The sequence below is a fragment of the Gracilinanus agilis genome, chromosome 3, assembly GCF_016433145.1.
Source record: "Gracilinanus agilis isolate LMUSP501 chromosome 3, AgileGrace, whole genome shotgun sequence".
NCBI lineage: Eukaryota > Metazoa > Chordata > Mammalia > Didelphimorphia > Didelphidae > Gracilinanus > Gracilinanus agilis.
In genome coordinates, this window is record NC_058132.1 from 128,996,749 (window position 1) to 129,068,837 (window position 72,089).

At 37.5% G+C, this 72,089-nt stretch overlaps 1 protein-coding gene and 1 pseudogene across 1 annotated transcript; one reads left to right on the forward strand and one right to left on the reverse strand.

The window, feature by feature from the left end:
* Positions 1 to 41,844: 41,844 nt before the first annotated feature.
* Positions 41,845 to 42,168, reverse strand: SERTM1 (serine rich and transmembrane domain containing 1). The gene has a single exon (XM_044666592.1). It carries the CDS (start codon positions 42,166 to 42,168, stop codon positions 41,845 to 41,847), a length of 324 nt encoding a protein of 107 aa, XP_044522527.1.
* Positions 42,169 to 44,241: 2,073 nt separating this feature from the next.
* LOC123241258 lies at positions 44,242 to 46,230 on the forward strand (annotated as a pseudogene).
* Positions 46,231 to 72,089: the final 25,859 nt, after the last annotated feature.

Genomic DNA, 72,089 nt, shown 5'->3' on the forward strand with positions numbered 1-72,089 from the left:
TGCTGACTGCCATGAGCAAGAACAGCTTTCTTAGTAAACATTTTCTTAAAAATCCAAAATTTAGAGTCAGATGGTAACTTAAAGATTCATGCAGTCCAACCCTTCCTATTGGAGTCAGTAGTCTTCGTATGGAGACAGTCAGATTAGCACAGTGTATAGAGCACTGGACCTGGAGTTAGGAAGACCTGAGTCCAGATCTGGCCTCAGATACTTACTAGCTGGGCTAGTCACTTAGCTTTGTTTGCCTCAGTTTCTGCATCAGTAAAATAAGCTGAAGAAGGAAATGGTAAACCATTTTAGTATCTCTCTCCAGAAAACCCTAAATAGGGTTATAAAGAGTCAGGCATGCCTGAAACAACTGAACAACAATAACAAAAGTCCTGATAATCAAATATTCATTGAATTCTGTCTAGTCTTTTCTTTCCCTAAGTTGTTTTCTCTCTACACAGTAGCCTTTCCTAAAACTTAATATGTTTTTCCCCTGCTCCAGAAACTCCAGGGCTCCAGGCTCATTTTACTCAATTGAACCAATTTGCTGTTCCTGTAAATGACATTCCATATCATATCCTTATTGTCTCCTCCATTAGAATGTAAGTTCATTGTGAGAAAGGATTATTTTATGCTTTTACCTGTATCCCCAATACTCAGTGTGGTGCCTGGTACATAGCAGGTGCTTAATAAATACTTGTTTATTCTTTGATTGAGAGATTTAAAGTTGGATTTCTGTGATCACTTAAGCCAATACTTTCATTTTACAGATGAAGGAAACTGAGGTTAAAAAATTGTATGAGTTGTACAAGGTCACAGAGGTTACCAATGTGTGGCAAAGCTGGAATTAAAACACAGGCTCTTCTGCTTGCTCTTTGATCCAGCTATACCACTGCTGGGTTTGTACCCCAAAGAGATAATAAGGAAAAATATGTGTACAAAACTATTTATAGCCGTGCTCTTTGTGGTGGTAAAAAGCTGGGAAATGAGGGGGTGTCCATCGATTTGGGAATGGTTGAACAAATTGTGGTATCTGATGTGATGGAATATTATTGTGCTGAAAGGAATAATGAACTGGAGGAATTCCATGTGAACTGGAATGACCTCCAGGAACTAGGAGAACATGGTGCATGGAAACTGAAACACTGTGGCACATCTGAATGTAACAGACTTTTCTACTAGCAGCAATGCAACGATCCAGGACAACACCAGGGAACTTATTTATGTTACTCATATTTTCAGTAGAGTGATCTTTTAACATCAAAACCCTAATCACATTCCTATTGCACTATGTGGTTGATCATATATTTTTCTAATGCCTTTCTGGTTCCACAGTTCTTTCTCTGCATGTGGATAGTGTTCTTTTTCCTAAATTCTTCTGGATCATCCTGGTACCTTGCTCCTGGTAAAAAAGTCTATTGCATTCGATTTTGCCATAATATATCATTCTCTGTGTACAATGTCCTCTTGGCTCTGTTCCTTTCACTCTGCATCAATTCCTGGAGGGTTACAAGCCATTTTGGCAACTCGCTCCTTTCACAGAGAAATTAACTGAGATCTAGGAGGTTAACTGACTTGCCCAAGGTCACATAGATGTTTGGGAACAGAGGCAAGATGCAGAAAGGCAATTTAAAGAATACAAACATCTGACTCTATCCCATGCATACAAAGGGTTACGTACCTCTGCCTCTGGAGCCTTTGCTGCTGGAGAGGAAGCACAGCTCCCAGTAAAGAGGATGGTAGGGAGGACCCCCACTGTCTGTACAGGGGAGGCATGGCAGATAGGAAGGGTGAGCAATCTCCTCTTGCCCCTGGGGCTGGAGCAAGAATAAATGTATTGTCAACATTCAAGGTTAAATTGTGTCCTTTCTTTCCTCAGAGACAATATTAGACATAATGTTTTAGGTGAACAGCAAGGCCACGGAATGATTTCTATTTTAACCTATTTTAACTCATACTTTGAAATCCTGAATGGATGGTGATTTTGTTAGTTTCTCTCATCCTTTCACTAGCTCAGATCACAGTTCCTTTATATCCACTGAGTTACCATGGCAAAAACATACATGACTTGGCTTCTGATATTCTGCTGATGAGCTTCTCTATCTTCAGCTAACCTTATCCCTGGGTTATAAAAATAGTCTTTCGCTAAGCTCAGACTCAAAACTTTTCTAGCTTAGTGAGATCCACAGAGCTAATATATTCTCTGATGGCATAGCATTGGTGAATACAAGGTCACTCGCATGCCTCCAGTGGAGGACTTCTATGATGGAAGGAGAATTTAGATTTGGAGCTAGAAAGAAGTGTCTTTAAAAGTCATCTAATATAACACAGAGGAGAAATGACTTATCCAAGGTGGCATAGGCAGTGATAAAAGCAGTATTTGAGCTCAGGTTCTCTAATTCAAAAGCCATTACGCTTTCCATTGGGTTCTTCCTATAAAGAGATCTCCCTGGAGTTGAAAGAAACCTTAGTAAGTCATATAATTTAGCCTTGTCATTTTTAAGATAGTGGAAAAGATCCAGAGATTTGTGACTTATCTTAGGTAACATAGGTGGTAAACATAGAACTGTGATTTGAACTCAAGTCTTCTGACTTCAAATTTAGCTTTCTTTCCATTACACCTCTCAACACTAAAAACAGTTCAGCTACATTATGAGTGTGAAAGACTTTTGTGGGATAGTCTAAGACTGTAACCACTATTTATAATGCTGCTTCCATGAGAAAATATGTCCCAATTACAAATAAACTTTTGTAGGCAACCTATTTTTGAGCTCAATATGCAAGGGAAGACAACTAAAATACAAGGGAATAAATGATGAGTGCTAAATGAACAGCTGAGGCAAAAAGAAAAGACAGGATTATCATGACTATCACCCTTAAAGATGTTATTGCCTTTGTAAACATAGCTTTACTTGTTTAGGATAAAATATCATGTTGCCAATCCAAGGTGCCATGCATTTCCTTTTATGAAAACCTAAATGCTATGCCTTGCTTCTTACAGTAAACAAGACAAGTCATTTTGTCTCCTCACCCCCATTATATTTCACCATGGCAGCTGTCCCTCCACAAAGTAGAACCGGAATAGTCTGGAAGTAACCAGCTAAATTAAAAACAAGGTATGTTGTTTGTCAGAAATAGTAGCTTCAGCTTTAATATACCAGCTAGTCTTTCTGTGTGTTTACCATCAAAAGGCTTGCTCACTTCTCGTATGTCTTCTCAGCCTGTCTTGAACTGTGGTTGACTATTGCCAGTAATATCCTCTTCTGTTGTTTCTTGTTGTCGAATCCTTTTTTTCAGTCATGTCTGACTCTTCATGACCCATTTGGGATTTCTTGACAATGATACTGGAGTGGTTGGCCATTTTCTTCTCCAGCTCATTTGACAGATGAGGAAACTGAGTCAAACTAAGTGATTTGCTCAAAGTCACAGAGCTAGTCAAATGTCTTACACCAGATTTGAACTCCAGGCCTGGCACTCTATCCCCTCTGTCACCAAGCTGCCCCTATAATCTATCCAAAACAAAAGGGTTACCTCACATGCACCAATAAGATGCACCATTATTTTGAAATAACACTATTATAGTGCCCTCTTTCATCTCACTTCCCTAGCTCCTATTCCTATTGATAGAGAAGCTCTCCAGAGGTAAGTTGACTACTTCTCCTTTCAGGGCTCTATCATCAGGTCACTGAGAAGCTGAAGTTAGTACTATCATTTATGGATGGTCCTCATCCAATATGATCATTATCCCTGCATCAATTAACTATTTGGCATCAATTAGCTTTTATAGAAGCATATTTATGGAAGAGATACAGGAAAGAGAGAAGTTACTAAAATATCCATTAAACTAGGAGTATAGTCTTTCCTCTGTTCACACTAGATCCTTGGGAGAGTGGATTTAAATTTAAAGTACAAAAGATAATGAGACATCTTTAGGGGACATGTGAGGCCTAGAGCTACTTGTTTTTGGGAGCCCTTTTATTCCTTCTCAGAGATTCCAACAATTTCACTTCAGGACAAGGCATTACCTATCATTAAATGTTACTCTCTTGCTCAGTTGGAGTGCTCTTTTCTGGGTTGGATGTCTTGGCTAACAGATTAATCAACTGCTAGACTGAATCAGACAGGTTGCTTGATGGGCTGCACTGGTTCCTCCCTGGACTGAGTTCCTCATAAAATCAACTTCAGTCATCTCTGCTTCTAGCTCTGGTCACTGAGGATATCTTAGTTGCTTCTTCCAGTCTTTCATTTATACTTCTGGTTTCTCATTTACCCAAGAACAAGAAAAAAGAAATATGCAGGAGGCAAAATAAATAGAGGAGACTGCTTCTCTCTTCTCCTTGCAAATACACATTCATAATCTAGTTCATAGATGTCCTCCTCACTCAAAAGTCACAAGGGAAGGGAAAGAATGAGTTCATTTGCTTGTATTTTTATATTGCACAATTACTTCAGGTTTATTCTTATCCTGGATCATCAGTCCTTATAGGTTTTCTGCCAAACAGAATACTCTTTGTCTCCATACTACCTCTTCCATAGTCTCTCATGACTATAAGAAGGCTTGCCAAACCTTCTTGTGTTGGAACTGAGCCAGGCAGGGAACATTGTACATGTTCTGTATAACTCATCAAGAAGGACAAATGTATGTTTTAAAGAATGAGTCCTTAGAAGTTGGCTGATCCTCAATTAAACTATGACACACAGTCTCATCTTGCTTGACAATGTGTCTCTTCCAGTCTTGAGTCCCTGCCTCTTCCAAGCCTGCAGGAGCTCACTACTTCATCTGGGATAGTGACAGGGGCACTTAGGGCCATGAGCCTTCAAGCATGCTGGTCCTCATCATTCCAATAGCAAGAGAAAAAAGAATTTCATTTCACCAGACATTTGAGACCAGTTATGAATCATACCATGGCTTGAAAATATCTGTGAAATGGTGTAATGGGCCCAAGGTCAGATAAGATAAGGTAAATGCATACCCATCAGGAGTCCATAGTTCCAGGCTTCTGATCAAAGGTCATTGGAGTTAGAGGTTTCATTTTTGTCTTTATATCCACAATACCTAGGACAATGCTTAGAATATAAGCCCTGAATAAGTGATTATTTTATTGCCTGAGATAGTAATGGCATAAGTGAAGATGTCCAGCAGACACTAGGGTGATATGGAGTTCAGGAGAGAGTTTAGAAGTCATCTGCTTAGAGATGATAATTGAACCCATGGGAGCAGATGAGGTCATTAAGAGAGAGCGAGATGTAGAGAAAGAAAAAAAGAACATCTAGGACAAAAACCTTTGGACATAGCTAGGCTGAGGCAGTGGGTTGTTGATGCATAATAGATGATGATCTTGTAAAGGAGCCAGTCAGGCAGATTGGAGGAGAGGGGGAGGGCAGTGACAGAAACCAAGTGAAGAAAGAATTTCCAGAAGGAAGGACTTCTCAGCGATGTCAAAAGCTGCAAAGAGGTCACAGATATCACCATTTCTGTTTATAGCCTCATGATTTTTCTGGTCAGCCACATCCAAAATTCAAAGTAAGATTTTTTTTTGCCTCACTTCCACACATCCAATAAGTCAACAAGTCTTATCAATACTATCTCATCACTTTTTTCTCAAATTTCTCCTTTCCTTTCTATTACCACTGCTACCATCTTAGTTAAGAACTTCATGATTCACCTGGAATTCTGCAATGTCTTATCAACTATCACTTTCTTTGTGGTGTTTCTTTATTCCTAACCTTACTATGCTATAATGCTGTCAGATTATTCTTCCTAATGCATATTTTTGCTCAGAAACCATCAATAAAGGTCCTTAGCCTAATACTCAACACTATTTATAATCTCTTTCTAACATACCTTTTTTATATTTATCTAGATACCTTCCTTGCAAGCACTCTTAAAACTGAACTATGCATTGTTCTGAGAACATTTTATAGTTTTCAAAGCTTGATTCATGATATTCCCAATAGGTAAAAAGGCTCTTTAACCCATCACTGCTTATTAAAGTCCTACTAATCCTTTAAGGTCCAGCTTAAAAGTTTCCTTCTCCATGAAGTCATCCCTAATTTTATACTTACACGCACAACTTTAAAATCTCTGTCCTTTCTTCAACACTTATCTAGCATTTTATACTTTTGGTGTGCACTTATTATCCTCTGCTTCATTATATTTACTTGTGATATGTTTTTTTTATCTCTCCAGACAAGTATCTTAAGGGCAGAGATTCTATCATTCATCATTGTATATCCATCATTATCTTGCTCAAAGCAGATGCTTAAAAATAGTCAAGGAATGAATGGTGGTCTGAAGTTGAATGTTTACATTGCATAGTCAGGAGGAATCCTGACCTGTCTGTCAGAGTATATTTCCAAAGAATGAGTAAAAGCCAATAGTAGTATTTTAGAATTTTTTAGAAGATGGTCTTTTTTGGTTTTGGTTGTTAATTCCTCTGAAGCCCTGGATTGTTTTTATCCCAAATAATTTTGTTTAGTGCCATAAAGAAACTGTTGGGTACTTGAAATAATCTTAGAAATATTAAGTGAATATTTCAGCAGTGAAGAACTAGAAATAAAATAGATGCTGAGAGGAGAATGGTTATTTAAATTGTGGTATGTGAATGTGATGGATTTTATTCTGTGGTAAGAAATTATGAATTATGAAGAATTCCAAGAAACATGAGAAGATTTACTCAGTAAAGAAAACAGAAGACAATGACTAAAACAATTAAATGGAAAGAACAATAAAATAATATCGAATACTGTATAATTATAATGACCCTGGAGAAAAACTGAGAAAATGTATCGCCCTCTCTTCTTTGCAAAGGTAGGGCAAGCATTGGACAGGGGAAGATTTCATATCCATATGGTCAGACATGGTGATTTACTGATTTTTTTTTCTGAACTACTTTTTTCTATTTCTTTTTAAATATTTATTTCAAGAAAGGGATCTCAATAGGGGAAGATGGAGAAAGATATTCAGAAATGAATGTGATGTAAAAACAATAGTCAGTAATAAAATATTTTTTGAAAACAATATTGTTCTCTCTCCTCGAAAAGTGAACTGAGACTATTGTCTCACTGGTGCCTCCAGTTACAGTTTAACTAAGATTCTAACAATGTATTTTTCCTACATTCTGTGCATTCTATAGAGATCTTTGACTATAGTTACAAGAACATTTCATATCGCTCCTCCAGACAAGGAAAAGAGCCTAGAAAGCCTTTATTATAGTCCTGTAAACATTAATATTTCTTAAAACAAGAGTAACTGTTCCTCAAAATTAAGCTAAACTCATGTCCAGTGGTGCTGTGTCCTGGTCAGTCTCGTTATGTGGCTTTTTTTTTTTTAGCTTTAATTAATTCTTCCTAGGAGACATTTTGAAAATTTGGATTTTATTTAACAGAAATCTACTGCTGGTATTCATGAAAGTAAATTTACAGTCATCACCTTCCCATTGAGCTTTCTTACAAAAGGAATCATCTAGTTCATTCACCTAAGGAAATAGTGACTGTGATCTGATGAAATGTCACTCCCTAAAGAATTTTCAAATCTGATATGCCCAAGTAACAATCATAGGAATGCCCTATTAAGATTCCCAGCTTCCTCTCAAACAACAAGAAACCTTATTGTAGTCAATTACCATCATTTTTGCTGAAGTAGTTCTTAGCTAGGCTAGTTAAATTTTTTAAGCATCTCAAGTCAAAAACTGTACTTCATGCCATACATTCATGAACAGGATATATTAGTTTTATAAGGAAAGAGTTGCACTTTAAAAAATATTTAGCTTTAACAATCCTGAAACTTCCTTTAAAAAAGAAGCAATTGGATATTTCACTGAGGATGTCATGAATGAAATGTTCAGTGGCCCATGCTGCCCTTTTACTGAACAGGGATCTTTGGTTCAGTGTGACTCCATGTGAGTTGCAGCTGTTACCCTAGTAGAAAAGAACACTTAGATGCATCTAGAGAGGTAGATATATTTATTTTCTACCTTCCATTGACTTTATGAGAAAATGAAGAGTCACACAAGATCCATTCAGATTACAGACACTTGGTTTTCCTACTGTGTGACATTATTTTGGAAACCTAACGATTTAAAATTTCTTTGCATGAAATTTCTATGCATTTTCTATGCTTTTATTTTTTAAACATTTATTAATATTTATTTTTTAGAAAAGTTAACATGGTTACATAATTCATGCTCTTACTTTCCCCTTCACACCCCGAGCTCCCCCCACCATGGCTGATGCGTATTTCCACTGGTTTTAACATGTGTCATTGATCAAGACCTATTTCCAAATTGTTGATAGTTGCATTGGTGTGGTTGTTTGGAGGCTACATCCCCAATCATGTCTGCCTCAACCCATGTGTTCAAGCCATTGTTTTTCTTCTGTTTCCACTCCTGTAGTTCTTCCTCTGAATGTGGGTAGTGTTCTTTACCTTAAGTCTCCCAGAGCTGTCCTGTGTCATTGCATTGCTGCTAGTACAGAAGTCCATTACATTCTATTTTACCACAGTGTATCAGTCTCTGTGAACAATGTTCTTCTGGCTCTGCTCCTTTCGCTCTGCATCAATTCCTGGAGGTCTTTCCAGTTCACATGGAATTCCTCCAGTTTATTATTGCTTTGAGCACAATAGTATTCCATCACCAGCATATACCACAATTTGTTCAGCCATTCCCTAATTGAAGGGCATACCCTCATTTTCCAGTTTTTTGCCACCACAAAAAGTGTGGCTATAAATATTTTCGTACAAGTCTGTTTATCTATGATCTCTTTGGGGTACAAACCCAACAATGGTATGGCTGGATCAAAGGGCAGGCATTCTTTTATAGCCCTTTGAGCATAGTTCCAAATTACCATCCAGAATGGTTGGATCAGTTCACAACTCCACCAGCAATGCATTAATGTCCCAATTTTGCCACATCCCCTCCAGCATTCATTACTCTCCCCTTCTTTCATTTTAGCCAATCTGCTAGGTGTGAGGTGATACCTCAGAGTTGTTTTGATTTGCATTTCTCTAATTATTTCTTTGCATTGCTTTTAGAATATGGGGAGAGCTTCTCTTTTGAGAGGAGAAGAATTGAATCAACAATTTCTAGGCTCTCATATTAGTCTTTGTGTTTTTTGTATGTGTGAAACATTAAAGAAATGCTATCATATATGTATATATGTCATAAATGTACATATATATCTAGCCTGTGTTATATAGGATCTGGGAGCCCTTTAAAATTTTTTTTCTAAACATGAGCCAAATTCTCAACTTCACAGGGAAAATACTCTAGATAGGAAAATAAACTAAAGAGTAATTTTTAGAAAATCTCCCTAAAACTATGTAAATCCTGAGTTAGTGTAAGTAAAAGTCCCCATAAGATTGTGTAAATCCTAAATCAGTGTAAATCCTGAGCTGGATTTCTGGGCCACTAGAACAAAACAGTATTGTTTTTGAGGATTGACTCATCAGCAGAAGAACTCCTTCTCAGAAACCTTCCCTAAGCCCCTAAATTTCTAAAGCTTTCTCCCTTTTCAAATTACCTTGAATTATACTTCGTATTGTATCTATTGTATCCTCTTGGTAGAGTCTACACTCCTAGAGATCAGGGATTGTTTTATTGTCATCTCTACACCTGCAGGTCTAGGCAAGGAACCCACATATAGTAGGTAGTTGCTAAATATTTGTTAAATTAAACCAATGCAATTTATTAATTGTATGGTAAATTGTATATAAATCTTACTTTTGTGCTGCTATGTTGTATTATTGCAGAGATCTTTTTATTTCATTTTTCATTGAGCTTCAGTTGTCAGAATCTGAAGAATACGTCTAGTGTATTGTAGAAATCCTTTGTGGACAACATATGGAAAGACAATTGTGGAGAAAGATGTGGGGGTGGGAGGTGGGGCTGTAATCTGTACTAAAAGAGAGATTTGGACCAATGAAATCATTGGTGCATTTAAGTATATTCAATTGTCATTGGCTTCTAATACTTTTGCTTGAAGTTTTTATTTCTCTTTCTACCTAGAACCATGGTTAAAGTGTTAATTGTCTGTAAACAAGTATTTAAATCACTAGAGAAAGATGCTGTTTTATCTTAACTCAAAATTTTTAATAGTAATAATATCCTCTATAGAGATTTAATCAGCCACATCTTGTGACACTTAACTAAGTTTTTGGTTCAAGGGGCAATATAAAGGCTCTCAAGTTCATAAAATTTCTTTCCCTGTTTTATGAAGTTTATATCAAAAGATAAATTATTAATAGTCATAGTTGCTCCATAGATTGTAGTTAGGAAAATTCCCAATCTCTGCCTTTAAATTTTTTATTTCTTACTAGCTAACCCTGGTTTATTTCTGTTTAAAGCAAGAATCAGGATTTAGGAAACGTTTAGGGAAAAAATGAGAAGAGTATGTGCCTATTATTGGGCAGGCACAGAAAAGGAAGTTGGGGGAATAGAGCATTTTTGAAAAAATTCCTTGAAGAGGTAGGTACAACTGAAAGATTCCATCTGAGTCTTTGAGATGCCTTTAGGGCCCCAATGGCCCTCAGTTTCTTCTTTGCTGTACTTTAGGCCTACTTTTTTTTTTTTAAACCCTTACCTTCTGTCTTGAAGTCAATACTGTGTATTGGCTCCAAGGCAGAAGAGTGGTAAGGGTAGGCAATGGGGGTCAAGTGATTTGCCCAGGGTCACTTTAGGCCTACTTTTGCTCTTTCTCTCTCTCTCCCCAGACTCTTACATATTCTCTTTTCATTTTTCCCTCACCTGTTGCCCTTGCAATATTGCTTCATTTCGGCTCAATTTTTAGACTCCTGGGTTCATCTAGGGATAGAAATAAACTATAATTCAAATGATTGTGTGAGGATTATGAGAAAATTATTATTATTATTATTTTTACATTCTTTCTTATTTATTTATTTGTTTGTTTATTTGTTGAATATTTTTCCATGGTTACATGATTCATATGCTTTCCCTCCCCTCCAAACTTCTCCCCCCACTCTCCCCATAGCTGATGCACAATTCCACTGGGTTTTACATGTATCATTGATCAAGACCTATTTCCATATTATTGATAGGTGCACTGGTGTGGTCATTTAGAGTCTACATCTGTAATGGAGAATTACCAGGGAAGTTAACTAAATAATCTGTGGGAGACAGGAATGACAGATGGACAGGACCAAACAAGGTTGGGAGACCAGGTTTTACTGCCAAGGAGTTGACTGCTACTGAAGTGGCAGTTGGGCCCAACTGCCACCCTGCAGTACCTAGTCTAGGCCTATGGAAACCAGCAAGTAAAAGCAAGAGTTTTATAACACTTTTAATCAGGGACAACTAAGAATAAGAATGGGAATGGGGGTTACTACACTCGTCAGACTAGGGGTAAACCCCAGGGTCATGGAAGGGACTTATCTTCACTAACTGAGACCTAATCAAAACAGGACCCAGGGAAAAGCAGTATTGAAGTGTATATCCTCACAGTAGTGTCTAGCATCTCTCCAGTGGTGTTTCTGCTCCTCCAGGACCACCTGCTGTACTCTTCCAGGTGGGTAGATTCTGGGAGCTGACCCAGCCCAAGTTGACCTGCAACTCAGGTTGGGATTAGTAGTCTCTACCAAAATCTCCCACAAGTAGGTGACAGTCTTTCCCACAGGATCTCTGGCAATCTGGTGTCTCCTAAAGTCAGTTGCAACTTGCCCCAACCACCATGGAGTCTCTCAGAGAGCAAGAGTCACTTCCTGCTTCCCCATTCCATCTTGGAATTCTCCAGCCCTTCCTGCTAAATCTAATACTAATACTAAGCTAATAACTAAATAATCTTCCTCACAACACATCCCAAATCATATCCCCATCAACCCATGTGTTCAAGCAGTTGTTTTTCTTCTGTTTTTCTTCTGTTTTCACAGTTCTTCCTCTGATTGTTGATAGCACTCTTTATGAGAAAATTATTTAAAGACTATTGGAGATAGACTTGATAGAAAGGGAGATTCTGGAGTTTCACATTAATAGAGAGATGTGACTGCTTAAGAGAGTAGTTTGATTTGAAGCACGAGGAGAGGAGGAAAGGAGAGGACCAGATGAAGAAAGGGGAAAGGAAGCTGAACAGGAAAAGCTGGGGACAGAAGATAGACTATAAACATTGACAGGAGCTAAGTTGACAGCCAGGATCTGTAGCTTTTTTGCTTGGAGCTGTGCAGACTGGAAAAGAGGCAGTGCTTTTCCGAGAGAGAATAATGGATGGCTAGAGAAGGGCTGTGTCAGCTGAGGGAACCCAATGAAACCAGATAAGCTGTATTAACGACTGGAGTCTGATTTTAGGAGAACAGAATTCTGCTGTTCTGTGGAGAGCTATCTGGATTTATATTGCTTTAAATCTAAAACTAAAGAGTTGGAAACCTATTAGGAATACTTATGTTGCTCTTTACTGATCTCTGTAGCTTGAGAGTGTGTAGGGTTAGGGAAGAGAAAGGTTTTGCAGCTCTTTTGGGCTATGCTGATCTATTTTGCTAAAAGAATGGAAGCCTTTCTCAGAATCCTGTCAAAGATGGTAGTGTGCTAAAAGAACCCGACACTGTTTCAGCAGCCTGAGGGTCGCAAAGAATCGGTTTTACCCAAAAGAAGTGTGAACATCAAAAGAGGAGTACAAAGCAGAGGAGGAGTTTTGCCTGGTTTTGAAACTAGGTGAAAAAAAAACCCAAAGATATCAAGAAACCTCTGCCATCAAGAGCCATTAGTCATTCCAAGTTCATGGGATTTCCCTTCTGGTTGCATGTTTGACAGTCAATAGTATTGTTGTAACTGGTTTTGTATAAATGGAAAGTATATCAGTAAGGACTTAAGAGCTATAATAGCAAGTAGTAGGGGTGTATTGTGGAAACACGTGGGTTATCCCTAAAGTCCTAAAAGAAACTGAGTTGTGGCTGTGTGATCATGAATGACCAAACCCTACTGTGGGAATTCCAGTCCTTTTAGCATGAATATAAGTTGGTTGAGTAAGAATAGGGTACAGGTTGCCAACCAAGGCACCACCCCTGAACTGGAGAGATCTTTGATGACTTCATTAGCATATGTGGTTTCTCCAAAGGTATAAATGACAGCTCATCTTAAATCTTCTTATTTGTACAATTCTTGTGCACAACCTTCCATAAATTTTTCACATAACAGGAGGCCATATGTTAAAGCACTTTCTATAAGTCTTTTAATATATCATGGATTGTAGTTCAATACTTGATGTCTTTATCGTTTGCTCTTGCATTAGCATTTCAATTCTTTTTGTACTCATATGTATTCTAAGTGGTTTTTGTCAAATTTTTGCCCATAAATTATAATTAATAAGATGCTACAACCTGTATACCCATTATGAATCTTACTGTTACCCTTTGAATCTCCTGTGAGCTTTATATTTTGGCCTTTGACAAGTCACATAATTATGATTACCTCGGTTTCTACAAATAACGGGTTGGACCAGATAATGTCTGCAGTATAGTAGCTCTATATGATTCTATGACTAATCAGAGATTGTGTGGCAATTGTAGTCATAGAGCACTACCAGGAGAATATTCATGTCAAAAAGATGGGCTTTAGAGCCAATAAACAGATTGACATAATTAAAAAACAATTGCAACTATCCAAATGTTATCCAACTTGCTGCTCTTCCTTTAGTTCTAAGCTCAGTTTATTTTCTAGCTGTAGCATCGATCAATTAATCAATCAACAAATACTTATTAAGTCCTTACTTTATGCCAGGCAATTAGCTAGGTACAGGGAATACATTTACCCAAGTATGATAGCTTCCCTCCTTAAAGAGCTTAAATTCTCTTGAACTCTTCTTCCTCATATGGACTTCCATGAAAAGACTAACCCAATGGTCTGCCCATACAACTGCATTTTATAATCTAGATGTATATTCTGTATCCTCTTGGTTCTTCCTTTTTGGTTAGCTAGACTCAACTCACTTGAGATCTCAGTGTGCTCTCAGGAACCTTGGGGTTACAATTCAATCAATAAACCTGGGTGGTCCTACAATAAATCTAGTTAACAGTAAAATGCAAAGCTGTTCCAAGGTCCTGGCAAGCTATAAAATGCAGTAAATTAGAATACCATTTTTTTGTTCAAATGATTTTAATTATTGAAACACACAATTTTAAAAATGAAAATTAAAAGTTTTAAAACCTGAAAAAATTTCTCCAAACATTAATCTGAAATGTGAATCAGTGCCATGCCATTTGCAAATGGGAGCATCTGGAGAACTACATAGGGAATTCCTTCTCCTATATGTATTTTGCATAGGATATCTTTCATGAAACTATGCAATATATGTTCTCTTCTTTTATACTTCACTTGTTATTGATCCTCACAAGGTCACTGAGCAAAGTTATCTTCACAGTTGCATCTGTCAAGGAATCTTCTATGCTCTTATCTCTGCATATGAGACTTCTTTCTGGGGGAAAGTCTTTTTTTTTTTTTTTAACCCTTACCTTCTGTCTTGGAGTCAGTATTGTGTATTGGCTCCAAGGCAGAAGAGTGGTAAGGGTAGGCAATGGGGGGGTCAAGTGACTTTCCCAGGGTCACACAGCTGGGAAGTGTCTGAGGTCAGATTTGAACCTAGGACCTCCCATCTCTAGGCCTGGCTCTCAATCCACTGAGCTACCCAGCTTCCCCCTTGAGGGAAAGTCTTTAAGAGAATTGCTTGGCTCTTCTGAGGTGGCCCTTTTCCTTGTGAAGAATAAAACCCTCTACATGTCCAAATAATCTCATTCCATTCATTGTGTCTTCTCTGAGAGATTGTGTACTCTCTTACTTATCTTCATCTCTACTGTCTTACTTATCTTCAGTCTCTTCCTATCTATTAACTACTTCCCTACTTCCCTTCTAGTTCCTCAATTTACTCATTTCCTTCATCCCACCTCAGGTACCCACAGAGATCATGCCATGACACACAAATGCTCTACTTCCACATGTATTGAGAGAATTGTATGAACCAAACTGACTCCTTTTTGTAAAACTGACTCCATTTTGAGACCAAATTATATCCTACTTTATATCCTGTTAATTGTTTTTCTTTTAATGCATAAAAACCTGTCTCCTCCTTTATTTAAGACTGAGTGTCAAGCTGTAGAGGCCTGATCCCAATTTCTTATGCAATTGGCATGCTGTGCTTAATAAATCAGTATGCTTAGAAGCTTGAACCTTTCTTTCCTCAGTTATTTCAGACCTTACCCTTTAGAATTCTTTAAGAACTCTAAAATTCTTTTTTTGGATCATAATCTGTTCCCATTCTACATCTCCCTCTGCTTTACCACCCTAACCCATATTTTTTGTTCTAACCAAGACCCCCAGTCCCTCAATTTTAGTTCTTTCCTAGACTATCATCCTTGCAATGGCTCTACTCTTTTCTATTCCCCATCTTGATCCCTCCTTGATGAACCAGTTTAAATATACACTGTTCTCTTCTTTTGAATCCTCTGCCTTTTATTCTATAGCCAATCACATCTTCAGTCTTAGATTACTCCTATGATTTGTTGCTTTTGTTCTCCTCACATACAGCCAAATGGAATTGGAGAAAATCTTAAAGCTATGCTGACTGAATACATTACAAGTTTATGTCGTGTGATCTTAACTGGGCCCTCACTGCATTTAAGCAATTCTCTTCTTAATTGATTCATCATCTCAATCACCACAGAGGCTTTTCCAAATACTTTTCTCACTCCTCAAGCCTTACATGACTCCTTTTCCCTACTCCCTAAGCTGAGAAGCTTGCCTTATTTTTCATTGAAAAGATTGAAGCCATTCCCTGAGAGTTTTCTCTTCTCACCTTTTCATCTCAAGTTGCCCATATGCCTTCTGCCACAATTGCCACCTTTACTCCTGTTTCATATAATGAAATGATCCTTTTCCTTGTTAAAGTAAATCCTTCTCCATCCTCAAGTGATTGCATTTCATATCATTTTCTCTCGCAGATTTCTCCTGTAATCATCCATACTAGCTCCCTTATCTTCAGTCTTTCCTTATCTACTGGATGTTTTCTACTGTTAACAAACACACCTATGTCTTCTCCATCCTGAAAAATCTCACTTACACTTTAGAAAGTATGTCCATCACTTTTAACTTTTGCTCTATATTTCCCCTCACTTTTGTGGCTAAAGTTCTTGAGAAGGTCATTTCTAATTATTACCTCCACATCCTTTCCTCCGATTTTCATTTTAACTCTACAGTTTGGTTTCTGACTTCATTATTCAAATGAAACTTCTCTCTCTAAAGTTATCAATGATCTCTTCATTGCCAAATCTTTTCTCAATTCTAGTCCTACTTGACCTCTACAGATTTTGACATTATCCATAATATTTTTCTCCTTATACTCTTTTCTTTCTAGTTTCTGGGACACTAGTTGTTCTCTTCCTTCCTTTCTGATGGCTCCTCAGTTTCTTATTTCTTTCTTTGTCCAGAGCCTTCTTCTCTTTTCTCTCTATACCATTTCATCTAGTGACCTCATCAGCTTCTAAGGATTCAACTACCATCTCTATGTAGATGATTGTCAAATCTATTCGTCTAGCCCTAACCTCTCTCCAGATCTATAGTCTTTCATCTCTACCTGCCTTTTGAATATTTCTAACAGGATGTTTTTCAGGCATCTTAAACTCAACATATTCAAACTGAATTCACTATCTTTCCTTCCAAACTTCCTAATTTCCTATAACTGCTGAGAATAACAATATCCTTTCCAGTAAGCCTGGGAGCCTGTGTGTAATCCTAGATGATAACTTGAGGTACTATCCTTTATTGATCACTTTCTCTCACCCCTATATTCAATCAGTTGCCAAATCTTATCATGTATGTCTTCATAAAATTTGTCACATACACTCCCTTTTCTTCTCTGATTCTGTCACAATGCTGGTGAAGGCTCACATCACCTCACCTAGATTATTTCAATAACCTGTTGGTTGGTCTACCTGCTTCAGATTTCTCCTCACTCCAGTCCATTCCCTAGTCAGAATAAGACAGTAATTATATCTGGTTTTATGGAGCTTTAAAGTTTGTAAAGTTCTGTTGTTGTTCAGTTGTTTCAGTCATGTCTGACTCTTCTTGACTTCATTTGGGATTTTCTTGGCAAAGATATTGGAGTTGGTTTGCCATTTCCTTCTCCAGCTTATTTTACAGAAAAGGCAAGTGAGGTAAACATGCCTAAGTGGCTTACCCAGATTTATATAGCTAGTAAGTGTCTGAGGCCAGATTTGAACTCAGGAAGATGTCTTTCTGCCTCAAGGTCTGACATTTTGTCTACAGTGTCACCAGTCATCCTTTGAAGAACTTTACATATATTATCTAAATTGAGATAATACAATTTTTGTATTTTTAATATTTTTCCTCTTTGTGATACTTAGAAATTGATTCCCAAGGACTTTAAAAACCGAGTTCCCATAGCATTGATTCTGTTTCCACTTCTGAATTCTTTTTCTTGACTTCCATTTCTACATCTTCAGAATATAGAAGGCTGAAGTGTTTGTTTGGTGGTTTCATAGTCACATATGAAGAAAATAGTGTGCTTTAGAAGGCACAGTGATTCTATTCTATTTTATACCTATTTGTTGTCTGTCTAATTTTGTCTATAAATGCAATAAGATCAAGGCTTTGTTGACTGAGATGAGTTCTGGACTTTTGCTTTTCTATAGATTTGTGACTATTGTTTTACAATGTTTAAAGGTCTCTAAGGAATAGTACTGATTGGAGTAAATATCCATTTAAATTTATTTACCATTTTTTGAGTGAACAAACTATTTAAATACATTAGGGTGGAGCTACTTTAGCTGTACAGAGTGTCTTCTTTTCCACTTTTTCTTTTTTCTAATTTGGTATTAATTTTGACCTTTCCTATAATCACTTAACTGCACAAAGATAGTTGATTCTGAAATGGCTCACACATCACCAACTAGACATTTTGTGTTTTTGAAGATACAGTCAATTTCATCCTCCTCCCCAATAATTTGATGTTTGACCCATCCCAATAAGATACCCTAAGATACCTTTGAACTTATCATGCTGTTGCTCAGAAACTATTTGTAGGTTCTTATTGCCATGGGAGAAAGTTCAAACTCCTCAGCCAGGCATTTAAGATCTTCTCTGATACATTCACAGCCTTCTAGAATGTGAAATTACCTATTTGGTATAAATCAATCCTTTTTTTTAAAAGTAAACTATTCCCAGTATCATTTCTAATCTGTGTGAAGTCTTTTCTTATGTTATTCTCTATATATAGTACGTTCTCTACATATAAAAAAAAATCCAACAACAACAACAACAACAAAAACCAACCTGTAAATCCTAGCCTTTCTTAAAGGTCCATTTCAAGGATGTTAGGAAGTTGGGAATCTTTGGTGATCTTTCTCTTCCCTAAATTCCTACCATACTAATTTTGCATGTAGCATTGATTACTTTTTTATTTTTAGTCACCGTTTAATGTATATATCCTGTATCCAGAGACTATGTCTTACTTATACTGTGTCTTTGCATCTCCAGCCCCTAGGATGGTGCCCAAAGCACACTAGTCTAAGCAGTAGATTTTTATTGATGACGATAGCAAAGAACAACTTTATATGCAAAAAACTCAAATCAAATTACTGGCCATTGGGCTTCATTCCCAGACGCAACGATCCAGAAGTCAGCTCCCTAGATTCTAACATTTATTTTCCTATTCTATCTACTATGGTATTCAAAGCTCAAATCGTATGAGAAACCAAAGTCAGAATGATTACATGGATATGCAGACCTTATTCATGAAGTGTTGGAGGTCATATTTGAACCCAGGTCTTCCTGACTCTAGGCCTGGCTCTCTTTCCACCTCACTGCCCAGATTCAATTTAATTTCATAAATGTTCATTAAAAGTCTACTATGTTCCAAGCACTGTGCCAGACATTGGGAATATAATGGAAAACAAGAACAATAACAGAATAGTCCCTGCCCTCAGGGAGATTACATCCTATGGGAATCTTCCTTCTTGATATTATAAAACAGAACCCATTTTTATTCTAAGACATTTAACAAGATTTCCCATATACGAGTAGTTGTTTTTCAAAATGGTTAGTCTGTCATTGGTTCCAAAGTACTACTTGCTGTGCGCTTAACCTCCATGAAAATTCATGAACGTCTATTGGCACTAAAGCCAAATTGCTGTTGAAGTAATTACTTAACAGGCCTTTTACATCGTGTTAGTTCAGACACAAATTAGACCCAGTTTTACAATCAGAATCCTGATTCAGTCTGAGACGCAGCACAGAAATCCTTGCTTCAGACTCTTACTAAGTGGGACCCCTGCCCACCCCCCTCCCCCAGGAAATCACTTAACCTCTGTCTGCCTTAGTTTTCTTATCTACAAAATGAGGAGAATCAGAGCATCTACCTCTCAGGATAGTTGTGAGAATCAAATTAGATGACATTTGTACAACATTTTGTAAACATCAAAGCACTATGTAAATGCTAGCTATTGTTATCATTATGATGAACAATCCTTAAGGCTTTTGATATTGCCCCGGAGAGTTATAATAAAATTTACCATTGTTTTGAATTCGTGAGACTTCTATGCTAATAGCAGAGGTTAATACTATTAATAAATGCTTTCTTGGTGCTGTTTTAGAAAGAATTCTGAAATCCTGCTAATGAGCTTACATCAGGTCAGAGAATACTCCTTCCTACTATGCATAATCAATCAATAAACAATTAATAAATGCCTCCAACGTGCCAGGCGTTGTGCTAAGAATAGTGAACTGAGACTTTAGTGTGACTCTGAGAAAGAACTTGATTCATTAAAGTCCAACAGGGCAGCCCACTCTGCAAAAGCACAATTGCCTTTTGCCAAGGGACAGACAAAGAACTATGGAGTCAGAGTTCTAATCTCCCCTTGGTTGGGCACTTACTATTTGTGTTACCCTGGGCAAGTCACTTCTCTTTTCTGGGCCTCAGTTTCCTCTTTTGTAAAATTAGGATGTGGGGCTAATTAATCTCTGGGGTCCATTCCAGCTGTAGAGCTATGATCCTATGAAGTCCTCCTTGGGGCTTGGGCTGCTTTCCTCCAGGAAGATGTCTCATAGTTATCATAAAAAAAGAGAAGACACTGTGGATCAGAACATTATTTCTTGCTCATAGTCCCTCATTTACTGCTTCAGTGGGTGAGAGAATTCCATCAATGTGGTTTCCTACACATAGACAGAGAAGACAGCTGCTCTAGCTGCCTATGTGGTGTGACTTGAGGAGTCCCATAAAGCTTCACCTGGACAAATCATCATTTGCCCCAGCAATGACTTTCTCTGTGACATACCCTGAAAATTTCCTCCAGGATTCACCCTCTGGTTTAGGTACAAAAGCAGGGGCATTTTCCCCTAGGAGACTACTGTTCATATGTAAATTTGTTACTTTCAGAGTGAAAAACTTAAGGGCTTCTTTTAGTCACCTGATCTTTGTATTAATCATGTAATGTGGACACTAGCATTTACAATAGACTCTGCCCACTGCCAGTCCATGCGGAGGCTTGGTAAGGCTGCTTTCAGAAATTCTTGATGGAGAGGATCTTCTCTTCCATCCCCACCACCTTCATAACATGCTTAGGGATCCTCATTTTACTAAATGGGGGAGAAAATCCTTTTAATTAACTGCTGAACTGAAGATGAGTGTGTGTACAAAAGACTTGACCTGTATTTCTTTTCATTGTGGACAAGCAGAGCTGTGAGACTGGGTTGGGGGTGAGGTAGCAGCTAGGAAGTAGCAGAAGGCTTGGATGCCTTTCATTTTCTCTAACCTAGCCACCATGTGCTCATCAATGCCACCATGGTGCCACTGTTCTGATTGGGTTTATTCTTTCATGGTCTAAGCTGAGAATCAGGGAAAGAACGACCCATGCTCTTATGAACTTCAAAAGGTCAGAAGAGCCATCAAAAGTCTCCTCAGCAATTGGAACGGGCGGCAGTATTAGACAAGTCTTGGAAGGAGTCGATCTAAAAGATCAGCCACTTGACCCAGCCCAGAAATGAATGAATCAACTCAGCTGCCAAAACACCGAATCCTATGCAAAAGTGACAGCTATCCACTGGCTAGTGTCCTACAAGAAAGTGATAGAAACATCCATTCACTATGCCATGGCCAGGCGTGAACTTGAGAGGTGGGGAGGAACATGTTTCACAATCACCATTTTAAGTTGGAGCCCACTCTCTCCAAGGTGGTAGAAGGGAGTGTGCTCCTGGTTTTTATAAATTATTGTACTTTTGTTCTGACTATGCCCTCTCGGTAAATTTCCTTTTAAAAAACCTAGTTGATGCTAACTATATGAATAATACTGGGGAGATATTACCTGATTACGTAGAAAGAGAAATGTATTGGATGGAGGCTCATGAGTGATCATATTAGAACCTCTCCTGTACCCCTTGCCTCCATAAGGCTTATTCTAGATCCCCCAAGGGGAGGGGTAGCCAGCCACAATATTACTTCCATTGTGGCTGTGGAAGTTTCTGAATCAGGACTAGAAATCGAGGGAAGGTCTGAATCCATAATAGGAGATTTCCAAAATGGGAGTCACATGTAGCCACTGTAATTGGTCAAAAGCCTTGTCTGATCAGAAACTGCAATCATTTATCTATTTGATATAGGGTCAAAATAAGTCAGGGCAGTGAGAAGCAGCTGGATGTCTCAGTGGATAGAGAGTCAGGCTTGGAGATGGGAGATCCTGGCTTGAAATCTCCGATATTTCTTAGCTGGGTGATCCCAGACACATCACTTATCCCCGCATTGCTCTGCCCTTACAGCTCTTCTGCTTTGGAACTGATACTCAGGATCAATTCTAATACAGAAAGGAAGAGTTAAAAAAAAGTCAAGATGATTGAAAAATATAGAGTGTCATGACATATGCTTATTGTCATTAATTACTCAGGCACTTAGCTTAAGTGACTCCATCCTGGAGTCCTATCCTTTCTAACAACATTAAACCATATTTTTCCAAAGTCACAGTTGTTATAGATAGTGCTATGTGTGTGTGTGTGTGTGTGTGTGTGTGTGTGTATGTGTGTGTGTGTGTGTGTGTGTGAATTTTTATGTTTATGGTAAAGTATATGGTAAAGTGGGAAGAGCTCTTGACTTCGCAGCTAGAGCACCTGGTTTTGAATCCCGAAGCTGCCATTTCTTATCTTTTAGACCTTGAATAAGTTGGTTGACCTTCCTGGGCTTCATCTCTAATATGAAGAGACTATAGGCAGTGACCATAGCTCAGACTCCCATCCTTCATGAGCTCAGCTCTTCCTCTGACCAAATGACCTTACACGTACTTTGTCTATATTTTGTAAATACTTCTTGATGGACATATTGTTTCTCTCTGTTCAATGGAAGGTAGGAACCATTTGGCTTCCAGACGACCCAGTGGGTGGAGCCCTAGACTCTGAGTTCGAAAGTGGCCTCAGATATTTCTTGACTGTATGATTCTGGGCAAGACACTTCACTATACAGACAATTCTAAGCAAGAGATTTCCAAATGACACATTTATATTATCTATAAATCCTTCCACTGGAGGGCGGGCTGCTGGTTGTGTTCAGGGAAGTTGGTGCTTAGCCACCTCGTCTTTATTTTTCAAAAGGGGTTGGGAGTTGTTTGATTTGGGTCTTCACGGTTAGTTGTCAGTGGCACCCTGCTTCAGCAAACAGGGAATGGGGAGTTAATTGTTTTCGATGACACTGGAGCACAAGTTACTGTAGCGGATAGTCTTTATCACAGCCTCCAAATGTGTATTTAATGAATACTGATGAGCTAAATGTCAGAGAGGCCCTCAGTCACACGTTAGCATCTCTTGGAATCTTTCGAAAGTCACTGCAGGTGCTATTAGCAAATCTATCAAGCCAGTCATTCTTCATCTTGAGCTCAGAAAATGGAGTCCTTTAGAAAGGAAATAGAAAAAAATGCAAAAATTATAACAAATATTCATTTAGTACTTGAATGCAACATGAAAATATGTAATAAATCCAAGGAACATTTATTAATGTTCCTACATTTACTCAATGAAGACTTTTGTGCCTGGGACAAGGAAAGATATAAAGATTAAGTAAGACATGTTTCCTTTTCTTTGCAATCTAAGTGAATAGAACATACACATGAAGAGAAGTCATAAACTAGGGTAGAGTGAGCAGGGCTTTTCTCGGGGCACTGAAATTCAGAGGGTTGTAACAGTACTTGTACTTTTTCAGTAGGAAGAAATGACTAAATGTAGAACCTAGTAGATTCTACGTTTAGAGGAACCTACTTGGTAAGAATCATTAGCTAAAATTGAAGCCATCAGATAGCTGGCCTCCTTTTTTTCTGGCTCCATTCCAGGTGGGCATCTCCTATCATGTTCCCTTCCCTAGTGGCAGCCTTTTCAGGTCCCTTCATGAGGGCTCAGGGTTCTTGTATTTTCTTCCCCAAAAGTGATATCCTTGGATCCATACCTGCCATGCATGGACTTCTGTTTTCCAAGGTCCAAGTCCTCCCCCAAGTCTCTTCCACCCCAAAATAATTTGTCTTGAAAACACTGATTTGAGATGCTATGTACTCTAGGTTTCAAAGTTTCTAGTTCAGTCACTATCATAGGACACAAGATGGACTCAAAAGGAAAGGGTACTGGAAAAACCTGAGCTGTCATGGGTGTGCTGACTTTCTCTGCTAGAGGATCTTCCTACCTTGGGCTTCTACCTAATTTATCATCCTTTGCCCAAAGAATGACAGCATCACTGTAGTACATTGCTGACTCATCATTGCTCCTTCCTACATTAACAATTTGGTGAATTCTGTTACTACATCTTTCCACCTCCAAGACAGGGAGTGATCCTGCCCTTAAAATTATGTTGTTGTTGTTCAGTCATTTTTCAGTTGTGTATGACTTTTTTGGTGACTCCATTGGGGGTTTTCATGGCAAAGATGCTGGAGTGGTTTGTCATTTACTTCTCCAGTTCATTATACAGATGAGAAAACTGAAGCATGGTCACTTATTGAGGGTCTAAGGAACTTTGCAGTAAAAAAGATTTGTTTTCCTAACTCCAGACCCAGCCATCTATCTACTGCATCATTTAGCTGCCCCTAAAAGCTCTGTTGCTCCGAATTTACTATTTGTTCTAATAATGAAGCAGAAGGTGATTGAATTGTGACATTCCTCTTTATTGGCCAGAATGATGGCATATTCCTTAGCATGAAATCAACTACCTGGAAAGGAAAGTAGTAATAATAATAACAAACATTTATATAGCACTTATTATGTGCCAGGCATCATTTTTAGTGCTTTTCAAATATCCAATTTGATCCTCACAACAATCCTTTGAAGTAGGTGCTATAATTATTTCCATTTTACAGTCGAGGAAATTGAGGCAGACAGTGGCCAAGAGACTTGCCCAGGGTCACCAGCTAGTAAGTGTCTGAGGCTGGATTTGACCGTAGGTCTTCTTGATTCCTATTCACTATGCCACCAGTTGCCTCACTTTAGGGTACCCTCTGACTTGCAAGCACATCTTTAACATCATAATCATTGCCTGCTTCAGTGGCCAAACTGAAATGGAAATGTTTGAAGTGGCGATAATTCAAGAAGAGAGAGAGATGCTGAGAACAGCTTTCTAATGCCCCTCCCCTCCCACTGCACTTCTCTCCCCTGCTCACTCGCCTGGGAAAGTTAGTAGCTACTCAAGAAACAAAAACGAGCCGAAGGTCTTATTTGGCAAGGTTTGTTCACCCTAACAATGGTTTAAACATTCCTATCTACTGAAGTGCTCACACAGAAAAATGGTTAGAATATACGTACTGATGTCTTAGATAATCTTCCTCCTCTAACATCTTCCTTTGGTATTAGAACTGGAAACAATCTCAAAGAAAAAGCATGACTAGATTGCAGTACACAATTCCCCCAGGATTTAGTTTCACCAACATTACAAGTCTAGACAGCATTAATAGTCTGAGAGAATAAGAGCAGACTAGATTGCTTCACTGGGTCTGGTTGAGCAGGGGACAACAAACTGGAGGACCCCAAGTTTAGAGGGAGCTTGTTATGAGAGAATTAAAGAGACAAACACAATCCCTTCAGAGAAAAAAGCCCTTTAAGTGAATGAAGAAGGAAAACATCAGAATGAAGGAGGGAAACAGATAAGAAGAGCTAAAATAAATTATGTGTGGAAGTGAAGGGGTCCTGTTCTAGGGGGCAATGGCATGTCTGAAGGGAAGAAGAGAATTCAAGCAGAACCATGAGATTTAGTTCAGAATCCTAAACAGTGTAGGATAAATTGCCTTTAAGGTCACTGAAGCAAATAGTACAAATAAGCTTGAAATGCCTAGATGTTGATATGGAAACAGTTGATTGAGAGCTTCAGGAGCAGAGTAAGAAGAGTGGGTTTAAAATTTTCTAAGAGGGTAAAGCCACTGGACCAGATAAATACCTTTTCCCACTCCTGCTATCCTTTCTGTTCTTTGACTTAGTATCATTTTCCTTCCGAACATCTGCTGGGCATCTCAGACACCTGCTTCCCCCTTTATGCAATTACCACGTTGCTCTGACACTCACTTAGCCCAGTCACAGTCATGCACCCCCAGGCTGAGCTTTTATACTCCCTCTCTCTACTAGACACTATTTCCTTGGATGGCTGATATGACCCCCAATGAACTGTGGACAGACGGAACTATGGTTGTACTCAGTTCATTCAGTTGGTTGTACTAATATCACGCTGAAATTGTGTCTAATGGCTTTAGTTCTTCTTCCATTCTTAAGGCTTCTAACTCTGTAAGAACCAGAGCAGAACAGTTTTCATTAGCTACCTCATGTATTTCCTATCATGGCAGGACTTAGGACTATTCATCAGAGTAGCTATCAAGCCCCAGAGCCCATTGGTCCTGAGATGGGGCTAGCATGGCAAAGAGAGTCAACCTCCCAACCACCACCTGGAGGTGCTAATGGACACGACCCCCAGAATCTCTCATTTCTTGACCCTTACCAGGGCTAGACCACCAAATACCTTTTTAGCCTTTCCTAAACTTGGCTACATGATTAGATATCATTGCTATGACATGTCCACTGTAGAATTAATTGTGCCTGTGTAGTTGGGAGCTATTTTCCCCACCACATATTGATACTGAGATGGAAGGCTGCCTACGTTTTTGATTGGAAGGTTATGGAGAACCCTCTAAAGAAACATGGTTTTGTCCCTTTGTGAAGCTGAGGAGACCCTCTGTTCCCTTCTCTTTTTTCTTGATTCTTCACATCTATTCTGACCTGGATCTTGGTACCACCACACACTAATCATAATTTCACAGACAAAAAATGAATGGATCTCAGTTGAAGATGGTATTGTGAGGCAGCTAAATGACTCTGTGGATTGAGAACCAAGCCTGGGGATGGGAGATCCTGAGTTGCACTTCCTAGCTGTGTGATCCTGGGCAAGTCACTTAACCCTAATTGTGTAGCCCTTACTATTCTTTTGCTTTGGAACCCATACTTAGTATCCATTCTAAGACAGAAGGCAAGGGTAATTAAAAATAATAAAATGGTATTAAAACAGTGGGAATCAATCGCTTTGCACAAGAAGTTTAATATGTTATTTTCTGACCCTTACCTTCCATCTTAGAATCAGTAGCGTATATTGATTCCAAGGCAAAAGAGTGGTAAGGGCTAGGCAATGCAATTTAAGTGGTTTGCCTAGGGTCACACAGCTATGAAGTGTGAGACCAGATTTGAACCTCAGGACTTTCTGTCTCCAGACCTGGCTCTCAATACATCGAGCCACTCAGCTGCCTCCATAATGTGGTCTTTAGGAAGTTGGAATGAAACTAAACACCTAATGGATTTGGAGCTTTGGAATGTGTGAAAGCTTCCGGTAAACTCTATTCTCCACTAAGGAGAGGTAACTGGAATTAATGTGGCTCTTGTAAAAGATCCAATATTTGTCAACAAATCTTGTTGACTGATCCAGAGAAGCCTGAGCAACCTTTCAGAACTTGATGGATTGAGGATGTCTGTGTGAGACACAGAAAATCAGTTGAGGAGCAAAAATCAGATCTCAAAATAAGTTAATATAAGAACACTTAGCCCAGTACAGGTTTGTCCTAAATTAGTGGTTTATGGAAAGTCAGCAACTTTAACACTTCTGAAAAGAACACTGTGGCATGAAAAAAAAATCCCTTAATTATTCATAAATGACTGGATGAAAACACTTACTATTTGTACCTTTGGCACATTTTCTTCCAAGTGATTTTATTAGATCAGTGTCTGCCTGGTTCTGTATTCACTTCATCATGTGTGGTAAAAATGAGTTCTGAGATCATATATGGCAAAGAGAGCATTGTTATCTGCAAAAAGCCTTCAATCACTGTTGAAAAGGCTGCTCATACCCATCCATCACCATAATGCACATTTGGTTTTCTGCCCAAGGGAATAAGTACTGAGATTATTTAGCTGGCTGGTGTCAGATGAAGAGGAACACCATCTTAATTTTTGAATAAACTATTTGGCTAATGGTATTTGATTCAAAGGAGACTCATCTTGTTGAAGAATAATTAACAGATTTTAAAGTGTTTTTTAAAAGGATATATGAGGAATGAAGGGCAGAATTAAGCTTGTTATAGGACTGGAAAACAGGGATTTTAAGATGTAATCATATGATTTCAAACTAGTGCAAACCTGATCATTGGAAGGTAATTTTATTTCTTAATTTAAGAAAGGTTTAAATATACTCCATTACTGACCAAATTTAAGCATTCTTGACTGAATAATGTAGCATTCATCTACTTTCTCGATAAAATTAATTTCTATAAATCCAATTTCTGAAAAGCTCTGGAAGATCATGAGCCATTAAGAGCCAATGACAAATGTATGTGTGCTTTTGCTTTCAGATGTTTTTGTGTTTTACTCTCAAATGTCTTTTTTTCATTGCATCTGCTTACCTGAGGCTGTGTTGGCATGACATCAAAACATATCACCAATGTGAATGAGTGAAAAAGAAAAATCAAACCGCTCATTTCCAGACAGCCAAACAACTGGCTGGCACCATTTTCCAACTAGTAGCCTTGGCATCTAGTCACAGCATCTGAGCATATACACAACTTGAATATGGAGGACATAATAATGAGATCTGAATACAGTATAAAAAAAGACTCACTTTTTTCTTCTTTGACAACCAGGTAAAATCTTGAAACCAATTCATTTCTTTCATGGCATTGCTTTGGCTAGACCATTGGGCACAGAATTTGGCTAAAATGTCCAGGAGAGCTCTACTTGCTTAACCTGGGTTTTTCCTAAAGATCTTAATTTATTTTGCATTGCATTTGTTATTTACAGAGCCTTTTTCTCCATGTGGTCGTCTCTAAACCTTTCAGTCAACTTATTCTGTGCTGAGAAGAGGCAGGAGGAGATGCAATTTAGATATGAGTTTGAGTAGCTGGGTTCTCTCCATTGCCCTAAAGGGATAGTAGATCTGAGAATTAGACTAAAGAAGTCTCCCATTTTGGCACACTAACCATTGTTTTTCATGGGATCATCAAAAGGGACCACAGAGATAATCTCTTTTGACCTCATTTTACCAATGGGGAAATTGAGGTACAATGAAATTAAAAGACTTATTGAAAATCACATAGGTGGTGAGCAGCAGAACTTGGCTTCGAACTAAGTCTTTTGACTCCAAGTCCATGGATAAGACTGAAATGCCTATTGTCAAGCCTACACTACACAGCAGCAAAACTTGGGCTGAAGTATTCTTCATGTTATAATATCCGCACTTCCTGACTCGTTCTCTCCATACTTGGGCAAGCAACATAATGAAACTGGTACATTTATGTTATGTACTTAACATGCATGGTTGCTGTTATGAGAAATATTTTTGATCTGGCCTGCATTTATGAAAACATATTATTTTTTCCATATGAATCTCCTTAAAAACCACCATGATGAGAGATTATCATTTGGACAATCTTTCCTAGCTGACATTTTCTAAATAAAATCAGATTATCATCAAAAGCATGTAATTCAAGCAGATATCAGAACTCCCAAGACCAAAAATGTTAAAGAGAAAGTCAACCCCAAGAGTAACAGGAAGATTTTAAAAATAAAATTCTAAAGACATATTTAGAAGCATTTCTAGAAGAAGAAAAGGAAGCTATCTAGAGAGATTGATGTGGTTTAATGGGGAATTTATTGACCGACTTAGATTTTAAAAGAAATGCAAAGAAGATGGAAGGAAGAATAGGTAGAAGATGAATGGAGAATAAGGATCTGGTTCTATAAGAATTGTGTTAGGAATACCAAAGCCCCAAGTAAGCTGAGGCCTGTGATGAATGTTAACAAAAACAACAGCAAAACAAAACCAAAAAAGCAATATGTTGGGGGAATAGGAGATTAAAAAAACAAGGACCACTGTTCAGGGTGGACGGGATAATGATAACAGTACTTAGCACAGTACCTATAGTAGGTATTTAATAAATGTTGATTGATTGATAAAGGAAAGGCAGAAATATTCATTTCTTACTGTTATTCTGAATTTTCTAGTAATGAGAATTATCTTTGAACTAGACAAGACAGAGTAAATATGGTTAAAAGGAAAATGAAAGTTGACATATTCAAGAAGATATCCATAATTAGTTCAAGTCACCAGGTCTATTTATTTCCAAAGGTACAAGAGAGTTCCAAACAATTATAGGATTTGATTGCAAATTCAAGTCAAATCATGGTGCTAAATCATGGTGAATGGTAGACATTTGGTAGGACTGGAAAAAGGTGAATGTTTTATTGATTTTTTTAAAAAGGTTTGGGAGAGATTAGAGTCTCAAAACTATAGTGAATATTTTTTTTGATTTTTGGAAAAAATCTGTATTATTTTAGTGAACATCAATAAAAGGAAGTAGTAATCCCAAAGCTCTCACAAGAATTTATCAAGAACAGATCATAACAGAGTAGATATGTTAAATGATTACTAAATAAAACTAATAAGGTAAAGACTTTACCTACATTTAAATAAGGGTTGCTAGTGATGCAGTGGCTAGAGTGCCAGGCCTGGAGTCAGGAAGATCTGAGTTCAAATCCAGCCTCAGATACGTACTAGCTATGTGACCTTGGGCAAGTCATTTAACTCTGTTTGCCTCAGTTTTCTCATCTGTAAAATGAGCAGGAGATGGCAAACCACTTCAATATCTTTGCCAAGCAAATCCCAAAAGGGGTCATGAAGAATTGTACTTGTATCATATAGCTGGCTCAGATGGCTCTGTATCTTGTCCACAACAAAACATTTTGACAAAGCATTTTACAAAATCTCTTCTGCTCTCCTTGTGGACAAGATACAGAGCCATCTGAGTCAGCTATATACTACTCGAGTTAGGTGGATTTGGTACTGTATTGATGGCTGGTTTCAAAAAGTAGCCATCAAATGGCTTGATAGAGTGATGGGGGATCTTTGCTTTACTAGGATTCTTTGACATTTTTGTCAATAATTAGGATAAAGGTATAGATGGCTTAAGTATCAAATTTGTAGATACCGCAAAATTGTGTTGAGGCAGCTAACAAATTGAATGATAAAGTCTGGTCCAAAAAGATCTCAACTGGCCAGAAAAATAGACTGAATCCAATGTTGTGATGCTAAATACTTAATACCAGCTCCCCAAATATATATACAGACACACGGCATTCTTCTCAATGTAATCTACATTATTAATATTTCGTTCACTATTTTCTTAAGTCTGGGTAATCAACAAAAAAAATCAAGCTGATTTGTACTATTTGTCAATTTCCAAGGTGTAAATGCTAACATTAAACATTTAACAATCAGCTATCATGAACTGATTGATATGGGCTGGCTCCAGCACACCTCTGGCTGAAACTAATAAGATCCAATTTTAAAGAGATAAATATAGAGCTTTAACTTCAGCTTTAAAAAATTGGCTTGACTAATAAAAGATGGGAAGGTACAGCTTGACAACAGTGTGATAATGTGACTCAGAAAGGCCATCTGATCCCAGGCCACCTTGAGAGAGGGATGGTGAACAGAACATAGGAGATGACAGTCCCACTGTGCTCAGCTCTGAATTTGAAGTCCCATGTTTATCTCTGAATATCATATTAGGAAGGACACTCACTCTACCCACCAAGTCACCTCACTACTACATCTCCTGCCTTCTTTCAAAGCCCATATCAGGCACCACTTCCTACAGCAGACTTCTTCTGATTTCCCTATTTTTAGTGCTTTTTTTTTGGCCAAAATTTTATTTTGTATTTACTCTGAATGGATTTTGTATATGCTTATGCTTATTGGTACTCATATTGTTTGTTTTCAGTAAAACCTAAATTAATAAATGTCAGGTATTTTTTTTTACTTGATATCCTCAATGCCTAGTACAGTGTCTCACATATAGCAGGAATTAAATAAATTCTTGTTGTACTGATCTGAAGCTGAACAGGCTGCCTTTCGAGGTAATGAATTGCTTCTTAACAAAGGTTTCCAACCAAAGCCTACGTGGTCATGCCTAGAAAATATTGTAAAGGATTCTTGTTGAGATGCCCACTGGATTAGATGGCACCTTCGGGTTTGGAGGATTGTTTAAATTTTGTTGTTTTTGTTCAGTTACACCTGATTCTTCAAGACTCCATTTGAGGTTTTCTTGGCAAAGATACTGGTGTAGTTTGCCATTTCTTCCCAGTTTATTTTTACCATTGAGGAAATTAAGGCAAAATGGAGCAAGTGACTTGCCCAGTGTCATACAGCTAGTAAGTTTATAAGGAAGATGAGTCTTTTTGACTCCAGGCCCAGTATTCTCTCCATCACACCACCTCACCGGCCCTTGTTTCAATGGGTATTACAATACACTCTTCTATCTGGCATTCTAATAATCAAAACATTGTATCAGTTTCTCGGCGATAATGACACATCCCTTCATCTCTCTGGACCTCAATTTTCTCATCTGTAAAATAAAATGGTTGGATTATATGAATGTTAACCAATATTTCTGCAGTACCTTGCTAAATGATGTTCACAAAGATGACCCAGGAAAATTCTACAATGCTATTTGACTCCTTATGGAAAATTAAATGATGTTCAGTTCAGTTCCAGTGTTTTGTGACTTGAGTTCTTTAAAATTTGGTCATCCATGTATGATACATAGAGTAACCTTTAATTCACCAGAATATTTAATTAACTGGAACAATGCCTTCACTAACAGTCCTAGAGAACAATGTTTATGCCATTAGAGTTCAATAAATAGTGCCATAATTTTCCATAATTATTGAGAAAGCAGAGACAGCTACTGTATGGGGAGAATGCTGTGGATAATGTTGAAACAAATTAAGGCTCTCCTGCTTTTTCTTTTAGATTTATTAAGAAAGATGTATTTCTCTAGTCTTAAGTCTTTATCCCACTTAAATGAGAAACCCTATAAATAATCAAACTTCTGGGAAACAACATTCTATGCTAAATCCCCTTTCCCTTAATCAAAGACTCAACTATTTTTCTTTGAGAAAACTTGGTAATATTTTAGGGAGGAACTTGATTCTTCCTTAGAATAAAATGAGAGAAATTATCACAGGGCCCAGAGATTTTTGACTGAGCGACTTAATCTTTTCCGTTTTGAGGTAATGATCAAACTAAGAGAAGGAAGACATCTTTAATTCCTTCTGGTAACTGAAGTATTTCTAAAGTTCACCTTTGGGAAATGTTGAAAGGAGAATCCTGAGAGTAGAGTTTCTTAATTTTCACATGAGTAGCATAGACCTCTTTGACAATCTGGGGTGGGGGGAGAGTTCCTCAGAATAATGATTCTTGCCTCTGTTTACAATTTTTTAAAAAATGCTACATTTCAGTTAGAGATTAGTGAAAATAAAAATGTAAACTTTTTTCCATCCAAGTTCATGAGTTCCCTGAAATTCATCCATGGACCCCTTGGGGAAGGGGAGTGTCCATGAACCTCAGATTAAGAATCCCTGCTTGGAAGATGTAGTCAAAGATGGAATGAATAGTTTAGAAAAAAATTCTTCTCTAAGATTATCCAACATTTTAAATTACTATTATTATAAGCTTGTTATTTAATCTCAGAACCCTTGCTTACTCTTGATTATAGAGTTTTATCTTGATTATAAATATCATAAACTGTAGGTCTAAAGTGTCTTGTGATAGATTTGCAAATGCAAGTGGAAATTCTATCTCCCTCTTTCCCTTTCTTTGTGTTTAAAATTCTATCTCTTTAGAATTAATTTAATCTAAATGAATAAATACTGTTTTTGTATGACTTGTAGTTTAAATGAAAAATACAGAATTTTCTTCCATATATACTATTTATATGCCCCTGGGTAAATTATTTAACCTCTCAATGACTTAGGCAACTTTCTAAGCACCAATCTTCATTAGTGGATGGAATTTCCTCACTGGGAGTTCCCTTTACTAAAGAAATCACATCTGCTAAAAATATTGGGACAAAATGTTTTGCTAGTAGGTTACAAAGAATATTTCTAATTAAAGAATCTAGCACTGGATGCAATAACCCAAACATTTTGGTTTTCAGGCACACTTACACTCTGGAAACTGTCTACTATATACAGTTATAAATATTTTATATAATATTATGTATAGTATTATATACAGCTCACATACCAACATAGTGCTTTCCTACCAAAAGCATCATGCCCAACATTTTGCTGCACTAAATAACAATTAACACTAAGATTTATAGATATTCATAACCTAAAAATAAAAGGTTACTTTATTTAAAAGGTAGGGAATAAAAGGAGATGCTATTCATAATTATGAAATGAGTATAGCAATTGTTTTCCAAACAAGATTGTAATAAAGGAAGTAGTCATAAAAAGTAGAAGAGAAAGTTTCAGTTACATAAACTTAAAAAGCTTTTGCACAGACAAAATCAATGCAGCTAGATCAAGAAGGGAAATGTTCAAACAAGAAAAACATTTTCCTAAAGATTATATTCAAAATATATACAGAATTGATACAAATATATAAGACCAAAAGCCATTCCTGAGGAGATAAGTGTTTAAAAGTTACGAATGAAGTTTTTAAAATATTTGTAAACTATTATTGATGAAAATTATTATTCATTACTAATAATAGTAGCATTGCACATTAAACTGACTGCAAGGTTGACTTTAGAATGGCACAGATAATAAAAGAAGGAAATACTCAATGTTATGGAGATAGTAACATTTAATAAACTATTAGAATTGTGAATTAGTCCAACCTTTCTGAAGACAATTGGGAATTGTCTTAATTGTTCCTACTCTGTAACCTATCTGCCCTACTAATTACTGGGGATATACCTTGAAGGTGTCAAAGACAGAAACAAAGGCCCCCAAATTCCAAAATATTTATTGTAGTTATTTTGTTGCAGCAAAACTCTGGAAACAATGTAGATGTTTATCAACTGGGGGCATAAACAAATTGTGGTATATAATGATAATGGTTGCAGAGTGCAGAAAGAAGGAATAGAAAAATATATGTAAAGACTACGGTAATACCGAATTTAGAATTAGTTAAACTGAGATGAAATGTAATGTCCAGTTTTCGTCCTAGAGAAATGATGATGAAATACATTTCCCTTCTCTTCGTTGTTCCTCCTTTGTTTTCTAAGAGGACCAATGACATCACAGAGTGATATTTTGACTTGTGAGCGAATTGGATTTAAGCGAGGCAGAGTTCCACAAAGTGGTTACCCTCATTCTCTCCTTCAGAGTCATTAAATTCTAGTGGCAAAACAAAAGTCTGTTGATAACCTGGGATTTAGTGGATAACTTTGGCATCTTCAAACTTTAAGCTCTTCATGATACCTACTTCAGCTGCTTTCATGTCTGGCAGAACAAATTGTTCTTATTCACCCATTCTGCTGGGAGAAATCTGCACATTCTTAGGGTAGATTTGCCCACTGATGGGTCTGAGGTCTGTTGGTTACTTTCAATCTGGTTTAGCCTACCTGATGAGACAGTTTTATGAGGATGTGGTCACTATGCATGCTATGGTTTCTTGAAGCCACAGGTGAGAGTCAGGGGACAAATAAACACCAAAGGCTAATGAGCAGTCCCGAAAAGGGTTTGGCAAGCCCTCACATCAGAGTGCTAGTCCTCTCTGAACATATACTTCTTCTTGGTAGATAAGTCATATGATCATAGCTTTAGATCTAGAAAGGACCTTAGCAGAAACTTTGTCTAACCCCTTCATTTTTACAGATAAGAAAACTGAGGCCAAAAGAGCTGAAGTGATTTGTCAAATATCATAAAGGTGCTCTTGCCCTGGTACAGGTGTGAAACTGTTAAACACAATTTCTATGTCTATATGTTGGTTTTGTCTAAACATTTCTTTGATACAAGAGAGTTTAAAGAGGGTTGCTTAAAAGAAATTCACTAGGGTGTGCTCTAAAGAGAGATAAGTAAAGGAAGCTTTGGGGCCACAAGAGAGGTTCTGTACAAGCAAATACTAGAATTATAGCAACTCAATATGCCTAGAATTGGATTCTCTCCAGGACACTGGGGCAAATGCCAAAAAGCCTCAGCATGGCAAATTTAGATTTACACTCATAGCCTAGTACCATTACCACCTGGCATTCCCAGGAACTTGCCAATCTTGCCAGAATATGAGTTGAAGAAAGGAAGAGTAGAAAGGGGAATGAAATAAAATGAAAAAAAAATAGGGAAATGGATAAAATAAATGGGTGAAATAAAATCGGTATGTATTTAAATCTGGAATTCTAAATAATATTTGTCTCAAACATTTCAGAGAATTATGGAGGGGTAAAATAGAAGATTGGAAGAAAACTACCAACATATGTCAACTCTTCAAAAGAAAATAGGACCATAAGTAGGAAGCTATTTAGTTTCATAAAGAACACATGCCAGACAACTCTGAAAGTTTTCTAGGGGGTAATGTTTTAAAAGAAACAAATGTCTAATCCTTAAACTTTAATATAGTAGCATCTGATATTCATTTGAAATATTACTTGAATTTGTGAGAGATATACCTGCACAATCAATCCTCAACTTTTGCAAGGGTGATGTTCCTAGAAAACAGCATGCAAGTCAAAGATGGAAATGTTATTATATTGAACCTACAGGGAAAAGGGGTCTAGGTTCTTGCAACCATCAAAAACCATAACCTTAACTAGAGATGACTGAAAAATATATTTTTCTGCATCTAGTTCTTTTTAACAAAACAATAATTTTGATAATATCCACTTTTCCTAATGCAGCAACCATGAAATAATCCATAAAATGCAAGGGAGAGGTGAGATAACACTTATCAGGAAAGGAAGGGAAACCATGTCAGAAGAACCCCAAGATAAAAATGGGAAAAAGGCCAACCTGATATCTCTAATCTTCCTTTTAACTCTATGGTTGAATTGCTTCTGTATGGAGAGTGCCTTCCAGAGGGTGAGAACATGGCCCAGGTCAGGAACCTCTCTGTAGGCACTTCTGCTCCTCACTGGCCTGGATGCTTGGGAGTCCTGTGGCATGGGCAGCAGAGAGAGGCAAGACTCTCTCTTGTATTTTTTTAATTCCCTCATCTCATCCTTGAGAGGTTACTTTGGCACTTTCTGGAGTGGATTCACAAACACTTTACAGATACTTTCCTTTTTTTAATGTGGGTATAAACTTGTGCATCACACCTCTCATTTTTTCTCTACCGCATATAGCCTTGAATGTGCTAGGCTGGGAATGAGAAAATGAAAATGAAAATGAGGTTACTAATAAAATAACGGGAAAGTTAAATGTTTGAATGTTAAGGATTGACAGCATATGTGGGGATGTGTGAATATAAATATAATATATATGTGTATACTTTCATATATATATGTTTATATATAGAGAGAACAAGAGGGAAAAGTATAAAGGTTATATATATATGTGTGTGTGTATGTATAAATATATGTGTGTATATATCACAGAAAAATATGTGTATATAAATACACACATGCCTTCTCTGCCTCTGTGTTTGATCTAGACTTGTGATTGCATCAGTGTTGGTAGCTGGGCAGCTAGGTGGCATAGTAGACAAAGTACCAGGTCTGAAGTAAAATCTGAATTCAAATCTATCCTCAAACACTTATTAGCTGGGTGATCCTAGGCAAGTCACTGAACCCTGTTTGCCTTCGTTTTTCATCTGTAAAATGAACTGGAGAAGGGAATGGCAAACCCTCTAGTATATTTGCCAAGGAAACTCCATGGAATTACAAAGAGTTGAAAATGACTGACATGACTCAATAGTAACAAAAGATGGTTTCCATGGAGGCAATTAGGTGGCACAGTGGATAGAATGCCAGGCTTGGAATTGGGAGGACTTGGGATCAAATCTGGTCTCAGATACTTCCTAGCTGTGTAACCCTAGGCAAGTCACTTACCCCCATTTACCTAGTCCTTGACCTTAGAATTGTTACTAAGACAGAAAGTAAGGGTTATTATTTTTTAAAAAGGTAACTTCCAATATGGAAGCTTTTTCTTTTACTAATAACCTATAGCTTTAACAATTTGCATGGGGCACTGAAAAGTTAGATGATTTGCTAATAGTCATAGCTAGTATATATATCAGAGGTAGGCTACAGGGTCAGTAGTTATACAGACTGAAAAAGAAATGATAGGCTGAAAAAAAACACCATAAAGAAATCAGAACATGGACCAAGAAGTTAGGACTGCAGGTCAGAAGCTAGAGGAGGGAAGGTGCCCCAAGGTTCTTTCTAGTCAAAGTTTTCCCAGCCAGATATTGGACAACTCTCTTATTCTTTCTACTCTATAAATTTCCCACTTTACAGAGAGATAACAGAAACAGAACTTCTTATTCCCCAAATCACAACTCGAGCTCCAAGTGGAGTAATGGGAAGAGAGCTGGACTTGGATACAGGAAGACTTGGAAGAGAATCCCTCTTTCCATTTTGACTAGGTAGGTGACTGTGGGCAAGTCTTTTAACTTCTCTGAATCTGCTTTCTTACCATAACATGGGGATAATACTTAAAAAACTCTCTCCTAAGGCTGCTGTGAGGATCAAATAAGATAAGATATACAAAGCACTGGACAGTCACCTTGATATTGATGAGGTATATTCCCTTGGAGAAAGATGCAGAGGTGTAAATGTGTTTGCCTACGTGGCCCAAAAGTGGACTTCTTGGTCTCCATTCTCTCTGGTTCTCAGCTTCCTAGTTCAAACAGGGAATGCCTGGGCAACATTAGCTTTGGCAATTCCAAGAATTTAGCTGATCATTGAAAGAAGAGGGATTCTTTGAGAAATCTAGCTCTTTGGGAGAGAATAGGATCATGTACAAGGACCCTGATACTGGGAAGAGAAGCAGCAAGGTACTAAAATCTTTGATATGGCATATCTGGACTTTCTACCCTTTATTATAATAGTTATTTAGATAGTTTAGGTACCACTAATAATAGCATTTATAAAGTGCCAAGCACATTACAATTATCTCATTTAATCCTCACAACAATCCTAGAAAGATAATGTTATTACCCCTATTTTACAGTTGAGAAAATGGAAGCAGGTGAAAATTAGGTGATACTGTGACATTCATATTGCAGCCTGGTCACTGCATGAGTCTGGATTTGAACTCATCTTCCTGATTCCAGGTCCAGTGCCTATCCACCTGCTTATAGAACTGATGGGAAGGGGGTTTGCCTCCCTTAGATTCTGAGTTTGTCTTTCTGTGATGAGAGATTCATTGGAATATCAGGCTGTTGTCTAATAGCTTCAAGTTTGGTTTTCCTCTGAGAGGAGTTCAAAGCATGGAGTGGTGCTGACACTGGAGAAACTTAGAAGCCTGGGGAAAGTTGTACTCATTGGAGAGGTAACAGAATTGTATATATAAACTATTATGAGTTCTTTTAATGTTTTCTGCATTTGTTTCTGAGTTCCTTTGAATTCTTTGCATTTTCTGTATTTTCTTAGAGGTGAAAAAGTCATGTTGTACCCAATAACTGTATTGTTATCTTTAGTGTTTATATGTGATCTGGGGTGGAATGGAGGGGTAAGCCTTTTTTCCACATCTGTAAGGCCCCAGATTTGAATTATACATAAGAAGTAGAATGAGATTCCAGAGTAAACTGCAGATAAGGGTATATAAAAAGCCAGAAATTTAGTGATTTTTTTATGGCACCCTCACTTTTCAAATAAATGTAGTAGTAATTAGTAGTAGTAGTAGTAATTAGTAGTAGTAGTAAGTAGTAGTAGTAGTAGTAGTAGTAGGCTAGATGGTACTACACTAGATAGAGAGCAGAGCCTGAAATTAGGAAGAATCAATTTTCTGAGCTCAAATCTAACCTCAAATACTTCCTAGCTGTGTGACCCTAGCTTACTTAACCCTGTTTGTCTTAGTTTCCTCATCTGTAAAGATGAAAAAGATACTGGAGGTAGGTTGTCAGGTCCTGAAGGATCTCCAGGATCTTCACCAAGAAAACCTCAAAATGAGACCACAAAGAATTGGGTACAACTGGAAAACAATAAAGTAGTGATGGTAACGGTGGTAATAATAGTTATGGTAGTCATAGTAATGTTCATGTCATAGTCGAAGTAATAAACAAAATAAATCAGACTTTGGATGGGCTCCATTTTTTTATTTATCATTTAAACTCCCAACTCTTTTGAACAAACCCACCTCAAGTTGTACAGGTGCCTTGCACATTTGCAGAGAACAAATAGAATTTATCTTCTAATAATTGCACACAAATATGTTGCTAATTATCACACATTAAGTTGAGCACAATGGACCATCAGGTCTTTTAGGATGCGTTGTGGCAATTTAATACTTTCTTTGATTTTTTTTTCTTCTTCTGTGACTGGCTCTTCTGATAGGGGGACTTTTATGTCTCTTTTAGAAGAAAAAGTCAGCATATATTACTTTCAAGTGACTCTGAAAAAAATTAAAAGCTGCTTTATCTAATATTATTTCTCAGTAACTAAAATTGTCCCTTTGAAATCTGCATGATCCTATGCCATAAAGATGACATTGCCATATTGTAAACACATATGTCTGGGTGTTTCATTCAATTGAGGCATTCATAAAAGGATAGAAGCAGCAACAGTGGATAAAAAGCATGTCTCTAGTTCATTTTTTTCTGTCTCTTGACTCCTTCATCCATGAATTGTACTTCATGTGGTGATAGAAGTCAGTTCTGCACAAGCTCACAAAACCCAAGATATGTACAATTAGGTACAACTCCTAGACCAGTTATGAATTTGTAGTTAATCAAAGATGGAGTTGTTCTGATTTAGCCTTAGCTAAAATGAAGAATCTTATGGCTCTCTATTTTTATAAGTCCTCTACATTTCCTATACTTACCTACATAAATGGTATGTCTATGCCATGAAAAATCTTGAATTGAACAAATGATCACTTTTGGGGGTTGTTCTTGTGACTGAATCAGTTCAACTATCCAGTCAAATAGTTGTGCTATATTACAAAAGTGCCTTTCAGATTTGTCATAGAAATCTTTAAATGGGCAGGAACTGGCCTAGGAGAAGACTATAAAAAATACATTAAGCAAGAAATGTCCATTTGGGTTGCCATGTTTACACACGTGATCTTGGCAATGAGGCACCTGATTGTAGTAAGTAGTGGCAGTCCTACATTTCTGCTGTGGGTACTAAATTTTATTTAAACAGAAAATTCTTAATCTCCAAGAGCCAGATATCATTTTTGGAGAGTTTAATTTCTTTCATGTATTAGGCCTGTGCTTATATGCATGCAGGCTCAGGGATAGGTCTTGGATTCTAGCTATACCTGATCTGACCATCACATCCTACTCTTACTATTATAACCTACATTTATAGAAATGTCAACTTTAGACCTCATCTTGTAATTCTAATTCCTAGTACAAGAGAGCATATGACAACGATAAAAAGGGAGGTAACATTCACTTAGAGCTTTGAATGAAAATATATAGCTTTTGCATTTCAGTCTCTAACACTTTCAACTTAATGTGAGTCAACATGTATCTGATGTCTTGTCATCTTCACAGAATTCTACATTAAGATGTAGAGTATGAAACCGAATACACGAGCACATTTCAATCAAGTTGATTGTTGCAAATTAGGATGGTATGATGCTTAGTCTAGTCTCCATGTGCTTAAATTCCACTGGTGGGAATCATAGGTATAAAACAAATTTTTTAGTTTTTTAACTTGTGCTGAAATTGATAATTATCAATACACAGAATGACAAAACTATGGAGTATTTGATCTGGGATGAAAAAACTCCAAAAGACTGAATATATTGAGAATCTGATGCATGGCTCACTGTTGTCTCTATCTTACTCTATGGGAATATTAATTTCTTCCCAATCCTGGTCAGATATAATTGTGATTCATTAAAATAAAATGAAGTATTTGGAGCCTTTCTTCAAAATGTTATGATTCTACCCGGGACATTCAAATTGAAATTGCTTAAAAAATTATTTGTTTCATGGGGAACGTTCTTTCATATATTAGGGGGGAAATGGAATAATTCTCAATAGCAAAAAAAGCATAATTTTCACCAGAAGTTTGGTTGACTCCATTGGCCTAATGGTTTCTCAGAAGAGATGAAGTCCAGAAGCACACAGTCCAATATCACATAGATGAAATGAATTGAATTTAGCATGTGAATGCCCAATGCCATGGAATTAATGGATCCCTCTACTAAGAGGCAGATGTAGGTCTACCAGGTAGTTGTGAAACTGTATCACTCCTAGATGCTTAAAGCTGTTTGTTTTAGCATTATGTTCAGAGATGAAAAGCGCTGCTAATTAAAAGGGAAATTGAGACTAAAGGATGAGGGGTAGTTTAAGAGCTCAAAAAGTCACCTCTTCCAGGTTAGCCTCATACAGTCACCTCCTCCAGGAGGCAACAAATAGCATGCAACTAAGCCCCTCCAGCACCAAATTGTTCTCTTGCATTTTTCTTCAGGAAGAAAGGTTGGAGAAAGTAGATCTCTGAGAGGAGATGCTACAGACTTCCAAGTTAGTGAATGAACTCCCAGCATCACTAGGGTACTCGGGGTAGGAGGAACTGGATGAGATGATGTTTTTAAGCCTCTGCAGAGCAATGATCAAGAGTAAGAGCAGAAATGCTAGAAGGCTGAGAAATATTGAAACATAAATGTAGACGTTGGACAAATGGCCAGAAGATGAATCCACAGAGGTGGAGAGAGAGGTGGGAAAGAGCTCCAGGAAAGTTCCATTCTCCACACTGCCCACAAGTCCAGATGAAGGATCAGGGTCTGACATCTTTGGGGGGTAAGAGACAGAAAGAATGTATTGAAACTCAAAGTTACAGTCAGACAGAGGTTAAAATGGACAGATGCTATAGTTTTTCATTTTTCCACGGAAATGTTGGCAGAAATAGCAGGCTGTTTTATCTAAGATGAAGGTCTTGCTTTCCAGACAAGCACAATTCAGGATCTGGTGTCCACTGGAACTGTAAAAGAAAACAGAAGGAATTAAGTACACTGTTCAGAAAATATCTGCGGCAAATCTGGACTTTTGGTATCTGCATATGTGTGTGTGTGTGTGTGTGTGTGTGTGTGTGTGATGTGAAACATGATTATTAAATCAAGTGGGAAAAAAACCAAAACTCTTCCCTGGGAGCAAGTATCATTTACCACATTATGAATAACGACATGACAATGAACTTTTATTATCTCTCCACAGTACACTAGGTGCTAGGTTTCTCCAAGTTGCTAAAGATAAAATTAAAATGCATTTCTTATGTGTTCCATCTGTTGCAGTTTCAACACATGTTCCAGTATGAGGCTCTGTGCACAGGCCTCCAAAGATTCAAATCAAGGTCTACCTCCTCCAGAAAATTCAAATTTCACCAATTCTGAAACCCATCAACCCACCCCCAGACCAACTCTCCCCTCTCTGCAAACTTCAAGAATAATACATTTGTAGTTTCTATTGGAATCATATTTGTCTATCTTGGTTCTCCTATTAGGTGGTAATCTCCTTGAAGACAATGTCTAATATCGCTATACTTTAATATGTACATGATTAAGATGTCCAATGTAGTACCTGTTGATTGATTTTAGAAAGAAGAAAGTGTAGATTCCCTTTGTCATATATTGGTTCTTCTAAACTCAAGATATCCACATCATTCAATTGCCCACCTTTTCCATGAATCAGTTTTCTAGTTGTCAATTTAAATGAAGCAAAATGAATACATCTTGTGTCTTTTCTTTGAGTGTATTCTCTATCTTTCACTTCCTTACCTTCCATACTTTAAAGGAAAAAAAATGGGTTGATATTGGTGTGTGGTGTGTGGTATGTGGTGGAAATAAGTGAACTCAATCTTTCTACAGGAACAGAGAGATGGTATATGCAATGTTTCTTCACTTTCTATCTTGATCTCCCCAAGGACAGAACAGGGATGTCATAGAGTTAAAGCTAGAAGAGACCTTAGAGGCCACTGAGTCCAACTTCATTTTACAGATGAGGCAAATGATTCTGGCAGGCATAAAGTGATTTGCCCAGTGTCACATAGAGAGTAAATTTCTGAGGTGAGATTTGAAGCGAGGTCTTTTTGGCCTTCAAGTTCAGTGCTCTATCCAGAATTCAGTGGGGCAGAGTTGGTAATTATCTGGGCTACTATTGGGATATGGTCTGGAAAGTTCTGACATTTCTTAAAAGAGGGTACAAGAAACTTTCTGCTTAGGGCAATTGTTCATTAAGGCCATCGGGGCCTAGAGGATTAGATTTAATGAGCAAAGAGATATCTCTAACGAGGATCAGTAGAGGACTCTCCTTTTCATGTTCACAGGAGACACCAATGAGCTGGAATAAATTCCAAGGAGAGGGAATACGAACATAGTGAGAAGATCTGAAACCATGTCAAAGGAGAATCAGCTGAGAGAACTGAGATGTTTGGTCTACAAAAAAGAAGGCAATCTAATGAGCCACCCAGAAATATGGACCTATTGGACATCTTCATAGCTAATAAGTTGAAGAATCAAGTATATCTCTGATACTTTGGAAATGAAGAAAATGTAGTTTGGAGTATGTTGAGGGAAAATAAAAAGAAGTAGAAATAAATTATAATAAATTAAAAACAGAGAAGGTAGAATACAGGAAAACAGTTTATTGATTCCTTCTTACCCAGAAGAATATGGTTACATTAGATAGAAACTTGGATAAAATGCTATAGAATACAAGAACAGAAATTAAATGAAGAGCTCACATGAGATGATGTAGAGGTTGGAGCAATGAATATGGTCTCTTAGATGTGATCATGAGCCAGTGTCACTAGAAGTTGACAATGTATACATGTGAGTCAGTAAGGGTTTTAGATAAAGGTGGGATATGATGACCACTTTCAAGTATTTGAAGGACTCTCATGTGGAAATGGAAATTGACTTGTTCGGTTTGACCTCAGAAAGCAGAACTAGGAGAAACTGGCAGCAGATGCCAGGATTGGGGGTAAATTTTAGGGTTGATGGGGGGAAAATCTTCCTGATAATTAGAATTGTCCAGAATTAGAAAAGGTTTCTTGGAAAGGTAATAACTTCCCTATGACTAGAGGAGGTCTTCAAGTGGAAGCCAGAGGACCAGTGACTGAGAAGGAAAATCCTGCTTAGCTATGGGTAGAGCTAGATAATAAGCACTGAATTCCTTTCCAAACTGGAGATTCTGTGATCCAGTGAGGGATACTCCCTAATGCAAAGATATTAGAGAATTATATCATTTCCAAATAATTATCTAAATCTCATCCCTCAGGACACAATGCTAGTGGCAAAACAGTTCCTATGGCACTGCTCATTTTCTATCTGTCCAGTATTTTACCTTTAAAACTTGCATTTCCTCTCTGTTCCCCTAATCTAATTAAATATATGATTCTTCAAGAGTCTGACATTCACTGGTTATGACCAGAGCACAGCTGCACTAATGATCCCCAGGAAGGAGCAGCCTCTGAGGGGGCTGTCCCTGTCAGGGCAGGCTAATGAGTCTTAGCAAGTTTCTCCAGGAAGGCCAGTGACAACATCTTGGTAGTACCTAAAATAATTTGCCTCCTACAGCTCATTATGCTTTGCCCGGTGACTTTAATTCCATTCGACTGCCACCAGCCCTTAACAGTCCTAAATAAAGGAAGAATTATGGTTGGATACTGAGTGTAACACTGACTTTTTAATTGTTTGACAAGAATGCTTTACATGAGTGTAGCAGCCCAGTTCTCAGTTTACCTCAAGTAAAACTGGGAGGAAACTTAGAAATCATTTTGTCGCCACTGCAGCCACCCAGAGACCACTGAACCTCCTCTTTGTCCGGCCACCACAGCCGCCATTCACTCTGGGCACAGAATAGTCAGTCGTGGATAAAAATGAGCTGGTACAGAAGGACAAATTGGCTGAGCAGGCTGAGAGAGAGGATGACGTGGCATCCTACATGAAGTCCGTAACTGAGCAAGGAGCTGAATTATCCAATGAGGAGAGGAATCTTCTCTCTGTTGCTTACAAAAATGTCGTAGGGGCCCGAAGGTCATCTTGGAGGGTTGTTTCAAGTATTGAGCAAAAGACGGAAGGTGCTGAGAAAAAAGAGCTGATGGACTGAGAACACAGAGAGAAAACTGAGAATGAACTAAGAGATATCTGCAATGATGTGCTGTCTCTATTGGAAAGTTCTTGATTCCCAATGCTTCACAAGCAGAAAGAAAAGTTTTGTAAGATTAAAAATGAATATCCAAATACTCCAAGTATTGTATTTAATAAGATTTATTAATAATAACTTAAAGTAAAAGAAAATAAAAAGCTTGAGTAAAAAGGGAGCTAACCCATCTGCGGTCATGAGAGAAGACCATGAGAGGGCGGGCTTACAGCGAACTTATAAACATTATGTAAGGATGCTACATGGACGAATGGAAAAAGATTCTGGGAGATGAAGTCCAAGGGTTCAAGATTTTCTAATTACACAGTTTTCTATTTGAAAATGAAAGGAGAGTGCTACTGTTACTTGGCTGAGGTTGCTGCTGGTGATGACAAGAAAGGTTTAGTGGATCCGTCACAACAAGCACATCAAGAAGCATTTTAAATCAGCAAAAAGGAGATGCAACCAGCGCCTCCTATATGTTGGGTCTGTCCTAGAACTTCTCTGTGTCCTATTATGAGATCCTGAACCCTCCAGAGAAAACCTACTCCCTTGCAAAGACAGCCTTCGATGAAGCCATTGCTGAACTTGATCTAGTAAATGAAGAATCACACAAAGACAGCGCACTAATAATGCAATTACTGAGAGAAGACATGGTGGACATCGGACACCCAAGGAGATGAAGCTGGAGCAGGAGAAGGAGGGGAGAATTAACCCACCTTCCAACTTTTGTCTGCCTCATTCTAAAATTGACACAGTACCAACTTTTGTCTGCCTCATTCTAAAATTGACACAGTAAGACCATTTGTCAACTGTGTTGTCCCATGAATAGTTTTTGTTTACAATTTAGGACAGGTTTATGTTACTTCTTTTGGGGATTTCTATATTTCCTGTGTGGTTTTTATGTTTACTCTTAGGGGAGTAGAGCCAGTTAACATTTGGGGAGTTATCTGTTTTCATCTGAGGTGACCAATATGGGGAGATGGGATTTTTATACATGTTTTACATGTTTGGCATAGTACTTTTGGTACACTGGGATTTCACAAGCTCAGAGTTAAAACAGCTTCTATGTCTAAGCAAAGAAAATTGCCTACATATTGGCCTGTCATGGTGGGGGGGGGAAAAGGGATAATTGGTTCCAGTCATAGAGGTAGTTATTGTGGGGTACTTTAGGGTTGGAACACTCATGGCTGTGGTAGAAACAGATGTCCCATAGATATTACATGCCATTCCATGTATATCTGTGGAATAAACAAATCTCAACGTGTATACCTTTATGATTGAGGTTGGGAAAGTATTCCTTAAGACAAAGTTCTAACCCAGTCAATTTACTCTGAAGAAGGGCGGAAAGGGTTCACATTCCATTATTTGTAAAGTTACCTGCTGACAATTCTGAGGGACTTATGAGAAAAAACTCACTGCATCCAGAGAAAGAACTGTGGGAGCAGAAATACAGAAGAAAAACAACTGCTTGATCACATGGGTTGATGGGGATATGATTGGGGATGCAGACTCTAAGTGATCACCCTAACACAAAAATTAAGAATATTGAAATAGGTCTTGATCAATGACACATGTAAAATCCAGTGGAACTGCTTGATGGCTATGGGAGGGGTGTGGAAGGAAGGAAGGGAAAGAACATGAATCATGTAAGCGTGGAAAAATACTCTAAATTAATTAATTAAATAAAATTTCAAATCACAAAGTAAATTAAAAAATAAAATAAAAATAAAGTTACCTGCTGTTTGCTTTCATTATTTTTGCTATACTCATTTTATTTGTATTTAAATGGTTTAGGCAACCTAAGAACAAATGTACAAGTAAAGAAGCAGTAAAAATGAATTGATTGATATTCATAAAGTCACTGTATATCAAGCACAGCAGTAAAACAAAAAAACCATGTATTTAACTTTTTTTAGGTTATTTGCTTTTGTGATTTTTTTTGATACTTGCCTAACATGCATGTGCCATAAAAATAGTTAACAGGAAAATAACTTAAAATGATGACATTTGTTTAATGTCTCATGAAATGTTCATGAACGATCCAAGCATAATTGTCAAGAACATGTGTATTAAGTTAACATAAGTGGAATAAAAGTTTTATAAATGGAAAAAAAGATCATTTTGCAAAAACCCCTCATTTTATGAATTTGAAAAATGGGGTCGTAGTAAGATGAAATTACATGTTCAAAGTCATAACATGTAGCAAGGTTCTAAATCCTTTCTAATGATCCCAAATCCATTATGCCATGTTCTTCATTAGTATCATGCATTATGGGATTTACATACTATAAGATTTAAGATCAGAAGATCTAGTTATAAGTCTTGGTTTTGTCACTCATTACCTGTGTGAATTTGGGCAAGTTATTTAACCTTTAAAAGCTTAATTTTTCTTATCTGCAAAGCAAGATTAGTCCAGCTTCTCTCATAAGGGTTTTTGTGCTGAAAGCAAATTAAAAATCTTAAAGAGGTACATAAATATCAATTTCTATTATTTGATACTCTATTATATATTAACTTATTCTATACTATACATTATTTATTAATGATGCTATATAGTAAACAGTATATACTCTACTACACATGTTTATTAGTCACTCAATTGTGTTCAACTCTTTGGGAACCCATATGGAGTTTTCTTGACAAAGATATTGGAATGATTTGCCAGTGGATTAAGGTAAACGGGGTTAAGTGACTTTCCTAGTGTGAGGCAGTGAGTGTCTAAGGTCAGATTTGAATTCAAATCTTCTTGACTCTAGGCCTAGCACTGTATCCACAGAGTAATTTAGCTACCATACTAAATATATTATTATATATTATAAACAGTACAAGCACACACATTTTATATGTGTATATACACATATATGTTATATATATTACTATATATTATTCTGTCATTTTTTCATCAGTGTCTGACTCTTTGGAACCCCATTGGGGTTTTCTTGGCAAAGATAATGGAATGGTCTACCATTTCCCTCTCCAGCTATTTTTATTGATGAAGAACTGGAAGCAAACAGGGTTAAATGACTTGCCCGAGGTCACATAACAAGAAAGAGTCTGGGGCAAGTCTTGAATTCAGGAAGATGAGTTTTTCTGATTCCAAGGCTAGCACCTAGCTAACTACAATGTAAATAAATAACAGAATTCATAAACTTTAAAATGCAATATCAGTTATTATTTTACTTAATCATCTCTGTCATTAACTGGTGGGGAAACTGAGGCACAAAGGAGGATTGCCATGTTACAAAGCAGCTGAATTGCAGAGAACAAAAGAGGCCTTATTATTTCTAGGTTCTAAGAAAACTGACCAAACCAGTGTTTTCTTCATAATAATAAAATCAAGAGAACTTTTTTGCTTAACCTTCAAAGGTTTCTGAGAATAGTACATTTTGAGTTAATGCCACTCATTGAAATAGTATATAGGAAACTCAGAGTACAGGATGATTTCTGTAAAATGTCTCTTCTACCAGATAACCTTAATATGATGATGCAGAATGAGCAAAGAAATATCGTGTCCTGGTTTTCCATTCTTCTCCTTAAATTACTTTAGAGAGAAAGGTTTGGGATTTAATATAATTTTAAAATCACTACTTAAATTTAAAATGACAACAACATCAACTCCATTTCAATACTCTAGTCTAGAAGAGAGGGGTCCATGTTTTGTGAAGCATACATTTAATTTGGTAGAATTCAAAAACATTTTTTTTCCATTTTTTGCTCAAGTTGAAAATTGTTTGTAGCTTCTTTTTATTGTTCAAATATTTTATTCTGCAGTGTATGGGCAATAGTGATGTGCCAGAAATGAATAAAAACCTAATTTTCCATGTTTATGTGTAGGATGGTATAGAGCATTGAGTATGAGGCAGTGGAGAGGTGAAATCTAATCAATTTCCAATTCCTCTGGGATAAAGGATTCTTCAGATTGATCCTTTCTGGATGGTTCCTTCCAAACAGACTGAATTTAAACCATAGATGAGACTTCATCTCAAATGCATACCCTCAACCTGTCTCTGGCCTGCTTCTCCAAATGCCTCTCCTCCCAGGTGACAGACACATAAAGGCTGTGGCAGCACGATTTCAGTGCTGTTTCCTAAGCAATCGTCAGAAACTCATTGTATGGGTGATTGGGAAGGAGACAGCTGCATCTCAACATAAAAATTGTAATCTGTGGAAATGATTCATTTCATGGTCAGCCAGCTTTATTTCCCCTCCCCCCCAGATTCAAACAAACCTAACTCAGGAGAACATTGGGACAAAGCAAAAAAGGTGTGGGGGAAATTAAGATCCTTTACTAAATAAATTTGATCTGGAGTGGCAACAGAGATATGCTGCCATAGAGAGGAAATACGTTATTCCTCAAGGCAAAGGGGCTTCTACCACTCCTAACCCTTCCTCCAACCAAGGGCCATTCAATGCCCCTCCAGCCTCAATGGACCCACACATAAGACAGCAAATTTTGTCCCTTTGGGAGTTATTAAGAGGAAAACACTGAATTCCATGGAGAAAAGTTGTATTCTCTTTAGGGACTGAACCATGGAGAAGGGTAGGGACATTATCAGCTCTTCTCCGGGTAAGAAGTTGTGACAAAATTGTGAAAGTCTGCTGACTAGGCTTTTTTGACCATCACCACTCAACCACACAGAGATGGGAAAACAACCAAAAAAAGACCAATTGCATTTTTTTTATGCCAGGCGTGTAGGCTGCCCTGAACATATCCCCCAAACCCTGACTATTAGCTTCAGGCTCCTTTATCTAGATTTGTGTGATATAAGCAGGATGTGTGCAATAGAGTAATTGGGAAAGATAATGATTTCCATGTCAAAGAACAGAAAGAGAAGATCTATATCAGGTAAAGCAGGAAACCAGCCAATATCTGATATCTCAGCTTGATTTTGCAAGCCTGTAGCTGGATGTCTATGAGACAGTAGATATTCTCTTATCACCAACTGAACAGAGAAGGACTGAATGGCTGTGCCTACTATTGCAAAGTGATTGGGTCAAGAAATACACCAGTCTGATTTTATGCAGTATCCACCAAGGCCAAGTGAAGGAATCAGATTGTGTTAACTGTAGGCAGCAGGGAATTGTCTTACACCATGGGTGAATCTACTTCATTCTCTTCTATTTTTGTTTATTTAGCATGCCCTCTGGGATACTCTCCCAGTTCCAAGCTCCCACTCCTATTCCCATTAGCAATTTGGGGACTACAGAGAACAGCTCACTATATCTCTTCTCAGGGCTCTAGGAGTAACCCTAAGGGGTCTGGGTTTCTAGAACTGTTGCTCACAAACCGTTACTTTTATGCTTCCTTCTAATAATAAGCCAGTGAGAGAGTAAGAACAAATTGAGATACTCTATCCCAGAAATGCACAAGTGCTTTCAGCAAGAGTGGGCTGAAATTAGAATACAAAGGTAGTGAGGTACGTGTGTAGGATTATACGTGTGGCAAAGGGGTAAGTCCAAATCTACTGTCCTATTTAGACTGAAATTCCTTTCCTGAGCTCTGGCCAGAATTCTTCTTGGGTATAAGAGGTCCTGTTCCTTGAACCTGCTTTCTCCCTTGGATAGAGCCATCTTTCTGTCTTCCATGTCAGTACTGTTTACATTAAAAATGTTGTCTGTGCCCTTACCTTTCTAAGCATTTCCTTTCTGAGGGATCAAATGGCTACCAATTAGTTTTACTTTGATATTAATATTTTTCTCTCATTATACTGGCAAGAGAAAATGCCTGTGGCCCAATAATTCAATAGCCTATTCAATTCCATTCATGAAATATGGGTAAAGAACCTACTGTATTTAAGGTACCTTGCTAAGCTTGGGGGCGAAAGACAAAAAAGGAAAAAGAAAAAAAAGCTGGCTTCTAAGAAATTAACTTTCTATAAGACCGGAAAGAGGATAATATAAACCATCTGCACTCTTTTCCCTTAGTAGTAATAAATTTTTAGGATCCATTCACATACTCTAATGCTATCTCTATATTGCATATATTCCCAGCATAGCTGAATGGAGTAAGGGGTACCATAAGCAGCCCTGAAACAGAATGAAGCTCAATGATCCATATGGAAATTGACTCTGACCCTGGCCAGGACACTTTTGTATGGTATTCTAAAAGACAGACTCAATATATACATATTATCCTTAAATTATCACAGTAAACCTCTTGGTTTGTGAACCTTATTACTGCCTATTGTTATTTTCCCTTCAGTAGGGACTTGAAAGCTTTTTTATTTTTTCAAAAGGAAACTTGGATGGATAGTTTGGAGAAATCATTTAATGAAAGAGTCTTTCCCAATAGATCTTCATAAAATGTCCCTTATACTCAAGTCTTATTGCTTCATTCTCCAAATGAGTGTTTCCAGGAATATAAGTAAAGGTGTACTGAAGTTGAGAGATTAGGTTGTATGTATTTCAACATGACATTAATAAAATGCTTTCTCCAGAAGAACAAGTGACATGCTGAAGATGTGGCAATTTGGTATTTTAGTTCATATATTACAGTGATGGCAAACCTTTTAAAACCAGAGTGCCCAAACTGCAACCCTCATGCTTCATATGAGCCACCCCCTACTCCAGACAGGGGAAGGGAGGAAGCACTCCCATTGGGCTATTGGGCAGAGAGGTAGGTACTCAGAGAAATTTTTTTCTCACCCAGCTTGGAGAGGGGGAAGGGAGCAGCCCTCTCTCTGGCATGCTCCAGCACACATGCAATTGGTTCACCAACAAAGATATATCAGATTTCTCGTTTTGCAGAATTCAAAAAAGCAAATACTTCAAGCTTAGTTGCTTACGGGGTCCAGAAACCTTGTGCAATGTACATGAGCATTCCTGAGTTTGGAGCAAAAATGTAAAGAAATAAAATTGTATTTGTCTTCTAGGAAGTACATCTATCATTTGTTTTCTGATGCCACCCAAAATCTTTTGTGGGCTTACTTAGATTTTTTGTTGATAAATAGGCTCTGAAGGAACATGAGCTAAAGGTGTCATCATGCTGATAACTCATTCCATCACTCCTTTTCTAAACATTCAACTTTACGCAACTCAGTAACATTAATTTAGCATTCCTTCCATGGACAGGGCTGGGCTAAATGCTGCAATACAGATGCTTTAGTTACAACCCTGACCCTAAGAGAGCTTGCAATCTGATGGGCAAATAACATGAATACACAAAAATCCATGATGTAAGGAATTATGGACAGCTAGGAAGACCACAGGAAGTCAGGAAGAATCTGGAGTTAATATCTCACTTCAAATGTTTGTTAACTGTGAGACCAGAAGCAAATCCTCTTTGTCTCATATTTCTCTTCTCTTAAATGGGCATAATAATGCTGACTTCTCAGGGTTGTTGTGAGGATCAAATGAGATACAAAATATCTTGAAACCTTAAAGTACCACATAAGGTACTTTATTAATTATTATTAAGAATACTAAGTATGCTTATTAAGTATTGTTATTATTAAGTATACCAAGAAATCTCAAATGATGTGAATGTTCATAAGAATAAGAGATCACTTCCATCTGAAGAGAAAGGAGAATCCACATGCAGGAAGTAACCTGAGCAAAGGCACAGAGACATGAGAATATTCCAGGAATATTTGGAATATAAAACAGTAAATAGTGGAGTTTGGCCAGAATATGTTTCTTCACAGAAGAAAAACAACTGCTTGATCACATGGTTCGATGGGGATATGATTAGATGATCATCCTAATGCAAATATTAATAATAAGGAAATAGGTCTTGAGCAATGATACACGTAAAACCCAGTGGAATTGCTTGTTCACTATGGGAGTGGGGTGGGAGGAGGGGAGAGGAAAGAACATGAATTATGTAACCATGGCAAAATATTCTAAATAAATAAATAAATTTTAGATATTGAAAAAAGAATATATGTTTCTTTTAAAAACCATCCATGGTTTTTCCTCCCCAGAAACTTAGCTCATGTGCTTGAAGGACTTCCCTAAAGCATAGGGTAGGTGGACCAAAATGGGAGCTAATCTGGTATGATAGGTTGATGCCCTTCGATTACTAAATTAATGAGTCTGGAGTTAACTCAGTGGCATTAAAAGCCTTTGAAGGTCTTCAGTGGAAGAGTTGTATGATTAGAACTGGGTTTTTAGGATGCTTAATCTAGCAGCAATGTGGATGACTGACCAAAGGGATGAGAGAATGGAGAAGAAACAACTAGCTAGTCCCAGTGAGAACTATTGCAGACCTGAACTAGGGGATGGCATTGGGAATGGAAATGAGTGGTCAGAAGTAATAGACATTTCCAAAGTAGAAAATATAGGACTTAGCAACAAACTAAGTCACTCAGTGAGGGATAAAGAAGAGTCTCCATTGAATCTAAGGTTTCTAGTCAACTGTGTAAGTAGGAGAATAAAAAATATTTTGAAAAGATAATCACAGAATTTTAGAGAATGATCAACAAGGTCAACCCATATCTATCTTGTCTATAATTCACCAGGAAGTGGATAGCCATTACCTCCCAAGGCAGCCCACTCTGCTTTTAAAGAGAGTTACGGACTTTTTCCTCACACCAAGAAACTGGCCTCTTTGTTCTTGGCCCTACCCTTTGAGGTCAAAGAGAACAAATATAACCCCTCTCCCACAGGGGAAAGTTATTAATGATAGCAGCTATCATATCCCCTCTAAGTCTTCTCATGTCCAGTCCAGGCATTCCTAGTTCCTTCTACTGGTTCTCTTATGACATTTATTCATTGGTAATAAAGTGCCCTGATTTCTCTTCTCTGGTCACATATCAATGTTCTTCCTAAGATGTGGAGCCCAGAAGTAAATACAAAATGCATGATGTGTTCTGACCAGGTCAAAGTACAGTGAGACCTTACCTTCCTTATTTCTGGATGCTATGTTTTTCTTATTCATTTTTTCCCAGCATCAAGGACTTGCCAAAGTCTTTCGGAATCCTGACTTTCTCATCCATCTATTAGCTCTCCTTTTCTTGCTTTGTGTCATTTGTAAATTTATAAAGAATGAATGCTATTTATACCTTCTCCCATGTAATTGATAAAAATATTAAATAACATAGGGTCAATCACAAATCCCTAAGATATTCCATTGAACACTTCTTTCAACCAAGTAGTTGCTGATCCATTTAGTGACTACTTTGGATCTGGCTGTCTCCTAGTCCATATCTGTTCAACCTCATCAGCAAAAATAACATGAGAAGCTTTATTGAATGCTTTGCTAAAAATCAAGAGAAACCTAATGCATTCCTCTGATCTATCATTCTAACAACAGTGCTTAAAAAGATTCAAGGTTAGCTTGCTGTGATCTGAGCTTGAGGAAATCACCAGGTCTCTATGATCACTGCTGCCTTTTTTAGAAGTTTGTTACCCATTTCTTCCAAGAATTCCATAAGAAATTGCTATTAAGCAATCTGATTTATAATTTGCAGAATCCATTCTCCTCCTTTTAGGAAAGTGGGACATTTACCATTCCCCAGTCTTGTAATAACTCCTCCCCCTTCACAATATTTCAAAGATCACTGATATTGGCTCGGCAATCACATCTATCAGGTTGTATGAATATTCCAGCATATTCTTCACTTGAGCCAATAGATGAACTCATTGTTATCATCTCAAGTATCAACTTCTCATTAGTCATTTTTGTTCTGTCCTTTCTAGTTCAAAGGTCCCAACTAACTCAATGTAAACAAAAAGAAAATTAAGCAACTCTGTCTTCTCTCTGTCATTTTTCCATCTGAACATTAGTCCGATCAGTTTTTTTAATCCTCATTTTCCCAATAGGCTAAAACCAAATGAAAACAACAAAAAATTCTCACTCCTTTTGTTGTCTTTAGCTCTTGTCACATTTAGCTTATTCTGGGATTGGGTAATACTACTATTCTCATAGAACAGTTACAGGATTTTGTCTTCATCCTCTTATCACCTGCCCTTGTTTCCATCTTTTTTATGTTTAAAAAAAAAAACAACCGAAGTTGGTGTTTTCGCTGCATTTCCATATCTGTTTCCTTAAGTCTTAGGAAATGACACTCTTTTCCGTCCTCCCTGAAATAGTTTCCTCTGAGTTCATTGAGAATTCCATTCTTGAAGACTTCTCATCTCCCCTCTCCTATCTTTCATTATAGAATTTTAGTACAAGAAATCCTTCCTACCTTTTATATGAACCTTTGAAATCTTCCCTTTCAAAATTTAGCACTTATGCCTTACTATTTCCTGCTTTTCCCTCCTCTTTCACAAACTCTAAGAGGCAATTATCTCACAAGATTCCCATCATTTCCATATCAGCAATTGGTTACTCTCTATTAGTGGGAATCAGGTGCTAAACAGAATTTCCCTTCATTGCTTCCCCCACTTTTTGAAAGATTAAATTATCAATAAAGCAAGTTATAAAATTGTTAGCATCTTTGCTTTGGGAAGAAACAAGAGCTCATAAAAAAAAAAAAGAGGAGCTCCTGTAGGTGTCTGGATAAATGAAGTCTTTTGTCATGATCATTATTATACAATAACTCTGTACCAGCCTTCTGATACAAAATTACCACATATATGTACTAATTTATATTTATTTTTTAAAACCCTTATCTTCTGCCTAAGAATTAATAACAAATATTGGTTTCAATGCAGAAGTGTAGTAAGGCCTAGGTAACTGGTGTTAAGTGACTTGCTCAGGGTCATATAGCTAGGAAGTATTTGATGCCAAATTTGAACTCAGGATTCCTGTCTCCAAGATTAGCTTTCTATCCACCCAGCTACCTAGCTGCCCCTGTATTTACTAATTTATGTACATGTTGTATATTAATACCCCCTCCAAATAGAATGTAATTTTCTTGAGGTTATTTTTGTCTTTTATACTTTCCAAACCTATTAAAGCACATGGCATATAAGAAGTACTTAATAAATGCTTTTTGATTGATTGTAATCTGTTTTTTGAACTTTTATCTAATCAGGTGGTCTTTTGTACACTCTATTGTCATCAACATTTCTGCTTCTGCCACTTCTGGCCTTTACTCAAGCTTTCTCAACCAATGATTCTTCCTACCCTGGTTCCTGAATTTTCTCTACATGAGTATATCTTCTCCTTATATAATATTACAACCTATCCCTTTTATTGTGCAATTTAAAACAAAATAAGGCATGTCCTTCTAGAGCTAGGACTCATTCTACCAAGTCATCTTCAAAGTCAAATTTGCCTCCTTTCACTTAGGATTTTTAGGTTACTTGCTTGAATTTCTATTGCTATATTTTTTCTTGAAATTGTTTCCTGTAAACTCTTGGGTGTTCAATTGCTGACCTTCTTCACTGGGAATTTCAAAATTAATATCCAATATTCTAAGTATTATATTTAATAAGATTTATTAATAATAACTAACATAAAAAAGTTAGAGCAAAAAGCCACCTTCCTCAGCCCCTCAGAGAGAGGGGAGGCATGGTTACATCCAACTATATACAAATATACAAGCACGCAAGGTGAGGATGAAGGAGGAAAGGGACTCTGGGAGATGAAAGGAATTCTGGGGAACATAGCTCAAAAGGTATAAAATTTTCACTTATACAACTGCATGTCCCATGGCTACATTCTGTGGTAGCCAGCTTGGTGGATATACAAAGATAGCTTTCTTTCTCCACTACCTTTTCATTAAAAAAATCCTTCTTGATTCAATTTCCAAGACAGTTGAATTTTGGACATACTGATTTGGAGATGCCAGTGGGACATCTAAGTTAAGCAGTTTAGGCTATGATTGGAAATGAGGTCCTAGAGACTCTAATTTTAGATATGTCTTCAGCAAAAGATGACATTTGAAGCAATGGAAATGGATGAGATCATTATAGAGTATATAAGAGAAAAGAAGCAAAGATGGAGCCTTTAAGAAATGCTTACATTTAAGGGCAGAGAAAGAAAGAGAACCCAGAAAAGAGATAGATTAGTAGCATAAAAGGAACTGTGAAAATACAGTGTAACTTGGAAACCAAGGAAAACCTCAATGTTAAGGAAGAATCACTGTGAAAGGCTACAATGAGGCTAAAGAGGACACTGAATATGGAGAAACACCTCCTGGATTAGGTGATAAGGAGGTCAACAATAAAAGAACATATGGCTTATGGGGTTATAATAATTATTATTATCATAGTATCTTACATTTATATAGTGTTTGCAAAACTCTTTACAAATATTTCATTTTATTCTTACAACAACTCTAGGAGATAGTTGCTATTATTATCCTCATTTTATAGATGAGGAAATTAAGGCAGGCAGTTCAAATGACTTGTCCAGAATCACCTTGTTGTTGTTCAGTTATTTGTCAGTTGTATTTGACTCTTTGTGGCCCCATTTAGAGTTCTCTTGGCAGAAATACTAGAATGGTTTGCTATTTCTTTCTCCAGCTCATTTTAAAGATGAGGAAACTGAGGCAAACAGGGTTAAGAGACTTGTCCAGCATGACTGGGGATGTAGACTCGAAACTACCACACCAATGCAATTATCAACAATTTGGAAATAGGTCTTGATCAATGACATATTTTAAAACCAGTAGAAATGCGCATCAGCCATTGGGGGGACAGGTTGGGGAGTGAAGGGGAAAGTAAGAGCATGAATTATGTAACCATGTTAACTTTTCTAAAAAATAAATATTAATAAATGTTTTAAAAAAAATAAAAAACAACCTAAAAAAATTAAAAAAAAAAAAAGCCAAGTAAGTCTACCGGCATGGACAAGATATAAGAGCCAGGACAAATGGGAACTGGGTTTCTTCACGGTTTTTTGGCTTTTGAAAGGAGCTTTCTTGCTGGTGAGTGGTCCCAGCACCTATCTATATAAGCCATATCTGACATATCTGACAACAGGTGCAGCAGGAGGCTGGCACAGAATTTGGCCAGTGGGGAGACCATGATGGTCTGGGAATCCAAGAACTAAGACTTGCACACACATCCAGAGACTTTGGGTGGTAAGGCTGATAGTAACCTTATTTCTCTCTTTTTCTTTACTAATAAATATTTAAAATTTTAGCAAAAAAAAAAGAGACTTGTCCAGGTCACCCAGCTATTAAGTGTCTAAGGTTGAATTTGTACTCTGGTCTTTTTGACTCCAAATATAGAATTCTAGCCACTGTGCTATCCTGCTGCCCAAATTTCTCAAAATAAACCTAAAAGTATTGTAAATCTATTATTTGTTTACTTATTTCATGCACTATACTTTTCCAGCAATGGTAGTATTGTCCATACCCACTTATATCTATCAGTTTAGTTAACATCCATTTTCCTTGGACTGTAAACTTTCAGATTTCAGCATGATGCAAAAGGAGATCTGGGCCTGCCAATTTTCCTTCATTATGGTTTGTTTGATAATTTCAGAGGAATAATGCTGAATAAAAATTTCAACATTCAACTAGCTTCACCTCCCAGAAGCCCTCCAGGAGAACTGCCTCATCAGCTGGAATGATGTCTTCCACAGTTCCTGAAGTTGGATTAAACGAGTATGAAAGTGGGAAAACCCTAAAAAAGGCTCATTTACTGGAATTAAAAAAAAAACAAACAACTCGAGTGTCAATAACAGCACACTTTCCAGAATATAAGGCTGCTATCCTGGAAATCAAGTTAAACACTCTTAAACTTTCCAGAATGATCATGGGATAACAGATTTGGAGCCAGATGGATCTCTTGAGGTCATGTAGAGCAGAGTGGTCTGACACTGCAGCTGGAGTAAAGTGTATTTGGGAAATATTTAACCAGACACATAAAGTACAATAGAACATAGAAAATGTTAATATGTGGTTTTCTAAGTCAATATGCCGCGATTTCTATTTGAATTTGATACCATTGATCTGGGGCAGTGAGGTGGTACAGTGAAGAGGGTGCTGGGATTGGAGTCGGGAAAACTTCTCTTCTTGTGTTCATATCTGGCTTCTAACATTTACTAGCTGGGTAACCCTGGGCAAGTAAATTAACCCTGGTTGCCTCAGTTTCCTCAACTATCAAATGAGCTGGAGAAGGAAATGGCAAGCCATTCCAGTATCTTTGTCAAGAAAACCCCATATAGGAACATGAAGAATTTAATGTGAATTCAATTTTTTAATATTTTAAATTAAATTAAAAATATGTAGTATTTTTAATAACTGAACAATAACCCCTGATATTGTCCAGTCTGTTCATGTCAGATGAGTAGACATTAAATAGCTTGCCCACTGTAAGACAGTTACTATGTAGTAAAGCCTGGGTTTGAATCTAGGTCTTCTCCAAATCTAGTCTGTTTTTCATTGTATAAAGGTACTTCTAAAGTATAATAAATGATGTACAAAGTGATGAACAATAGGGGAAAGTACTACAATGGATAAAATGTTAGATTTGTAATCTTGAAGGAAGGCTTGAGTTTGAATTCTGCTTCAGTAGGTGTGTGACACTGGGTAAGTTATTTAACTCCTTTGGCATTTAGCTTCAGTTTTCTCATCTATAAAATGAGTGGGAGGAGGAGATGTGGCCTTGATGACTTCTGAGGTCCCTTCTACCTCTGAATATCCATGATCCTATGACCCTATGTCATTGCAAAACTTTCATTCATTAAACAAGGATTAAACAACATTCAGCATAGCTGGTCTCATATGTACTATATTAAATTTTAATTTTTAAAAATTAATAGCACTCCTAATTAAATTATTTTCAAAATCAAAATTAATGTATCAATAAGTAAGATATGAAATTAACATATTTTTACAACACTGTATTTCCTAGACATTCTGAATAAGGCGATGATAATACCAATATGAGTAGGATATTTGGAGATGTAAGATTCCAGAGAAGCTGGGAACCCGACAGTTTTTCATACAATCTCATGAAAACCAATAGTAATGCTAGTCACTTGTTAAAACATGAGCACAACACCTGCCGAGAAGATCAAAGTATCACTTTCATTTTTGGTACAACCATAAAGCTCTCTGTCTACATCACTAGTCTGGGGAAAAAAGTTATGGGGAATATTAGAAATTTGGACCAAATTTGAGCAATTAAAATCCTACTACTTAAAGAGTTTTAAAATCTGATGTGAATTTCAGCAGCTCAAATTCAGATTTTAGATAAACAATCTTTTACTGGTTTTTTAAATGGCTTCCCTTGGTTAAAAAATCAACAGGATCGAAAGGTAGATAGAAATGACAGCCAGTGTGTGTGCGTGTGCGTGTGTGTGTGTGCATGCGCGCGTGTATGCACATGCATGCACAGTATAGGACTAGATGACTTTTAAAGTCTCTTCCATATCTAAATCTATAATCCTGTGGTACATAGAATCTATTTCTCAAAAATACTACTGAGGCAGTATTTCCAGGATGTGGTTTTATCATTTTGGAAAGATCAAGGAATGCTTTTTGCTTCAATTCAGGGTGAGACTACATGGTCTGGCTAATATGATTACAATGACCTAAATGAGAAATAAAATAGGAAGCAACATGAAGCTTACAGAAAAATACAAGGTTGTCAGGAGGAGGCTGGAATGATAATGATCACCTTTGGGCAGACAAAAACAAGGTCGCTCACTAAGCACTTGAAAAACCGTATAAAGAAAATAGCTTGAGAAATATGACGTGAAGATTTGTGGGCAAAAGCTATAATGAGTTTGTGGAAAGAGAAGGTAGGAAGTAAAATTGGTCTTTTAAGATGTTATAGCATTTTTAATGAGAGCTTTCAGGCTCAATTTCCCCTTAGTTCTGAATCATACTCAATAATTTAGGAAGTGTATAAAGAAAAAAAAATTCTAATTTCTTAGCAGTGAAATCTGATTATACAATAGCATGGTCTTCAAAGGGAAGTGTGATTACTTTGAACAAGACTAGACAAGTTCATGGACTGGTATTTGTCCACTGACATCCCTTGTCTCTACTGCCTACCATTCAGGCTCATGATGAAAAGTGAAATAATTTACACCAGTCACTGTGACTAGGAGATCCATAACCAGGAATTTTTATATCTGAGGCAAGAAGCCAGAAAGTGACTTCACCTGGGAGGGCAGAGTTGGGGATGTGGAAACCCTGGAATACTAGAATTAAGTCGGGAGAGGGAATAGCATTTATTAAAGACCTACTATGTGCCAGGCACTGAGCTAAGTACTTTACAAATATTATCGTACTTGATCCCTACTACAGTTCATCTATTAGTTTCCAATCCAATCCAACTGTTACTTAACAAATGCCCAATATGCTGTGTATCAAAAGTCAATTCAGTTTTTAAAAATCTTTACCTTCTGTCTTAGTATCAATAATAAGGCAGAAGAGCCATAAAAGTGAGGCAAAATGGGCTAAGTGACTTGCCCAGAATCATGAAGCTAGGATGTGTCTGAAGCCGTATTTGAACCCAGGTCCTCCTGACTCCAGGTTTGCCTTTCTATTTACCCCCTGACAGTTCTGTTTTAAGCTTTGTTTTCTAATCAAGGATTTCCAAGTGTGGAACCAGGAAATATTCATAATGCCCTCCCTAGTGCTACATTTAAAGGGCACTAAAATAGCTAACTTTTCTGGAGAACCTTAAGATTCTCAGCTGCTCGAGGCTACTTATGGCTGGTTATCAGCAGTCCTTTGATGGTTTATTGCTTTAGGATGTATTTTTATCCTTTGAGCATCTGCATCCCATAACTCCAGAATCTGTGGAAGCTTCAGGGACTTTTTATAAACTTCCTCAGGGGGGGAGACAATAGAAATTCTCTAATTTGTGTCTACAGCAAGAGGTCTACCCTGAGGAAGAACAGTAATCATTGATACACTGCTTTATGGTTGATGAGGTATTCTATATATATTATTGGTTTTTTTTTTAAATCCTCACAAGAACTCTTTGGGGAAGGTAACACATGTACTATGATACCCATTATACAGATAAAAAAACTGAAATGATTTTCCCAAATTAACAAAAGTCAGAGTTAAAATTAGAACCCAGATTTTCTGGTTCTAAATCCAATGCCCTCTCCTCTATATTACAGCTGCCTTTGAAGCTAGGCTCAGAATCTTAATCCAATTTTAAATAGACAATATTGGGCATAAGCACCCATGTGTGTTGTTGTTGGTCAGTTGTTTCAATCGTATCTCACTCTTTGTGACCTCATCTGGAGTTTTCTTGGCAAGGATATTGGAGAGATTTGCCATTTCTTTTTCCAGCTCTTTTTCTAGCATAGGAAAACAGAGTTAAGTAACTTGCTGAGGGTCCACAGCGAGGAAGAATCTGAACTCAGATCTTGACTGGAGGGCTGGCACCCTCTCACATCACCACTTGTTAGCCACCAATATGTGTGCCCTGTTGGCATTTGTCTTCCCATGGTCTATATCACTCTACCACATTTTTAGCACTCTGAGTCATTTTTCAATTAGTAGAACAAAATTCTAATTTGTTTACACTTCCATATTCCAAAGAATCATCAAATCATAAACTGGAAGAGATAATTTGCTTCTTCCTGTATATATGCATATAGACAGATATATATTACACACACATACACTTATAAACAATCCATCCATCCATTCATCCATCCACATATATATAACCTCCCAAAAGTCTTAGTGCCATTTAAAAATATATAAATCATTAAATATACACAAATGTGTATATTATCTTATGTGTAAGATGATATATTCTTTAATATACATGTTTACATAGAAATGAACTTATACATGAGCTTTTAGGTAGATTATATAACAGTATATTTATATATGTTATCTAGTATATATGTTACATAATATAACACTTAACAAATAGTACAGATGTTCTATATCAGTGATTCCCAAAGTGGATGCCACCACCCCCTGGTGGGTGCTGCAGTGATCCAGGGGGGGAGCAGTGATGGCCACAGGTGCATTTATCTTTCCTATTAATTGCTATTAAAATTTTAAAAAATTAATTTCCAGGGGGCTAAGTAATATTTTTTCTGGAAAGGGGGCAGTAGGTCAAAAAAGTTTGGGAACCACTGTTCTATATTATAACATATATTAAAGAAATATATTTAAATCTATGCTAAATAGATAATAACATATTATTTATAACATATGAGCTTTATCACACATATGTGTCTTTTGCTCCTTGTTTTTCTCTCTTTCTTCCTTATCCCTTCTTTTCTCTTCTCTCACTGACTTTCTCCTTTCCTATTTTTTCTTCTCCCCTACTTATGCTTTATGAGAACTTAATGGTACCCATGGCCATTTTCTAGCTTTTTGCTATTTAGGGTTCAATGTCTTAATCCCTGACACAGAGGATCCCTCTGGGAGTGGACCATTCTAGTGGTTTTCTTTGTGGTTCACACCATTCTAGAATAGCTTCATAAAATCTAAATAATTTAATACAAAAATGTTTATTAAGTACCTTATTAAGTAACTGCAAGTTACAGTCCAGTGTTAAGTGCTTGGGGGAATGCAAAGACCAAAAAGGAATAGTCTTTCTCCCTCATAAACATCCATGCTACTGGTGGGAAATAACATGTGTATACATAATTAAATATAAAATCAATATCAAAGCAATATTCAGGGTGTGGAGACAAAGGCAAGTGGAGGGAGAGGAAAGGGATCAGAAAAACTGAGTCTTGAAAGGAGCTAGGTAGGTATTCAAGTGATCAGGAGAAGGAACATTCATTCCTAGATTGGGAGACAACCTGTACAAAGGTGCAGAGTTAGGATCCTATGCATGGGAAAAAGGAAGTAGTGCTTGGCTGTTATGAAAACAAGAATGACATAGCAGCAATAACTGACCTTGGAGTCAGAAGAACACAATTGCTGTCCGGACAGACGTTTATTATATATGTGAACCTGACAAGTCACATAACCACTTCTCTCAGTTTTTTCATCTGTAAAATGGGAAAAATAATACACTACCTAGGCAGTAATTTGGCTCAGTGGATGGAGCACCACATCTGGATTTAGGAAGACCTGAGTTCAAATCTGATCTGACTAGCTGTGTGACTTTGGGCAAGTCCTTTAACTCTGTTTGCCTCAGTTTCCTCCTCTGTCAAATGAGTTGGAGAAGGAAATGGCAAACTACCCCAGTATCTTTGCCAAGAAAACCTCAAATGAGGTCACAAGGAGAGGAATACAACTGATATGACTCAAAAATAAATACTACCTACTTTTAGAGGAGCTCCGTAAAATACTAATTGGGGGAATCAGGGATGGATTCATAGAGAAAGTAGCACCATGGAGAACATTACATTTGATAGAATGTAAACTCCTTGAGGGCAGGGATTTTTTTTGTCTTTGTATTGCCAGTGCCTAGCATATAGTGAGCATTTAATAACTACTTTTGATTGCTATACAAATCAAGATATGATTATATACACAATCTTAATTAAGTGCCAATTATCCTGGAGATTCAAACAAACAAATAAAAAATATTTCTACTTGAAACATTCAGATAACTGGGGTTAAACATGGGGGTTGAGAATGATGAATAATCTAAAATAATTTTCTTAAATCTCTACTGTGCTTTCTGTTGATAGAACCAAAGAAAAGTCTCTAAACTAGGAATGGAACCTTTGATTTCTATCCAGTAAATTATATGCCAAGTTATTGTTTGATTGAGAGAAATTACCTCCATGGAGGTAATGGAGTACTTTGGTAAGGTTAGGAAAGGAGTGTGATTAAAAGTAGGATGCCATCCTCATCAGCCTAGAAATATTTTAGGTATAATTCTGCTCGAAGATATTTTCAGCCTTTTAATTGCATGAATCTGAATGGTATGCAAAAATAAATAGATATAAATACCTACCTAAAAATATGCTATGTATTCACAAAACATGCTTCAGCTTAAGATTTGAATTGGGGATAATATCAATCACAAAGGAAGAACTATTGGTGTATTAATTAAATAGGGTGTTACTGACATATTTATTTTCAACTGTAAACATTTGTTTGTTTAAACTAGGTCTTCTTTCCATACAGCCTCAATCCCCTTAGCTAGCGTGAATTAATAAAACTAGTATTTCTCAGGAAAGATTCAGATCATTAAATATTTTCACTTAATGGTAGTTGTGTCCAAGGCTAAAGAAGAAGAGGGTCCATAACAGAACCATCAACTGCACTCTAATTAAGGTACTAGTTTTTCTTCCCTCCTGGATAGTAGCCCACTTTTTACCATAACACATATAGACAAATGGTGCTCAATAAATTCTCCTTTTCTCTCAATCTTCCATGATGACTGACAAAGTATGGTGATCATATGTCCATTATCAGGGAAAATTAGGCTCTCAAAAAAAGGACACTTTAGGCATCAGCTACTCGGGTAGGCAGAGTATCTGTACGGTTTGGGGATGCCAGATTTAGTATCTGATATTTAGCAGAATACTCATGAAAAGAAAATAGGATATAAACTTCCAAGTTTGTCCCTTGCAGATACCAAAAATATATACTGCAAATACTCTGGAATAAGTCAGTAAAAATCTAATGAGCCACTAATGGTCCATAGAAACTGCAGCCTGATTCATTAGGAAGGATGGATAGCCAAGTGCAGGGATTCACTGCCAATGTAAATCCATGACACCTGCTAGTTCTCAAGTCTTGGGGAAGAAGCTTTAAGGACGATGCACTGTAGAAAGTTCACTTTGCCCAGGAAACTGATTAAATGGCTGTGGGAGATGTGCTTGGAGACTGTGGACAGACAGGTGACTCATTAGCCCTCCAGGCAGCCTTATTACTCATTACTGCCTCTGCCAAGGGTAACTAAATCCTGGTCTGAATTCAGGGTTTGGGAGATTTGCTTGCATTCACTCTGAATCAACCAGTGCTCTTCAGAAGACACCAGGTGCATATTTCTCCTCTAGTTTCCTTTTATATTCTGGGTAGAAAAGCCCTACTGGGCCACCAAAGTGGTAGCTTCTCAGTTGTATGCTGGTAAATGATAGACAGGCTCTCTGAAAAAACTGTAGGCAGTACAGGCTTTTCAGCTTAATTGATGTTATTAACATTTTCTCCATTATGTTCTTAAGTCCAGACACCTACAAAACAATACATCAAGTCCTGATTTGTAGCATTTGCTGATTTTCAAGGTGTAAATGTGCACAATGAAAATTTAATAATTCTAAATCATTTCTGGGAACATCTTGACTTGGTTGGTGGAGGTAGTGGTTCTATAGAGACTAATTATTAGATAGATTAAATAGAGACTAATTACTAAATGCTCTAGAAGCAGCTTACAAGGCTGGCTGGGTGAGGTAGGGGATAGCAACCTGGCCTTAGGGATGGGAAGAACTGAGTTCAAATTTTGCCCCAGAAACTTATTGTGTATCTCTGTGAAAGTCCCATAATCCTGTTTTTGCCTCTCAGTCCCTGTATCTAGGAGGAAGTTGGACTTCTAGCTCTAAATATGTGGTTTTTCTACCCCTTTCCCCACCTTGGATTTGTATATATTTGACATTCTACCTCTGACATATACTGTCTGTATGACTATAGGTAAATCATAGAAACTCTCAGTGTCTCTAGGCAATTCTCTAGGATTATAAACTGTGAGGTAAGTGAACTTTTACTTTGGCAGGCATTTCCCTTTTGAAGACCTCTATACTAAAGAAATTACAGGACCTCCCTCCATCCCCTGATGTATGTGAACATGTACCCTTTAATGCAAAAGACTGTAAAGTCCCTGAAGGCAGAATTGCTTCATTTTTGAGTTTTTTTTAAATCTCTAGTGCCTCCCACAGTTCCTGGACCCGTGTGTGTGTGTGTGTGTGTGTGTGTGTGTGTGTGTGTGTGTAATTTTAAGGATTGCAAAAACATACAAATATTTCATCTAATTCTCATGGCAATAACATGGGAGAATCATGCTTATCAGGGAAGTAGGTGTTATTATTATCCCCAATTTGCAGATGAGGAAACTGAAGCAGACAAAGATGAAGTGACTTGCCCAGGGTCACCTTGATATTAGTTATCTGAGTCTGGTTTTGATCCAGACTAGTCTCCCTGAAATCCAGGACCAGTATTCTATCAATTATGCCTTCTAGCTGCCAAGGGGGAAAATGGGGCTTCACAAACAGTCTCAAACAGTGTGCCTGTGACACATGGACTAAAAGGAAAAGGGGAAACAGACCCACCAAGATGGCGCACAGAAAGCAGTTAAGGAGATTTGCTGAGATCTCATGGTATAGTTCTCTCTCTAATGTTGGAGATGCCATGCCTAACCATCCTGTGAAACTCTTCTCCATGTTCTCAGGTAAAGCCTCCACAAGAGGTCCACTTAAGGTGCTTTCTCTAAATATCTTGACAATGGGTGGATACCCAAGGAGCACCTGACCTATCTATCACTTATTCTTGGGTCTTCCTATGTGACTGGGTCATCTTCTTTTTCCTCCCAAGTCAGGGATAAGGTAGCTTATTTACATAAATTTAATGGCTAGCCTCTGACACATACTGCCTCTGCAAACTTGGACAAACTACTTAATCAGAGCCTCAGGAAAATATAAGACCACAAGCAGACGAGTTGCTAATCTGTATTGGGGAGACGAGTTTAATCACCAGGAGTTCCTAACCCCAATAAAATCACGGGTTGAGTATAGGTTCTGCAAATAAATATCTACTCTTATATTTAAATCAATGGCTACCATCACTGGACATTTATTTAGGGCTAGAATTGGCACCCTTGAAATCACTTCCAATTTGGGATTTAATGATTCTTAAAATAGTTGACAAGGTCAACAATTTAGCATTTTGTCTCCCTAATTGATGAATGCCCCCAAATGCTAAAAATCTGGAGCAAACACACCAATAACACTTCCCTGGTGGTGATCTTCTATCCCAACAGCCTTGTGGGATGAGACCAAGGGTACCGCTTCCATAATAAAATGTCTACTGTCTGGTTCTACAGTAGCCCAACTCTATGAGCACAAAGTGAGTCAGAATCTATCAAGAAATCATATAGAAACTAAAGTAACTGTAGGATGAAATCCCTCACAGAGAGATGCTTTTGCGGAACACATGATTATAATGAATACTAGGAGAAGACAGGATGCACCTCATCAGGAAAATATGTTCCCATTTGGGGTTTCCCATGATTCTGCAAATCCCTGGCCAGTGCTCCAGCTCTTCCTGCTTGCTCTCGAGAAGCTGGCACAGGAATAGCAAATATCTGGCAGATAAAGATTCTGTCTACATGTTCCTTGTAACATGGAACAAAATGATATGCCATGCTATCAAGAGTAGGAGGAAATCAAGGACTCAACAGTCTGTTGTCATTTCAGATAGCAGCTAGGGGCCAGAATGTGTCTGATGCAATATAAAACAATTTGTAGGTTCAAGTTTACCATAAATGTATTTCAAATGTAAAAAGGGAGAGTGGTGAGGGGGCAGAAAGTCAGAGGTGATCTGCAAAATACAGACTATTGCTCTAGAAACTTGTATATAACCAAATAATTACAATCCTAGGAAATAAAGCTGTGATTTTCTGGGGAGAGACACAGACCTTTAATTTCATGGGATCAGGAGCTCCCTTCATTGACAGAGACTAAGAAAGCATCTGTAGCTTTAGACTTGGCTTTTCTGGGGTTGCCCATGCTCACACAGTTTTTATATGTCCGAGTTAAAGGCTGGCTCCTCTATCTACTCTATCATGCTACCTCTGCTGTGATTTTTACTTATAGTAAAATCATGGGTACTTTTACATTGCAGGACAGTCTTTGATCCTACTTCATCCTTCTTTAGAAGGAGGAATTTCTGTCTCTCTAGACTATGTGTAATTTAATCTTTTGTCCACTTACACATCTCCTAGGCTTTTTAATCCTCAGTCCCCTTTCTTGCCCATGTTTGTCTCAAACTGGGCTCTCCCCAAGCCTCTCTCTTGATCTCCTCTTGATTGGGTATCGCCTTTGGAATAGACATAAGGAGTTTTATATCTCTGGGATCATATGTGTTGACTCTCTCTTCCTTTAACACTATCAAGAACTACAATTGGCACAAACATTTGTTTTGTCTTTTGAGGTATTATTCTTAAATTCTGGTCCTTCTAGTGTCAAATCCTCTGTAACTTTCACATCCTTTACACCTCCCCACAGTGACCTTTAATAATATGAGCTAACATTTCTTTTCTTAAGCATAAATTCCATTCTTGGTTATGTATACTAAGAGAGAAAGACTGAATGATTGGGGTGGGGCGGTGTGGTGCATCTGGAGGACTTGAGCACACAGCTATTTATTCATAAACTCATACTCAGGCTATATTGCAAATGTGATGCAAACATCAAACCTGTTGAAAAGTGAAAAATTCATCAATTGCTTGTTCCCTCTGAACAAAACTGAAGAATCATTTTGACTGATCTTTTCACTGGATTGAATGAATTTTTGATAGAACTGTCTGGTTACTTGGTATCATGTAATCAATGGCCTCAGTGAGGAACCACACTGACATGTCTAGCCCCTTTGTGCTTTGAATCTCTCTAAGCTCAGTGATTCAGGTCAGGAAGTGAGGGATGCCTGGCTAGAGAGAAGAGAACAGGGACTAAGTTCTGAAGAGCCCCTTCCTTACCAGCACCAGAACCCAGCTCAAGGATAAGTAGTACAATTGCCTAAGCAGCGTTGGCAAAGTATTGGCAAGCATGCCCAGCCAGCACTGGGGGAGCTGCTCCATTCCCCCTCTTCCCAGTACTGAGGACATTTTTTGCATGCCCCATCCCTATGTCCAGTCCCCCAAAGCATGAACTTCCTTCCTCAGATCTCTCAGGTGATGCGGGGGGGGGGGCAGGCAGGAGTGCAAGGAGGACTAAAAGACACCTTGAATTTGCCCTCCAAGTATTCAAACTTGAAAACCTTTGCCAGTACTTGCCAAATGTATAGTGGCTTTATAATGGTATGTTGGCATATAATGATTTAATAGTATAAAATATTAAATTTATAAAAGTATATGATGATTAACTCAGAAAAGGAACAAGATCATCCAAAATCTTGACTTATTTCACACTACTTCCACCATGAATTTGAGGTTCTAGACAAAGCAGTTTAGAACTAGGTGTTTTTGGAACCTGATTCCCCCCTCTCCATGTACAAGCCTTTCTCATGTCTGGAAGGTGCTCCTTTCATTTCTCTGTATCTCAGTAAATCTTAACTTCTTTGAATGCTAAACTCAGATATCACCTCCTCAATTAAGCCCTCTCATCCAACCTCCCAGTTAGTGCATTCTGCCTCTTCAGTTTCCTTTGCACTAGGCTTATTTTGAGAGCATATCCCACCCTAGTAGGATGTAAATTCTTTGAGGGGCTGCAGCTGTTTTGATTTTGCTTTTATATCCCTAGTACTTAGAATGCAGTAGATAATTAAAAATGTCTGTTGAATGGAATTGCTTGACAGTGTCCCATGTACTGGAGGAAAAATCAATCTCCTTAGGGAATGCAAAATGGGAGACCTACATGTCACCAGGAAAGCCCAGACAAGCCAGTTTACCCGACATAATGAATGGGCATGGGATTGGAATTGGGATCTTGGTGATTGTCAGGGCCAGTGTATTCTCTAATAATTGAATTATTATTATGATAATTTAGAATTAAGAATTGTTTTAAGTGCATATGTTCACTGGAATCTTTTTTAAACACCAATATAATAACAGAATTTAAATGGCTATTTCCATTTTTATCTTCATATGCCCGCCATTTAGCAGAATGCCTTGGACATGGCACATTAATAAATATTTGTTAAATTTGTTAATAAAAATTTGAATTGGAGAAGGGGATTCAACTGACTTAAGGGTTGTTCTGTCTCTCATCATATAGATTCAAGAGCTTAATATTTGGCCATTGGTATATTTAAGTAAATATAATAGTAAGCAGGGTAGTGAAGAGGTCTTATTATACAGACACAGTTCTGGTCATTTTTTATGTAATGGGGGCTAGTGGTTATAAGAATCAATCACTCCACAAACATTTATTAAGTGCTTACTATGTGCCAGGCACTTTGCTAAGTGCTGAGGATTCCAAAAGAGGCAAAAAGAGCTCATAATCTAATGGGGATGCAACATTCAAACAATGCATACAAGCAAGCTAAATACGAGATAAATATACAAAAAAGTAAATTTTCATTACAACCAGGAAAAAAAAAGAAAAAGTTCAATCATAGCCTATAGGGTACTTGTGCTGGGTCAGGAAGATGTTAATTGTATATCCCCACTATCATTTTATAACTCTTCTGTCATTTGTAACTAAACCCCTGGAAAAGGCCATCTATAAGAGTTGCCTCCACTACTTCACTAGGGGATCTCTTCAACTCCCATGGATTTAATTTTCATCTCTATGCTGATGATTCTCAAATCTACCTCTACTGTCTTAGTCTTTCTGCTGATCTCCAGGCTTGTGCCTCCAACCATCTTTCAGACATTTTGAATTATATGCTTGGTAGACATCTTAAACTCAATCTGTTCAAAACAGAACACATTATCTTTTCCTCTAAGCCCTTCTCCCACCTTCTAACTTCCCTGTACAAGAAAACACCATCCTTCCAGTCCCCCAAGTTTGCCACCCAGGAGTCATCCCGGTTTTCTCACTCTCTCCCCTCTCCCATATCCAATCTGGATTTCACCTGTACAACCTTTTTTTTGGAAATAGCCCCTTCTCTTCTCTGATACTGCCAGCACTCAAGTGCAAGCATGCTCGGATGACTGCAACAATCTGCTGGTGGATC

What these genes read in the sequence shown, in the direction of transcription:
- SERTM1 (XM_044666592.1), bottom strand. Translation starts at nt 42,168, where the DNA reads ATGTCAGACCCTGATCCTTCATCTGGACTTGTGGGCAGTGTGGAGAAT.